This window comes from Lynx rufus, unplaced genomic scaffold, assembly GCF_022079265.1.
Source record: "Lynx rufus isolate CCGP_SWC_20201006 ecotype Redwood Valley unplaced genomic scaffold, mLynRuf1.p SCAF_4, whole genome shotgun sequence".
Lineage (NCBI taxonomy): Eukaryota > Metazoa > Chordata > Mammalia > Carnivora > Felidae > Lynx > Lynx rufus.
In genome coordinates this window covers 156847265-156919353 of record NW_025814856.1, presented here as the reverse complement: position 1 = coordinate 156919353, position 72089 = coordinate 156847265, and the positions used below count along the sequence as shown (strand labels likewise).

At 39.2% G+C, this 72089-nt stretch overlaps 1 protein-coding gene, 1 non-coding gene and 1 pseudogene across 2 annotated transcripts; 2 read left to right on the top strand and 1 right to left on the bottom strand.

The window, feature by feature from the left end:
• Positions 1 to 9767: 9767 nt before the first annotated feature.
• Positions 9768 to 10715, bottom strand: LOC124525160 (putative olfactory receptor 9A1; annotated as a pseudogene).
• A 32215-nt stretch (positions 10716 to 42930) lies between these two features.
• On the top strand, positions 42931 to 48025 carry PRSS37 (serine protease 37). Its single transcript, XM_047094629.1, has 5 exons — positions 42931 to 42964; positions 44995 to 45136; positions 46374 to 46627; positions 47207 to 47343; positions 47885 to 48025. The coding sequence occupies exons 1-5, from the start codon at positions 42931 to 42933 to the stop codon at positions 48023 to 48025; spliced, it is 708 nt and encodes a 235-aa protein (XP_046950585.1).
• An 11212-nt stretch (positions 48026 to 59237) lies between these two features.
• Positions 59238 to 59339, top strand: LOC124525220 (U6 spliceosomal RNA). Its single transcript, XR_006965440.1, has one exon. It is a non-coding gene; the product is annotated as a U6 spliceosomal RNA (small nuclear RNA).
• Positions 59340 to 72089: the final 12750 nt, after the last annotated feature.

The window sequence follows — 72089 nt, the reverse complement described above, 5'->3', positions numbered from 1 at the left end:
TAGATATTTTCCTAATCTTGGGGCCTGGAGGACCCTGCTAAAGGAGTATTTAATATTTAATGAAGTATTTGTCATTAATTTCTAAAGACCTTTTTCCTTGGTAACTATTTTCCATATCCCATTTCTGGGGATAGAGTTCTGAGGGTTAGAACCTGAGAATGCTTGACTTGCTATTTGTCTTTCTCTGACTTACTTTACTTAGCATAATATACTCTAGTTCCATCCACATTGTTACAAATGGCAAGATTTCATTCTTTCTGATCACTGAGCAATATTCCATTGATTATATACACCACATCTTCTTTATCCATTCATCACTCGATGGACATTTGGGCTCTTTCCATACTTTGGCTATTGTTGGTAGGGTTGCTATAAACATTGGGGTGTGTGTAGCCCTTTGATTTACCATTTTTGTATCCCCTGGATAAATACCTAGTAGTGCAATTCCTGGGTTATGGGGTAGTTCTATTTTTAATTTTTTGAGGAACCTCCATACTGTTTTCCACAGTGCCTGCATCAGTTTGCATTCCCACCAACAGTGCAAAAGGGTTCCTCTTTCTCTGCATCCTGGCCAACATCTGTTGTTTCCTGAGTTGTTCATTTAAGCCACTCAATATATTTTAACACTTACAGCACATCTCAATGCGGACTAAACACATTTCAACTGCCCAAAAGATAGTGGTAATAGCTACAAAAGGTAGTAGTACAATGTGGGTACAATCTTTTAAGAACAAATTCATTTTTACCTTCTCCAACGTCTACAACAATCTCTTCCTCCACTAAGTCAGTCAGAGAAAGACAAATATCATATGATTTCACTCATATATGGAATTTATGAAACACAACAGATGAACATAGGGAAGAGAAAATATGATAAAAACAGAGAGGGAGGCAAACCATAAGAGACTCTTAGATACAGAGAACAACTAGAGGGTTGCTGGTGGGGTGTTGGGTGGGAGGATGGGCTAGATGGGCAATGGGTATTAAGGAGGGCACTTGTTGGAATGAGCACCAGGTGTTATAAATAAGTGATGAGTCACTGGGTTCTACCCTGAAACTAATACTACACCTTATGTTAACTAACTTGAATTTAAATAAATTTTAAAAAATAAAATAAAAAGAACTCTTGAATAGGCTATACCAAATCTTTCAGTTTCCATAACCTCATTAGGATTGGAAGAAAGGGTGTCTTGAAAATTGGAAAAAAATCTGTCCTGGAAAGATTGAGCCATAGATTCTTTGGTGTCCTTACACTTTCTCTTGATTTAACAGGGACCATGGGTGTATGTAATATAATGTGAGCAACTCTGGGATGGGGTTTGCAGTGAGGCATCTAGCAGCTTGCTAGATGGAATCCTTGTATTCATTTCACAGTGTCTCTTTTAAAACCCAAAGAGCAGAGTTGATTTTTCAATTCCTTATCTGACTGATTGATGGTGACCACAGCACAGAGACTACTTATGTCATCTATTCACTACTCTTCCGCAAGAGTAGCCTAAAATGGCTTGCTGGGGTTTCGTCTTGTGGATCACGATGCTTCCCATATGCTTCACCTGCATCCTGGTTAGCGATGGTACCTACTATGCTCACAGTGCAGAGCAAAAACTTTATGTTGAATAAGGACATTCTCCTACGTAACAAGAATCCCATTATCACATATGAGAAAACTAACCTTAATTCAGTAATATAAAATGTATAGTCCATATTGAAATTTTCCAAAATTTCCCCCAATATATTTATACCTTTTTTTTTTAAATCAAAGATCCTCTTAAGGTTCGTTTGATTATTTTGTCTTTTTAATTTGTTTTAATTGATCACATTTTCTCTGATAATTTCTAGCTTTTTATTTTATTTTAGGTTTTTGTTGTCATTGTTGTCCTTTGCTTCCTCTTCCCAATATCACTTATTTTCACAAAATATAGTCCTCCTTGAGTACCCTGTAATTCAGTCTTTGGTTGAGATGATTTTGACTTTTTTCAACTTCTTGAATTTACTTAATAGTTCTTCACAATCTGTTTTCTTGTGCATTTCTATTCTGAGGGTTGTTTAAGTTTTCTAATTTCCAGTGTTGTTTCATATTTGTAAATGCCTCTGAATTATGATTAATTCATGTTGAAAATTTATTTTACAGAAGCAGCATTGCCAGTTAGAGTACAGTGATTATACACAGTTCTTTTGGTCTTTAGCCCTGGAGTTTTTAGTCAAAATACTGTTTTCCAAAGTTGCATAGGACTTGCTTAGAACTATGCTGATATCCAAAGTTTCCTTGGTCCTTTTACACCAACCTCTTCAGTAAGCCTGTATCACACATTCATATCACAGTAAATTCTTTTGTCTGCATTCCATCCTGGGATCCCCCAAACTCCTGGTTGATTTTTTTTCAATTTGTATACATTATAGTTCACTTTATATACTGTAAACTCCTATGAGTTTGACAAAATAATGTATCCACCACTATAGTACCAAACAGATTCATTCCATTGCTCCCGAATTCCCTGCATTTCCCTAGTCACTGTCCCCTTACTTCTCCTAAAGAGATATGTATCCACTTATCTATTTTCCACCCCTTGTAGTTTTTCCTTTTTGCATAATGTCATTAGAATTGAATCATACAACATGTAGCCTTTTGTTCTGGCTTCTTTCCTTTGGTAAAATGCATTTAAGATTTTTTTCATGTTATTATGTGAGTTATTAGCTCATCCCTGTTTATTGCTGAATAGTATTCACATTGTATGGATGGATCACAGTTTGTTCATCTATTCACCTACTGAGAAACACTGTGGTCGTTTCCAATTATGACTAAAGTTTCTATAAACATTTGTGCACAAGGTTTTGTGTGGAAGTAAATTTTCCATTCATTTTAGAGGCACAATTTCTGGGTTGTATGCTAAGTCTATCTTTAACTTTATAAGATGTTGCCAAACTGCCTTCCAAAGTGGTTGTGACATTCTGCATTTCAAGCAGCAATGAATGAGCATTTCTGATTTTTTATATATCCTCTCTAACATGTGGAAATGTCAGGGTTTTTTTTTTAATTTTTAGCTATTCTAGTAGGTATATACTGGTATCTCATTGTTGTTTTAATTTGCATTCACCTATCACAAATGATGTTAAACATCTTTTCATACTCTAAGTTGCCATCCTTATATCTTCTCTGGCATGCATGTGTTCAGATCATTTCCCCATTTTGGGGGCTGTTTGTTTCTTAGTGTTAAGTTTTAAATGTTTTATTTTGGGGGGCACCTGGGTGTCTCAGTTGGTTAAGTATCCCTTGATTTAAGTTCAGGTCATGATCTCATGGTTCAAGAGATAGAGCCCCATGTCAGGCTCTGTGCTGACAGCATGGAGCCTACTTGGGATTCTCTCTCTCCCTCTTTCTCTGCCCCCCACCCATTCACATTCTCTCTCTCTCTCTTTCTCTCTCTCAAAAATAAATAAACTTTTTAAAAAGGAGATAAATTCTTCCAACAGCCTGAGGGAGCTCAAAAGCAGATATTAAAAAACTAAGTTTTATTTTTTATGTATGTATTCTGGATACACATATCAATTATCATATCTGTGAGTTTTCAAATACTTGCACCAGTCTGTGCCTAATCTTTTCATTCTATTCACAGTGACTTTAGCACAGTAAAACGTTTCAACTTGATAAACTTCAATTTTTCATTCTCTTCTGTCATGGATGATGCTTTTGGTGTTGTATCTAAAAACTCACCACCAAACCCAAGGTCATGCAGATTTTCTCCTAGAAGTTTCATAGTTTTGCATTTACATTTAGGTAATTTTAGATAATTTTTATGTAAAGTGCAAGGTATGTGTTGAGGCTCATTTTACCGCATAGAGACAGCCAATTTTTCCAGCAGTATTTTTGGAAAAGATTAACATTTCTTTATTGAATTTCCTTTGAAACTTTATCAAAAATAAGTTGTATTTGTTTAGGTCTATTTCTGGGCTCTCTATTATCTTCCATTAATCTGTCTATTGTCTTTCCAATACTATACTGTGTTGATCAATATAACTCCATGGAAAACCTTGAAATCAGATAATATGAGTCCTCTGAATTTTTACAATTGCTTTGGCTATTCTACTCCTTTGCATTTCCTTATAAATTGTATAATCATTTTGTCAATATCTACATAAAAGCCTGCTAGAATTTATTTGGGATTGCAATGTACCTATAGAATGAAATTGGAAAGAATTAACATCATAACACTATTGAGTCTTCCAATCCATACTCATTGTATACTTTTGCATTTACTTGGAGCTTTCATTGGTGATTCATAGTTTTCCACTACAGATTCTGAACACATTTTATTAGATTTATATCTAAGAACTTCGCTTCTTTGTTGCTATCAAAAATTGTATTACTTCTTATATTTCAATTATAATTGTTGTTAATACGTAGGAAAACAATTGACTTTCGCATAATGACTTTGTATACTGAGACTTTGCTAAAATCACTTATTACTTTCAAGAGGTTTTTTGGTAGATTCTTAGGGGACTTCTACATAAACAATCATGTCATCTGTGAATAAAGACAAATTTTTCTTTTTTTACATTCCATATGCCCTTTATTTTATCTCACGTAACCACACTAGCTAGGACTTCCAGTACAATATTAAATAGGAGTAGTGAGAGAGGACATCCTTGCCTTGTTCCCAACCTTAGCAGGGGAGAAGGCATTCAGTCTGTCCCCACTATAGAAGATGTTAGCAGTAGGGTTTTTTAGTACCCCATATTGAAAATTTTATAATGAATGGTTGTTGAATTTGTCAAAGGCTCTTTCTATCCTAATATGATCATATTTTTTCTTTTTTAATCTATTTATATGATTAATTATATTGATTAATTGTTGAATCCTGAAACAATCATATATCTTGGAATGAAATCTACTTGTTTGTGATATGTTATCCTTTTTATGTGTTGCTGGATGGGATTTGCTAAAATGGCGCTGAGGTTTCAGTGCCTGCATTCATAAGAGATAATGTTGTAAACTTTTGTTGCTCTGTATGGTTTTTATATTAATGTAATGCTGGCCTCATTAAATGATTTGGGAGTGTCAATGAAATGTCAATTAAAATCCTCAGGACATTTGTTCATAACAGACACACACACACACACACACACACACACACACACACATCTACACACAAATGCAAAATTATTTTAAACTCATATGTAAGAGTTTGGAGATAGTCAAGAATAGCCAAATTAGTTCTAATGAAAAAGGAGATTGGATAAGGCCTACTAATAGTAATATTTATTATAAATCTGTATGGGGTCTGTACTATAAGCATAAACCAATACATCATATAAATAAAATAGAGAGCTCAGAAACAGATCCATGAAATAAAAGCACTCCTTATAAGACAGTATGACATTTCAAATCAATGTGGAAAGGCCTGATTTTTCAATAAACTGTACTGTAACAACCGATTATCTATATAGGAATAAAACATTAGATCTCTATTATTTCTTAACCTCACTTGTTTCTTCCATCTTTTGTTCAGTCCTAACTACCACCTCCTTAGGCAAACAAGCCCCACTCCCAGAATCCCTACTTGGAAGAGACAAGCAAATTCCCTATCCCTATCTCACTTCAAAGGACTCTTCAGAGCACAATTTCTCCAGAAAACCTGACCACAATTATCCTACACAGCCAAGACCCATCACAAAACAGTAGTCAGCATGGTATTTATCACACTGCATTGTTTCCCATCCTTTTCTGTCTAATTTCTTGTACTTTTGCTCTACTCAGATTATAGCCTCCTAAATAAGTCTTTAGAGGCTAATCCTTGCCTAAGGCTCATGATTTGTAGAGAATGCAGGTTATCACTAACCTTTTGCCTGTCCCAAAATTAATAATCATTTGTTTAAAAAATATAAATGTCTAACTCCAAAAATTAAAACTATTAGAATATATACAAGACTTTTCAATTATTTTTTATTCAAGTATAATTAACACACAGTGTTACACTGGTTTCAGGTATACAATATAATTATTCAATAATTCTACACATTTTTCGGTGCTCATCATGATAAGCATCCTCTTAATCCCCTTTATCTATTTCACCCATCCCCCTAGCCACCTCCCCTCTGGTAACCACCAGTTTGTTCTCTATTTAGGACAATACTTTTCTGTTTGTCTCTTTTTTTCTTTTTCATTTGTTTTGTTTCTTAAATTCCACATACGAGTGAAATCACATGGTATTTGTCTTTCTCTGACTGTCTTATTTCACTTTGCATTATACTCTCTAGCTCCATCCACATTATTGCAAACAAAAGATTCCATTCTTTTTTGTGGCTGGGTAATATTCCACTATATACAACCACATCCTCATTAGCCATTCACCGATCAGTGGACACTTGGACTGCTTCCATATCTTGGCTATTGTAAATAATGCTGCAATAAACATGGGGATACATATGTCTTTTCAAAGTAGTGTTTTCATTTCCTTCAGGCAAATGCCCAGTTGTAGAATTCCTGGATCATATGGTAATTCTGTTTTTAATTTTTTGAGGAATTTCCATACTGACTCCCACAGTGGCTGCACCGTAGAAGGCCTTTTTAATCATTTCATTTTAATATAAAACATGAATACAGAAAGACCACACTGAACATACATATAGCTTAATAAATTATGAGGTGAATACCCTTATAAACCACCACCCAGATCAAGAAATAGAGATTTGATAGCAACCCCAGAAACATTTCCATTGCCCCATTCCAACTGCAATCCTCATATTCTCAAAAGTGACTGCAATCCAGACCTTGTAGTAATCACTTCCTTGCACTTCTTAACAATTTTATCAGGCCAGTCTGAAGTGCTACACACTATAGCTTAGTATTCTACATTTTTATTTCATATGTTTTTTAGTCTATTTTAATCTATAGATTCTCTACAGCTCTTTAATTTTCTTCCAATCTCTTTGTTGAAGAATCGGGGTTTTTACTGTAGAGTTTCCCACAGTCCACATTACGGTGACTCCATCTTCATGGCACAGTTAAACATGTCTTTCTGTTCTCTGCATGTCTTTCTGTAACTAGTAGCTGGTTCCAGAGCCTTGATCTGGCTTGGGTCTGACAAACAATGAAGGTAACCTTTTGAGGGTGGCTGCTTTTGGAACACCATTATGAACTCATGGACTTAAATATATTTGATAGATTTCCAATGGTTGCAACCATTGTATTTTTTTGAAGTGTACCTTCTCTCATCTTTGGCCAGTAGAAGTCTCCTCCAGTCAGCTCCTGATACCTGTTAACATCACCCCAGTAATCTTTGATCCCCATTATGATAAGATATTACAAGCTCATCTTATAGATTTCTTGCCCAGACCTGGAAAGAGCAATTTCTCCAAGAAGTCCTATTACTCATCTTGGGAAATAGTATTGCAAGAATGCAACCTACACCTAGGGACATATAAAATGGGCCCATTTATATAAAATGAGTCCATCCTGATATATACAATTTAAATACAAGACCCTAGAGACTTTACCTAACCTCCTCTATATTATTTTCAGAACTAGAATATTCCATAATTATTCATTGTCTTTAGCTTACGTTACACACACAACATTCCTAGAATAATACTGCTAATACTATCTCCACCACTGTCATTACTGAAAACTGTTAAAAAATACTTTGCATGTGCTCTTCCCATTCTTCTCCTATTTTAAAGAACGGTTGTCCTATATCTACATTGTCAGAGGCTATAGTTATCACAAGAGACTGTTGTTCACGTCCTTTGAATGGAAAAGCACTTTTAAAGCAATATACACACATACACATCACAGATAAAAATTATGTTTGACAACAACAAAGTTAACACTTCTGCATGACAGAATATTTCAATTAAAAAGTGAAAAGACAAAACCCCGATTCACAAAAGGTACTTCCAACATAACCATCAGATAACAAGAGGTGTATATCCGTGATATTTAAAGATGATCTCCATATCCCTACAAAAGTAGCCAAGGACTCAGGACAAGAAAAATGTGAAGCTCTGTTGCTCTGTTCCATCCCAACTCTTCTCCCATTTGCTCTACTCAGCCCTACGGAAACCTTATAGAGCGTCCAGACTTACCAAAGATTCTTCTGCCAAAATGTCTTCTCTGCTACAGTGATGAATTTGTAGAAACAAGCAAACGTTTTTGGCAATTAGAGGCAGGATGATTACTTTTATTTTTGACTTAGTAAGGCATAGAATGATGTGGAGTTCAGAACCATGTAAAGACCTCACTCCCAGCACTCCTCCTCAGTCCCCCTCTCACTGCCACCTCCCCAACCACCAACCTCCTGTGCTCCCTTCCCAAACTTCTCTCCATGCAAATAATAATATAAAGTATATTCTACTTTTGTCTTACAAAAAGTTAAGAAACTAAACAAAATGCTCTGCTCTTTGCTTTTCTTACTCAACAGTGTATCGTGGAGATCTTTCTCTTAATGGCACAGAAAACTTCCTCATTATTCTTACAGCTGTAAAATATCTGATAGTCTGGAAGTTACATAAATTCTTTAAGTAGCCTCCTTTTGATAATACATTTGGATGACTAATATTCTATTTGTGTATTTACAAATAGTGATACAGAAAAAAATCAGTAAACCAGTGTCATATGATACAGAAATATTAGTTGAAATACTGGTGTGACAGGAAAGGGGCCAGGATGGCACAATATTGGAACTGCAAAGTGGATGAGAAAGCTCACTGTAGAGCCGGAAGACAGCTTGGTAAACCTGGTCCTTGTGAGGGGGGAGAAGGAAGGGAACCCAGGAATGTAGCTGAGAGAGAAGGGAGATGGAATGCCCTGTGTCAGGATTGACCAATGTGAGGACTACGGGGAGAAGTGACCAGCTGCCCTTTTTCTGCCCTCCATGCACACCTGCTTCAGCCCAGGGGCACAGCAAGATCAGTTCACCCTTGTCACTTCAATTCCCAAAACCAGCCAGTTGCCCTCCCACATTTGGGACTGGTGTGATCATGAGACTCATGCCAGATGAGAAAATGCCTCTTTCTAAGGCATTGCCCAACCTCCTCACTATGAGAAAGTACAACAATTAGAGATGTATCTGAATCATCTGGCCCTGAGGTTGGGGAGGAGTCAGGACTGTGGAGTGAGTTCACTCTCACAACTGCCAGTTGAGAAGATTTACAGAGAGGTATGTACATCCCTGTTGGACGTTGGGGAGGGAATCTCAAGAAAGGGTAGGACCTTACGCTGGATTTGAAGCCACTCACATAAGAAACAGAAGGTGCTTCCTTTTGGGATGAGCACTGGGTGTTGTATGGAAACCAATTTGACAATAAATTTCATATACTGAAAAAAAAAAAGAAACAGAAGGTGCTTTAGGCAGTGAGGAAATCATGAAAGCAGAGGAAAACATGGGAAGACGACTCCAGCACCTAGAATCAAACATGTGTGTCAGCGGCCATGGAGAGAATTATACTTTTCCTGGATTTTCCCATTCAAAAAGCTGAGTGTTCTTTAAAAAAAAACACACATATTTTGTACATTTACACCTGTTAAATCTATATTGTAAGTTGTATTATAACTACAGAAGAGTATATAAACATATATGTCCAGGTAAAAAAATAATGTGATCTCCCATGTAGGAATCATCTGATTATAAATTGGAGCGCTAGCTGTGTCTTAAAATGCCCTTGTAGATCACAAACCACGTGGTGTTGAAAATGATCATTTCAGACTGAATTAGTGCTTTGAGATTATTCACGTCCACAATAATGAGTTCATGATTGTCTTTAGGACACAGCTAATCCTTGAGGAGTTGATAGCAGTGAGCAGCGTTTCATGACATCTCAAAAGGCCTCTATGAATTTCTCATTCCGGAGGGTGAAGATAAATGGGTTCAGGAAAGGGGTCACCACTAAAACCATCAGTGACGCTACCCTGTTGTACTCAAGCTGCCTGCATTTGCTTGGGTTTCACATAGAGGAACAAGCAGGTGCCACAGCCGATCGCAACAAATGTGAAGTGAGAGGCACACATAGGGAAGACTTTGCTCCGGCCTGAGGCTGAGGGGATCTTGAGGATGGTAGAGATGATGTAGGTGTAGGAAATGTGTAGGACCAAAGCACCAATGATAATGAAAACAGCCATTTAAAAAAGAATAAACTGTGTGAAATGGCTGTCATCACAGGATAGTTCAAACAATTGCCCTTGGTCACATAAAAAATGGTCTATCACATTTGATTTGCAGAAGGTAAGCTGAAATGTGGCATAGACTGGCCAGATTTGAAATAGGAACCCAAACACCCATGACACAATGACCACCCAGATGCAGGTGTGGCTGTCCATAATGATGTTGTACCTCAAAGGGTTACAGACAGCCACATAACGGTCTACAGCCATCACTCCCATTAATATGAATTCCGACGTGCCCAAAGAAAGGTACAAATATAATTGTGCACCACATGTTGTCAAAGATACTGTCTGCATCCCAGGAAGCAGCAACCTGCAGAGCACCAAGGGAACAGCAGTAGATATGAGCAAGATTTCTAGGACAGAGAGGTGGCCAAGGAAGAAATACATGGGGGACTGCAAACATTTATCAACACAGACAATCACAATGATGAACATGTTCCCCATGAGTCACCAAACAGAAGAAGAAGAAGGTAGCAAATAGAATATGGCATAATTCTGGGGAGCCAGGGAAGCCTATGAGATAGAAGTCAGTGGCACTAGAGTGACTCTCCAACATTTAGTCCTGAGAGGTTGTTCCTTGTGAAATCTAGAGAGTAAAAAAGAGATCACACTGCTTCTGATCCCAAAATAAAGACAGTTTCAGGTAAAGAAAATATTCCTCTCCTGTTCACAGACTCCACAACATGTCTAGGAAGGGTTCATGTCCTACTGTTCCCCCTACATGATCAGTATTGATCTTTTTAAAGACCATCATGATATATGAAGAAAATTAAATCTAGCCAGGAAGACGAGCCCAGTCACCAATGGCATACCATAGGCAAGACAGCCAGCTCCTGCCCAGGGTGCACCACCCGCATCTCTCATTCCACAGGTCTTCCTGCCTTCCATCGTGCTGTGAATAGCCACCGAGTCTGCCTCCCTGACCAGTGTGTTCCTTTTTACCACTAACTCACTTCCATCATGAATGTCCTAAACTATGCGATGCACCAAATGTATTCTGTCCTGTGAGTCCTGCTCCAGACTATAGAAAAGTCTTTCTGCCCACTCCTACCCAGAGCAGGTACATGTTTACTTTGCTTCTCCAAGACATAAGGTCCATTTGCCCTAGATCCATTTGAAAGTTTTTCCTTTTACTTGTATCACCATAGGTGTCACACTGTTAGGCATGGGTATGGACAACTCTTTGAGGATTTTCTGTAAGATCTTGAGGGCAAGGCCTGAGTATTTCTCCGACTACAGGTCAGCTAGCTGCCGGAGTGAATTCTCACTTTATGCCCTCTATTCTTGGAAGAGGAATCCTGCCTTGCTTTTCTCCCCAGTAAATGTGTCTTTTCATAGGTGACAGGCTAAACAGCACCCAGGCTTAATCAGTCAGAGGCCTCTCTCTCCCAACCCTCATATCAACAATCCACCAGACTGATAGGGGAAGGTCCAGAAGAGGGCATGGGAGGAACTGCCATCCTCAACCTCCAGCTGTCCCATATCACCTCATGTTGGAACTGGCAGACAAGAGGCTAAAGGTCCAATTTCAACACCCCCTGCCTTTGTGAGAGCTCAAAACCCTGGATCCAGCAGGGAGCCAAAGCCACCAAATGTGAACTCTGGGCTCAGCCCAAGCCCTACACATAAGTAGCCAGGTCTCAATCCAACAGAAAGTAAGGAGAGTCTTCTCAGAGATAACAAATAGGTTTTTCCTCCAAAATCAAATGAAAAAATTCAGCTGTCAATAAAATAAAACAGACCCAAGGTCCTGAGCCCCTTACAATTTCTGACATACATCCCCCATTTCCTTCAGGTATTTGCTCAAGTGCCCAAGCTCAGGGAGCCTTTCCTCATGATCCTTCCTAAAAAAACAAAAAAAACAAAACAAAACAAAAAACAAAAAACACATTCTACCCTTTACTCTCTATCAGCTCACCAGAATCTATTTATCTCCTTTGCTCTCCTCATCTAAAATTGTGTTTTTACTTTTTGTTTACTATCTGTCTCCTATTATAAGGTAAGCACCATAAAAAGTAAAAACTTTGTCATGCTTGTTTACTGTTTCTGACATTCAATTATTTTTAAATGAATAAATCAATGAATCAATTAAGAACGAAATCTATGGGGGCGCCTGGGTGGCGCAGTCGGTTAAGCGTCCGACCTCAGCCAGGTCACAATCTCACGGTCCGTGAGTTCGAGCCCCGCGTCAGGCTCTGGGCTGATGGCTCAGAGCCTGGAGCCTGTTTCCGATTCTGTGTCTCCCTCTCTCTCTGCCCCTCCCCCGTTCATGCTCTGTGTCTCTCTGTCCCAAAAATAAATAAACGTTGAAAAAAAAATTAAAAAAAAAAAAAACGAAATCTATGAACAAAGCTTATTTAGTCCTGGCTATGGCCAATCTTTAGATTTTTTTTTTTTATTTTAGAGAAAGAGCAAGTGAGCAGGGGAGAGGGGCGGAGGAAGAGAGAAAGAGAATCCTAAGCAGGCTCAATGCTCAGCACAGAGCCTGACACAGGACTTGATCCCAGCCTGAGATCATGACCTGAGCCAAAATCAAGAGTCAGAAGTTCAACCAACTGAGTCACCCAGGCACCCCCAGCTATGACCAATTGTTGAAGCAAACTCTGCTTGCTCTCCCTTTGGTCTTTGCTGAAATACTGCCCTGTCAATATGCAGCCCTCTCTCTGGAGATCCCTTTGGAAATGACAGTTGGGTGACAAGGATCAAGAACAGACTTATTAGCGGAAGTCTCCTTCCATAATTTTTGTTTAGCCAGAACCAGATACAATCAAAGGATAGAAGAGTGTCCTGACAAGAGCAAGGGTCTATGCCTACGCCCAGCACTGAGTCAGGTCAAATCTGCTCTCTGCTGTGCATGGCAGATTTGAAGATGAGGTCATCCATTCTGCTGTAGATGTCCTTGTTCTAGAGAGCATCTAGGCCCAGAACTTCCCATGCTGATCCTCTCTTGCTCTCTCCTTTACAGAGGGGAACCCTGGCAGACACTCACCTCCAGAGAAAGAGACTGAACTGGAATGTTCTACAGCTCTCCAGGGATCAGCCCAGGCTTCCTCCTGCCTGACTAGTGCTGTGTGGCCCAAAGAAAGCTGCTGCTGTTCTCATTCTCAATGCAAGAGAAAACTGTCTTCACACAAGAACTTAGGGAAAAGTCCGGTAATAATAGTGCCATGGAAGCCAACTATCTCCCTCGGACTTTCTCTCTCCTTCTTTCCTACTCTTCATTGTCCCCAAGAAGGGTTATGCACTGAGGAACCAAATCTGATGCAGTCAAGGGAAACCCAGAGAAACTTTCAGCCCTTATCCCCTGAGGTTAATCAAATTTTAGAACTCTTGAAAGTTTTTTTAGTGGCCAAACTTGAAATCTCCCTTGTTGGAAGTTTCTCAGCCTGCAGGCTGCCCTCCTCCCAGGCTCCAAGTCCTGGTTACCACAAACCAGTTCAAACCAGACCCTGCTCTCTTCTGTGCATCTGCCTGATTACATTTGCCCTACAGAGCCTTGACACCCCCAAGTAGAAGACACCACAAACAATTCAAGACATAAAGCAAAAACTCGCATGCCAGAGATGAGTAATAACGTGAGCAAAATGGTGGACAGGCAGCCCTAAGCTATTGTCCCTCCACAGAAACCATAGAAAATAAGCAGAAACTGTCAAAACTGTGTCAGAACTCTGGAAAACATTAAAAGATTTATAGCAACCATGGAAACACTGGTTCAAGAAAAAGAAAATTGAAAAATGCTAGGAAAGCTTTGTGGTATTTTCATTTACCCTTGCCCACACTCTTTCTAGCCTGGCAGAAGTCTTGAAAATGGCAATCTGCATTCTCATTGTGGGACCTCAGTCCCTGAGGAAGCAGAGCAGATGTGGGGCAAGAAAAGTTACTGTTGAGACATACAATAGACCATCTAAAGACTCAAAGGGAAAGTTGGGGTAAGTGTCTTTGGGAAATTAAGGAATTTAAAAGCAGCTACATACACCGGGGAACTTAAAAACCACACCCATGTACAGGGAAAGATGCATGCTCAGAAAAGACCTGAGAAGACCCTAATCTTTTGCTTTATGTAGGAGAAACTCAGATCCACATCAAGGCACATTATAATCAGTAAAAAGACAAAGACAAGGGACAATCTGAAAGCAGCAAGAGAGAAGCACCTTTTCACATACAAGGAATTCTCAGAAGATTAACAGCCAAATTTTCATAAAAAATTATATAGGACAGAGGGCAGTGGGGTGGCATATTTAAAGTGCTGAAAGAAAAAAATGTCAACCAAAAAATTCTGAATCCAGCAAAACTGTCCTTCAAAAATGAGTGAGAAATGAAGATAATTCTGGATAAATAAAAGCTGAGAGAGTCTGTTGCCAGTAGACTTGTCCTAAATGAAATGCTAAAGGAAATACTTCAGTTTGAAATCAAAGAACAACAGACCAGTAACTTGAAAATAAAAATATCAAGATCTCCACTAAAGATAACTAATGGGCTAATATTAAAGCCAGCTTTATTGTATTTTTAGTTTTTGTAACTCCACATTTCATTTTATACATAATTTAAAATACAAATGCATAAAATATTATAAATCCATTTTATTGGGCAAGTAATGTATAATTATGTAACTTTTGACAACATATAAAGGGGAATAGTGCTATATAGAACAGAGTTTTTGTATGCTACTAAAGTAAAGTTGGTATCAATTCAAACTACATGTTATAAATTTAGGATGTTAAATATAATCACAGAAAGAAAATAGCTAAAAATATATACACAGAAGGAAAATATAAGGGAATCAGTTTACTGCAAGAAAAATCAACACAACAAAACAGAAGACAGTAATGAAGGAAATAAAGGAATGAAGAAAATGAAAGACAGAAAAGTCTAAGACTTGCACAAAACAAACAGCAAAATTACAGAAGTCCTTCCTTATCAGCAACTACTTTCAACATAAAATGGATTAAATTCTTCAATCAAAATACAGAGACTAGCAGGAATTTTTTTTAAATGAGCCTGTGTGTATGCTGTCTACATGAAACTCCCTTTACCTATTTTTTTTTATTCTGAAGTTAATTAACATACAGTGTAGTCTTGGCTTCAGAGTAGAACCCAGTGATTCATCTCTTACATATGACAACCAGTGCTGATCCCAAAAAGTGCCCTCTATGATGACTATAACCCATTTAACCGATCCCCCCACTCACCCCTCCCATCAACCCTCTGTGTTTAAGAGTCTCTTATGATTTGCCTCCCTCTTTGTTTTTATCTTGTTTTTTCTTCCCTTCCCCTATGTTCATCTGTTAAGTTTCTCAACTTCTACATATGAATGAGATCATGTGGTATCTTTCTTTCTATGACTTATTTTGTTTAGCATAATACCCTCCAATAGCATCCATGTTGTTGCAAATGGCAAGATTTCATTCTTTTTAATTGCCAAGTAGTATTCCAGTGTGTGTGTGTGTGTGTGTGTGTGTGTGTGTGTGCGCGCGCCACATCTTAATCCATTCATCAGCTGATGGACATTTGGGCTCTTTCCAATAGTTGTTGACAGTGCTGCTATAAACATTGGGGTGCATGTGCCCCTTTCAAATCAGCATGTTTGTCCTTTGGATAAATTCCTTGTAGTGCAATTGCTGTCATACAGTAGTTCTATTTTTAATTTTTTGAGGAACCTCCACATTGTTTCCCAGAGTGGCAACACCAGTTTGCATTCCCATGAACAGCGCAATAGGGATCCCCTTTCTCCACATCCTCACCAACATCTGCTATTTTCTGAGTTGTTAATTTTAACCATTCTGACAGGTGTGAGGTGGTATCTCATTGTGGCTTTGATTTGTATTTCCCTGATGATGAGTGGTGTTGAGCATCTTTTCATGTGTCTGTTAGTAATCTGGATGTCTTCTTTGGAAAAGTGTCTATTCATGTCTTCTGTCCATCTCTTCACTGGATTATTTGTTTTTTGGGTGCTGAGTTAGATAAGTTCTTCATAGATTTTAGATACTAACCCTTTATGCGATATGTCATTTGCAAATATCTTCTCCCATTCTGTTGTTTGCCTTTAGTTTTATTGATTGTTTCCTTTGCTGTGCAGAAGCTTTTTATCTTTTAATTTTTTAATGTTTATTCATTTTTAAGAGAGACAGACAGAGCGTGAGTGGGGGAGGGGCAGAGAGAGAGAGAGAGAGAGAGAGAGAGAGAGAGAATCTGAAGCAGGCTCCATGCTCTTAGCTGTCGGATGCAGGGCTCAAACTCACAAACCACGAGATCATGACCTGAGCTGAAGTGGCATGCTTAACTGAGCCACCAAGACACCCCTAGAAGATTTTTATCTCAATGAGGTCCCAATAGATCACTTTTGCTTTTGTTTCCCTTGCCTCTGGAAACATGTCTAGTGAGAAGTTGCTGCAGCCTAGGTCAAAGAGGTTGCTGCCTGTTTTCTTCTCTAGGATTTTGATGGTTTCCTGTCTCACGTTTAGGTCTTTCACCCATTTTGGATTTATTTTTGTGTATGGTGTAAGACAGTTCATTTCTAGTTTCATTCTGCATGTTGTTGTCCAGTGCTCCCAGCACCATTTGCTAAAGAGACTGTCTTTTTTCCACTGGATATTCTTTCCTGTTTTGTTGAAGATTAGCTGACCATGTATTTGTGGGTCCATTTCTGGGTTCTCTACTCTGTTCCATTGATCTATGTGTCTGTTTTTATGCCAATACCATCTGTCTTGATGATTACAGCTTTGTAATACAGGTTAAAAGTCTGATATTTGGATGCTTCCAGCTTTAGTATTCTTTTCCAACATTACTTTGGCCATTTGGGGTCTTTTGTGGTTCCATACAAATTTTAGGATTGTTTGTTCTAGCTCTGTGAAGAATGCTGGTGCTATTTTGGTAGGGATTGCACTGAATGTGTTGATTGCTTTGGATAGTATTGAAATTCTAACAATATTTGTTATTCCAATCTTTAAGCATGGAATATTTTTCCATTTCTTTGTGTATCCTTCAATTTCTTTCCTAAGCTACATGAAATTCACTTTAGATCCAAAGACACAAATAGGTTGAACAGATGGAAGAAGATACTCCATATAAATACTAACCAAAAGAGAGCTAAAGTAACTATACTAATATCAGACAAAATAGACTTTGAGTCAAAAACTGTTGCAAGAGACAAAAGACATTATACATTAATAAAAAATTCAATTTAGCAAAAAAAAAATGATTATATATGTTCCAAACAACAAAGACCCACATTATATGAAGCAAATATTAACAAAATTGAAGGAAGAACTTCATTATGTCACTTTCAGTAAAACATGTAAACAGAAGATTAGTAAGGAAATAGAATACTTGAACAATAAAATAAACTAACTAGGCCTAACAAACAGAGTTCACTCCACCCAACAAAAGCAGAGAATACACATTCTTCTCAAGTGCACACAGAACATTATCCAAGATAGGTCACGTTAGGCCACAAGTCTCAATAAGGTTACAAAGACTGAAATCATTCAAAGTGTATTTTCTGACTATAATGAATAAACTAAAAATTTGAGAAGATGCAGAATGTTTGTGTCTAATAAAAATGAGCCCACAGGTATTTCTGAAAATTAATAAGAATGGATACATCGGGCATTTAGCACACATTAGTCTAGATTGATAGCAGAGACAGAAGGGACTTGGAAACTGTATCCCTGGAGATGTTTTTAATTATAGCAACAGAAAGCCCAACTCAAATTGTCCTAAACACTGAAAGGAATTTAGTAGTAGATTATATTACTAAAACTATCCAGAGAAAAGACTTAAATTCTGGAATGGTTTAATCAGGACTTCAGCTACAGCTACATTTCTGGGCCATTCTCTTGTTTCAACCTCCTCTGTGAATGCATGTGATCCTTAGGCAGCTTCCCCGACAGCAGCAATTCTGACGTCTCATTCACCTGCCACACTGCCCACACAAGGTCTCAACAGAGCTCACTACAATGTTATCTCAACACTGAACATTAAGACACTGATGTTTCATAAGCCAAATTGCATCATATATCCATCCCTGAGCCAGACACAGGGAGCTCACTGATAAGTTTAGGTCAGACTGCACCCTAGGGGATGACTGTGACCTAACAGAGGAGGGGTGGAGAGGACCGTGGGAGGGCAGTTACAGTGTCCGCTACTGAGATCATCCAGTCTAACTCTTTTTGTTTTATACATAAAGCCAATCTAAAAATCAAAGCTCATTGATTTCCCAAATTTATAGTTTGTCAATTCTAGGCTAAGAACTGAACCACAGTCTACTGAAACTGGATATCAATCTCCTCCAAAGAAGGACATGGACTGAGGAAGAAAAACTGTGATGCCAGAAGCATTAAGTGGTCAGCAAGTATGGTGAGGTTACAATAGTTTACCCAGGGAAACAACAGAAACGAAGACCCAGAAACAGATTTCTGAATGAACTCCCCAGGAAGCTGGAATGGGTCTAAGATGAATAAATAAGTGAGGGGTAAATAGAAGCCAAATATGTAACATATACACATGAATTCAGAAAGGATCTTTGAAGTAATATATAAATAAAATTATGTACCCAAGAGGTGATCCCTCTCCTCCTGAGCTGAAGGTCAGACATGATTGAATCACAAGCTTGGAGATAAGATGGGAAACCAGAGTGCAGAGAAGAGCCATCCACTTGATCAAAGAGGGCAAGCATTCCTGTCCCTATTCTCCATTTACTATACTGAAATCTGTTGGTTGGTATCAGGGATCCATTTTACTGCAATGTACTTAAGCTACAGAGAAGGTCATGGAGCATTAGCTCCAGCCCATGTACGAGAGAATAAGGAACCAGAAAGGAAATGAGCAGTGGTTGGTGGGAATGTCAGGAGGGGAAGGTGGATGTGACATGTGAAATTCTTGGTAAACTAACTTAAAATAGTCTTTGGAACCAGTCATATGCAGAATTGGAGTTTAGGTGAAATTGACAGGATAATTAGAAACGTATTTGCACACTCCAAAAATTAGTCATGCAACAAACAGCCCAGTCTCGGTTAGACAAACAGATGATGATGAGATGTTGATTAGATGGATAGACCGGTAGATAGATAGATAGATAGATAGACAGACAGACAGACAGACACAGCTGGAGAGACAGACTTACCTTTTCCTTTTCAAATTGAGGAGTGAGATGAGATGGAGAGAAGGAAAACTCATACAAGGAAAACTCAAGTCCAGAAAATATAAAGAAGTAAAAATGCCCAATAATGGAAGGATTTAAGATCTAATCAATAAGGAAAGGCTTATAATTAAAACATCCGATTCAGCCTAGAACAACTGCAGTGGAATGGAGACAGTAAGAGCTCTAGGTAAGAGGCAAGAAAAAAAACAAAGGACAGGAATCAGGGTAGGTTGTTAGGAAGATCATCTCAGTAAAAAGTTCAGTTGCAACTAGTTCAGCCGGCTGATGACAATAGACAGCCTGGCATACGATAAAGGCGAAAAGGATTGTTAGCAACTTGGAGTAGTAGGAATTAAATAGGCAAAAGGGTGAAACAGGTGGAAACTGTCAAAACTACTAACCGCTGCCAATCCCTATACTATTCCTCTGCATACAAAACGTTTCCCACATTATCTCTGATCCCCATAAGAGTCTTAAAAAGAAAACTGTTTTAGTTTTCTGAATCTTTGGAAAAGTATGTGATTTAATCAACTGGGTGGCAATTTGAATTTTAGGAAATCCCAACATTTCACAGCATGGGAAAAACAAAAATGCATTTCACATTTCAGGCACAAATTTCTTGAAGAGTCAATATTTTATATGAAAATAGATAGGCTTTAGTTTAAAATCAGTTTAATCTATCATGAACTAAAGAAAAATAATATGGGGCGCCTGGGTGGCGCAGTCGGTTAAGCATCCGACTTCAGCCAAGTCACGATCTCGCGGTCCGTGAGTTCGAGCCCCGCGTCGGGCTCTGGGCTGATGGCTCAGAGCCTGGAGCCTGTTTCCGATTCTGTGTCTCCCTCTCTCTCTGCCCCTCCCCCGTTCATGCTCTGTCTCTCTCTGTCCCAAAAATAAATAAATGTTGAAAAAAAAAATTAAAAAAAAAAAAAAGAAAAATAATATGTAGAGAACACATTTTTGGAATGACAAGTGTTTTTTGAGTGTGCTTGTGGATGGAAGTGTGTGCTCATGAATTCACACGTCGTATAGAAGGTTGTATTCAGGGGCATGTATGAAAACTCCAAGGCAAAATCCTCATGAATTCCACCACTTTGTACCCCTTTAAGAAAGTATGTGTGATTTTAAATAAAAAGCAGTAAACTGGAAGGAAAATGTCCTGGAAAAAAACCTCATCTATCATTTATGAATATGCATTACAGCTATAGTTCAAAATACAGAAATCCTTATTCCAAATATTACAAAGACCTTTGGGTGGCCTCAGTAAACCCAGGCAAACTTGAATTCTATAGATCTTTTAAGTAACTAATGGAAACTAACTGCACCACCTGTACACACAAACGTGCACACACACACACGAATACACATACCCAGGAGACACTTGGTCATTAGAAAAAATGCTAATCATCTGACCAACTTTTGGCAAATTACTGTTCAGCTATGTGGTTTACACTTCTCCCAAATAAACTCTTGGTAGTTATTATCCCTCATTTCCACTCGTTTTTTGTGTTCTTAAGATATGGCAGGGAGTATTTTAACAGAAATATCTGAATTGGTAGAATCCCAAAAGCTTCCTGGGTGAACTCTACTTCTTGAGGCCAGCATTCATGTTTTCAGTGTTAGGAACATTAAAGAGACTAGAGTCAGGGTGCCTGGGTGGCTCAGTCGGTTGAGTGTCTGACTTCAGTTCAGGTCATAATCTCACAATTTGTGGGTTGGAGACCCACATAGGGCTTTGCGCTGGACAGCACAGAGCCTGCTTTGGATTCTCTGTCTCCCTCTCTCTCTCTGTCCCTCCCCTGCTCTCTCTCACACATGCGCTCTCTCTCAAAAATAAATAACATTTAAAAAGAGATACTAGGAGTGCCTGGGTGGCTCAGTCAGTTAAGCATCTGACTTCAGCTCAGGTCATGATCTCGTGCTCCATGAGTTGGACCCCCAGGCTGGGTTCTGTGCTGACAGCTCGGAGCTTGCAGCCTGCTTCAGATCGTGTCTCGCTCTCTCTGTGCCAATCCCCCACTCATGCTCTCTCTGTCTCTCAAAAATGAATAAATGTTAAAAAAAATAAAATAAAAAGAAAGACTAGAGTCATGCCAACACCCAGGAATCATCAATGATCTCTTTTGAAACTCCAATCAAGCCTAGATCCTAGGAAAGACTGGGACTGTGATACATAATGTGGTTGCCGTGGATCAGCTGGGAGGTAAGGGTATCAGTGGAGCTCTACATCAGCTTATTTTGTAGAAATAATGTTCTTGATCCATGGCACGTAGCTGTGTAGGTCAGTGAAGACAACAATGTATCCTGTTAGAATACATCCGGTTTCCCAAGACAAAATCCCTTGTAATTCACCGCCACATATGGCTGGTGCAGCTGTGACCACCTGCCAGATAGAGTACAGGAATGAGAACTTCCTTACCACCTGAGATTTCATACCTGAACAAAAATGAAACCCACTATATTTGCCATGCAAAGGGGTCCAGGATATAAGAATCTAGTATGAAAGCTTCTTTCCAATGCACTAACTACCCTTACACCTCCCACTCATCCCTAGACAGATATTTCAAAGAACTATCTGGAAGACAGCTTTCCACTCCTCGAAAATCTATTTCTCTTGTCTCTATCACAGGGTGGAGAAGAGTGATCATTCTTTACCCCCTTATTCTCTGAGCTCCTAGCCTACTGAAAAATCCAGATGGACCCTCGATGAAGGAGGAGAGACACAGAGACTGAATTCATGCACAAATGAGGTAAGAAGACTTACCTGGCAGTGATCCTGACTTCCTAGCGTGGGTCCCATACAGAACATGTCTTCAAGGAGTTTTTCACCCAGTATTTTTTTGCAGTTTACATTAAAGTTCAATTGAGCCGTGACACTTTGCAGCTTACTATGTGAATTTCCTAAGCACAAGAAATAAAGGAGACTTTCATTCCCGTTTGCCTTTTCATAAGGCATCCTACCTCCTTCTCCTTCAAGCCTTCTTCTCAGTAAGAATGGACTGCAGAAGAACTGATGGAACACACCATGGCTCAAACACATCCTCCTGCTCTGTTTATCATCTCTGAAAGATGATCAGCATCAAGGGATGGTTGGTGAGAAGATACTCCACACATCAAACAAGATCGGAATCCAAGCTCTGTCATCACCAAGTTCGTGATCTTGGATAATTAATTTCCCAAAGTCTTAGTTTCCTCTTTTATAAGGTATTAATCCCAAGAAAACTTATCTACATGATATGTGATGATAACTGTATAATATCTATAGGATGCTTAGCGCTTGGTAGGTAATCAGCGATCAGCAAATGGTAGTCATTATCATTGTAATTGATAACAATATCACTCCTGTTAGGTCAAGGGAAAGTAGGATTTGTTACCAATTTGCAAATTAAGATCCAAAGAAGTTAAAAAATTTGTTCATAAACCTACAATGAATGGTAGAACCAATACTCAAACATAGATCCCTGAGTTCCAGTCCCTGCAGGGTGTGCCAATGGGATACACACATGTAACACCTTGATCTAGGAATCGATTCTCAAGGCCCAAAAGATCATCTCTTCTCCTGTAGAAAGCCAATACCACTCGTGCCATTTCTAGTTTTCCACACAGGCTTAGAAATCTGACACTAGGCCTCTAAGTTCCAATTCCTTCCCCTAATTCCTCAGAGATCTTGAAGATGTGAATATATCCAAGAACTATCTCTTCTTTTTGATAGTCACTCACCAATAAAGTCTTTAGTCTGTAACCAGGTGTGAATCAAGCAATCTTTAACTGCATTCTTGAGAGTAGGCAACTGAAACATATTGGTGGAGAAGAAAGTGAAAGGTACAGACAACTTTATCAGCATGAGGTCATTTTTAGGAGAGGTGGCAGTGAAGTTTGGGTGAACAATGATCTTCTCATAAGGTAAAATCTCCCCATGAAAGTCTCGAAGATTTGCGGAACTATCATGAAAGATGACCCAAAGATCTCTGGAAAATGAAAAAAAAAAAAAAAAGGATTGACACTCACAGGTCACAAGGCTAATCACCGCCTCCCCTCCACACACACAATTTCCTTCTATAGTAACCCATTTAATCTTTTCCTCTCATGTTTGCCCATTTGATCTTTTTTTTTTTAATTTTTTCAATGTTTATTTATTTTTGAGAGAGAGAGGGTGCGAGCAGGGGAGGGGCAGAGAGAGAAGGAGACACAGAATCCAAAACAGACTCCAGGCTCTGAGCTATCGGCACAGAGGCTGACACAGGGCTCGAACCCACAAACCATGAGATCACAACCTGAGCCAAAGTCAGATGCTCAAATGACTGAGCCACCCAGTGCCCCTGTCCATTTGATCTTTTATATGTAGGTGCCACATGGGGTCATGCAGGTGATGCACTATACAAGTCAATGGGTTACCATTCACATAGACTATAATGGGGATGGTGCCTCCAGGAGTTAAGCAGTGCAATGGCTTGGGCTCTACTCTTAGCATAATTCTCGAGAGAAGCTCCAATTCAAGACCTAGAAACAGCGGAAAGAAGCATGCAAATGAATAGTCAAGGCTTTTATGAAAGTAGTAGGTTCTGTTAGGGAGGCTTCTTTGGGAGTTGGGGGAAACAGGAAATGTGAAATTGTAAAGAGGAAATGAGTAACAGCTTCGAGAGGTTAAATATTTTAAAGGTATGGAGGATCACCTGAATATACTATGCTTTACTCATGTCTATCAAAACTGCTGGATTAACAGGGTCTTCCGGTAGATCTTTGGGAAAACAGTAGTCAAAGATCCTCGTTTTCCACTGAGATCCAGTTGAGATCCACTCTCACTAACATGGCTCAAAACCCTAAATTCAGGGGCACCTGGGTGGCTCAGTCAGTTAAGCGTCTGACTTTGGCTCAGGTCATGATCTCACAGCTTGTGAGCTCGAGCCCCGCGTTGGGCTCTGTGCTGACAGCTCAGAGCCTGGAGGCTGCTTTGGATTCTGTGTCTCCCTCTTTCTTTGCCCCTCCCCTGCTTGTGCTCTCTGTCTCTCATAAATGAATAAATGTTAAAAAAAATTTTTTTTAACCTGAAATTCAGAACAGGGCACTCCTGTGAGGCCCCTGAGTCAGTCACTCAGGGATTTCTCTAGCAACAACAGTGAGATAGGTACCACACTGGTACTGAGCATCAATTTTTGTTGTTGTTGAGCTCCCAAATGCTAAGTTTATATTGTCTCCTAACAACAGTACCATTTGTCTCTCAGTCTGTCTTTGTCGCCTTATGGACAGTTATCAGATAAAGTCTAAAGAGAGAGGACAGAAATAGGCCTGATAAATTCATCCTTCAGTCAATCCCAAGGACTGACAAGTTTAAAAGATCTCATCAGAGCAGCATCCTTTAGACAAATTTTGCTTTGGCTCGCTTTTACAAGATATTATACATTATAAGGACTTTCCTTAGTTTTGTTGTGTTCCTGAGAACTACCACACTTAGTTTCTTCTGCTTGGAGTGAAGGATTCTGCTAGGTGCTTAGATGGGGATGACTGGTCTTTGGCCAGGGTATCGTAACTGACTGTTATAGTTCTCATTGGATCATCTTAGTCTATTTGGTTCTTTGTACCAAACACATGCTCCCTTTGTGTTTAAATTCATGTGATAGCTCTCCAGTCGGCATAATTCCCCAAGGACAATAAGAAAGTACAGTCGCCCCTCAGAGGAACTTTTGACAAGAGCAAGGTTGTTCATTTGACAGATACATTAGAACAAAAAGGAAAGAAGCCTTCATGATAAGATTCTTCCTCTTTTATCTTTCTAAATGAGAGATCACTTAATGACCCTCGTCCCTCCATTTCCATACCTTGGGAATTAATGAGTACTGGGAATTAATGAGTACTGGGTTTAATTATACAACTTAAATTATACAACTTCTACAACTGAACCTGGGTGGTTCAGTCAGTTAGGCATCCAATTCTTGATTTTGGCTCAGTGCATGATCTCACGGTTCATGGGTTCCAGCCCCACATCAGGCTCCATGCTGACAGTGTGGAGCCTGCTTGGGTTTCTCTCTCTCTCCCTCTCTCTCTCTCTGCCCCTCCCTGCATGTGCTCTCTCTCTCTCTCTCTCTCTCTCAAAATAAATAAACAAACTTGTTTAAATCAGTTTTAGCAACTCTCTTGTGTGTCTTGTGTGTCAAATTGGCTTTTTCTGTTTCTAAGATTACTCTCCTTTCTTGCTAAAGGAAAGTCATTCATGTTTATAGTGTTGATTTAATAACTAAAACCAGTGCCCTCTAATATTTTATCCTTCCTCTATTTCTCTTTTTTCCTTCTGTTGAGAAATTTTGTGACTTATCATAAAATATATTTATAAGTAATTGCAGAAGTTTATATTTTAAAGAATTTATGATAAATAGATGATTCAGGCAAATTATAGTGAGTGCATTTCAGTTTAAGGCACCTCTATGACATGTAAAACTAAACTATGGTGGAAAAACAAGAGAATAGTGGTTGCCTCTGAGGGATATGGATGGACCATAATGAAGAAGGGGTATAAGGAAGGCATTCGGATATTGTTTAACTTTGAATTCTGTTACATTAAATTTCCATATTAAAATTTATAAAGCAATGACTAAAAGAATAGGACATGTGTATATTTGACAACAAAAATGAAAGAAGAATTAAAAGGTATCTAAAATATTAATCAAGTAAAAGGGCAAAAGCATTTTCACACAAATATAAAGAGTAGAAATTCAAAATAGGTAGAAAAAATCTGAGTATAATAATAATCAAAATAAATACAAATGGCCTAAACTCATCAGTTAAAAGACAGAAATTACAAACTGTATTTTTAGAAATCCTGCTATATGTAAATTAAGAGATGTGCTTAAATACAAAAGATACAGAAAGGCAGAAAAGTAAAGATGTAAAATGACATACCAGGACAATACTAACCAACCAAACAACCAACCAGGATTGACATGTTAATATCTGATAAATAGGCTCTAAGACAAACAATATTATATATATGAGAGAAAGTAATGACATACAGTAATAGCCTTGATTTATTGGGAATGTACACAAAGTACCTACATTATAAATGTACCTAAATATACATATATTTAATAAAATACCCTAAAAAACATTTTTTAAAAAAGTAATAAAGTTATAGGACTATTTTGCTCAATCTACTAATACAGAAGAATATTTCAACTTAAATCTCTCAATTATTGATTTATTAAGCAAAAAAATAAATAAATAAAAATAGTAAGGATACCAAAGACTTAAACTACACAATTGAAGTTTGATATATAGAGAGACTTCTACCCTAAAATTAGAGAGTATACATTCTTTCATAACATGGGGGGTTGCAAAAATTGACTTGATACTGGTCTGAAAAGCAAGTCCCAATTCTTTTCAAAGAATTAGTATCACATAGATCACACTCTCTGACCACAAAAACAATTAAACTAGAACCCAAAGAATTTTTTTTAATTTGGAAAGTTATCCCTCAAAATTTACCCCTCCATATTCTAAACTTATGAATGAAAGATTTAATCATGAGGAAATTTTTAAAAATTATTTAGAATTAAAATAATAATGAAAATGTCCCTTTTCAAAGATGGCAAATAGAAAATCCACAGGAACATATATATAAATTACTAGAAACAGTAGGAGAATATAACAAAGCAACAAGCCATTAGATCAATTTATGAACACCAATTACATTTCCATCATCACTAACAAGTAGAAAATATAATTTTCTGAAAGTACATCAATTAAAATATAATAGCAAAATATAAAGCACTTTAAGAATAAATTTAATGAGATATGTGCAAGACATGTATTCAGATAAAATAAATTTCTTGAAATGCATTAAAGGGAAAGCTAAATAAGTGGAGAGATATGCCAGATCCATGGCTGGGAATAATCAATATCAGAAAAATATCAATTCTCCCCAGCTGATACAAAGAGCTAAAGCAATTCCAAATAAATCACAACAGAGTTTTTCATAAAGCTTGAAAAGTTATTTAAAAGAATACCTAAGTGTTCCTGATAAATAAAAACATGGTTGGCCTACCCTATCAGACATCACGAATTATAATAAAGTCATAATTTTTAAGACACTGTGGAATTGGTCTATAATAAATAACCCACAGGAGCAGTACAGAGACAGAGAGACCCAAAACAGACCCATGCAAAAATAAAGAATTTTGATAGATGTCAGAAGTGGTGTTGCAGGTTGTTGGAGAAAGAAGAGACCATTAGATAAATGAAATGTGGATATTTAGCTTACTATGTTAAAAACAACAAAACTGGATCCCTACTTCACAGCATTCACAAAAATCAGTTCCAAATGATATAAATACTTAAACATAAAATCAAGTCTTTAGAATCTCTAGAAATAACCTTAAAGAAATATCTTTCTGATCTTGATGTCATAAAGAATATTTTCAACCAGTCACAATACCCAACAACCACAAATAAAGATTGATAATTTAAATGTTAAATCATATTCTAGTCAAATGAAGAGCTCTTATTAATCAAAATACACCATTAAAGAGAAGATCAAGCCACAAAGAAGATATTTTCAACATATGTAATTGACAAAAGAGTTATATCTAGGGCATTTATAGAAGTTCTACAAAGCAATTTTTTTTGAAAAGTCACAAAATGTTCAAAAAACATGAAAGAGTATTTCCCAGAAGAAATATTAATAGCAGAAGGAAGAGGATGGAGAAGGACAAGGAGGAGGAGAAAAAAATAAGCCAATCATCGCTACTAATAAAGATAATAAAATTTTGAGCATAACAAGAAATTTAACACAATCAGCAAAATAATAAAAAAGTTGGACAATACTCAATGCTGGAAAATGCTTATAAATCGCTGGAGGATGTGTAAAGTGAACATTAGCATCCTCTATGACATCCAGGAGATGTTGTTGCAGATACACCAATATGTATGTATGTATATGTGTATATATATACATCTATATGTGTGTGTGTATTGCAGATATACACATGAGAATACCTTCCAAGGTACATGGTACAACTATGATTACAGTAACCATTCACAATAGCAGAAACCTAGAAATAACTCAAATGTCTACCAAGAAAAGAATGAACAAATTGTGATAGTCACATTTAAATATTATACTGTAATGAAAAATGAAATATAATCATATCCCTAACATTTTGGATGAATCTTAAAAACATTAAGAATGATTTGCAAGGTCAGAGTGCCTGGGTGGCTCAGTCAGTTGAGCATCGACTCTTGATTTCTGCTCAGGTCATGATCTCACAGTTGGGGAGTTCGAGCCCCGCAACGGGCTCTGTGCTGACAGTGCAGAGCCTGCTTGGGATTCTGTCTCCCTCTCTCTCTGCCCCTCCCCTGATCACTCTTTATCTCTCTCTCTCAACAATAAATAAATAAATAAATAAATAAATAAATATTTTTTTAAAAAAAGAGTGGCCTGCAAAGTTATTTTTACCTATACGTAAGGTATCATATTACACCGTATTACTTTTCCTTTTGGGACATGTCAAACATAAGAATGTGGAACATTCCTTAGTCAAGTTGTATCTGAGTAGCTGAACTCCCTTTTACCATGATAGTCCTAGAATCTCTTGACCACAAAGTGTTTAGAATTCCCACAAGAAGTGCGGAGGCCCAGCCTCGGAGCCTGGGAACAGAGTGGATGGATCCCCATCACTTACGGTAAGAAGCAGTGTGCAGCCGTCAACACCCACTGAGGGGCAATCAGAGTCCCCACACAGGACCGATAACTGGAATTCAGGTGAAATAAGTAGAGAAGGTGATTTAACCCTTCTGTGTCTTCACTAACAAATGAAACACCACCTGGAAGACAGAGAGAAGAGAATCAAGGGATATAAACTGGCTGACTAAAGAGAACTCAAGGTGCTTATAGAGATTTCAGAATGCTGGTATCAGTTAATATAAATATTTACCACTTATTAATCACTTAGCCCCTACTCTATGGTACTAGAGAACCGTACTGTACAAAACACTGTATTAAAGTACTTGATGTACTTTTTAATTTTTTTTATTTTTCACAGGAAAAAAAAACTATAGGGTGTATAAATTTTATATTATCTTACAGATTAAGAATTTATTGAAGAGAGTGTCTTTTCCACATTTAATATTCTAGTCTTCTTTGTCATAGATTAACTGACCATATAATCATGGGTTTATTTCTGGGCTCTCTATTCTGTTCCAGTGATCTATGTGTTTTTGTGACAGTACCATACTGTTTTACTCTACAGCTTTGTAGTACGACTTGAAACCTGGCATTGCGAGGTCTCCAGCTTTGTTGTTCTTTCTCAAGATAGACAATATAATGGAATATTAGGCAGCCATAAAAAAGGATGTGACAGTGCCATTTGCAATGATATGAATAGACCTAGAGGGTATTATGCAAAGTGAAATATGTCAGACTGAGAAAGACAAATACCACATATGTGGAATCTAAAAAAATCTGATAAATAAACACACAAAAAAGAGAAATAGGCCTATAAATACAGAGAACAAACTGATGGTTAACAGAGGGCAGGCGGATGAGGGGATGGAAAAAATGGGCGCAAGTTTCTATAGAATGAATAAGTCATGGGAATACAGTCCATGATATTCTAAAAGCTAGTATGGTGCCAGATGGTAACTATAATTATGGTGAGCATAGTATAATGTATAAACTCGTGGGATCACTGAATCACTATGCTGTAGACCTGTAATGTTGTGTGTCAACTGTATTCAATTTTTTTATTTAAATAAAATTAGCACACGAGGTCATACGACCAGTGAATGATGGTTGGTTCAAGGATTCAGGCTTCAGTCCATGTGATTCCAAATCCCATTTATGCACTTCTCTTCTACAGGACCTCCCTGCCTCTCCTCACCCAGTTTGCTGCTTTCCAGAGTGACTTAGCTCATTTCTAACCTTCCAAAGGCTTAAGGATTCTTGGCTGTATCCACAGTCAAGCAATGCAGCCTTTCCTATAGCTCCCTGATTTTTCCTACTGGTTGACTACAGGGACACTCTGAGACCAGTCATCATAACTCCTGCAGGGAAAAAAAAATAAGTAATTAAAAATAAAACTTTAATTCTGGCAAAAGAATATAGGGAGAGATACTCTATACAGACACTGAAATATAGTACACTACTTATCCTCTGGAAACAGATGCCTTGATTCAAATTCGGGCTGTATCCTTAGTAGTATGGACTTGAACAAATTATGTAGATCCCTATGTTAATTTCCTTACTTGTACACTGAGATCATAACAACTTCTTTCCTAGGGTTTCTGTGAGAAATAAATGTGGTAATATATGTAAATTGTTTGGAAGAATGTTTCATGTATAATGTGTGTTCAGTAAATGTTATTTCTTACTAATTCAGCTTCAAGTATATTTTAAAGTTGAGAAAGTGCAAAACAATGTTCAAAACGAGACAAAGACAAAGCCCTTTCATGATCCCCAAAATGACTAAACATCAGCTATTAACTGATACGTCTTTTCTTTGCATTATTGCTATTATCAGTGACAGCTCTATTTTAATCCTCCACTTCCTTAAAAAAACCTTTTGAGAAACCCAATTCTGAACTGATCCCATTTCTCTAAATCCATCTTCAAAATTATCCAGCATAAGCTCAAACCCTGTAAGATGCCCCTCCCATCTGGGGGCACTTCTGAGGTTCTCTGGAGTGTGTTCTTCCCACTGCATAAAGAAAAAAAAAAAAAACCTCACTATTCTCATTATTGCTGTGTTCTTGGTGCCATTTGGTTGATGGGTACAACAAAGGCAGATTAAATCCTGCTTTCTCCAGTTTAGGAACAGCAGGAAAATAGAAAACTGTTTTTTAAGTTTTTATTTTAATTCCAGTTAGTTAATATACAGTGCTGTCAGTTCTGAGTGTACAATATAGTAATTTAACACTTCCATACAACACCCAGCACCCATCACAACAAGTGCACTCCTTAATCCTTATCACCTATTTCATCCATCCCCCCGCCCACCTCTCTTCCAGTAACCATCAGTTTGTTCTCTATAGTTAAGAGTCTGTTTCTTGGTTTGCCTCTCTTTTTTCCTCTTTGCTTGTTTGCTTTGTTTTTTAAATACCACACATGAGTGAAATCATGGTATTTGTCTTTCTCTAACTTATTTCATTTGGCATAATACTCTCTAGCTCTATCAACATCATTGCATATGGCAAGATTTCATTCTTTTTTATGGCTGAGTAATATTCCATTGTGAATATATATCACATCTTTTTTATCCATTTATCGGTCAATGGATACTTGGATTGCTTCCATGGTTTGGCTATGGTAGATAATGCTTCTATAAACATTGGGGTGCATGTATTCCTTTCAACTAGCAGATGTGCTAGATCACAGGGTAGTTCTGTTTTTAACTTTTTGAGGAACCTCCATACTGGTTTCCACAGTGACTGTACCAGTTTGCATTCCCACCAGCAGTATAAGAGAGTTCTTTTTTTCCCACATCCTCACCCAACACTTGTTTATTTTGTTTTTGATTTTAGCCATTCTGACACATGTGAGGTGATCTCATTGTGGTTTTGAGTTGCACTTCTCTGATGAGTGATGTTGAGCATCTCTTCATGTATCTGTTGGCCATCTGTATGTCTTCTTCTGACAAATGTCTACTTATGTCTTCTGCCCATTTTTTAATTGGATTATTCATTTGGGGGGGTACTAAGTTTTATAAGTTCTTTATATATTTTGGGTACTAACCCTTTATCAGGTATGTCATTTGCAAATATTTTCTCCCATTCAGTAGACTGCCTTTTACTTTTGTTGATTATTTCCTTCACTGTGCAGATGCTTTTTATTTTATGAAGCCCCTATAGTTTATGTTTACTTTTGTTTCCCTTGCCTCAGGGGACATATCTAGAAAAAAGTTGCTATTGCCAATGTCAAAGACCATTTTTATGGCTTCAGGTCTCACATTTAGGTCTTTAATCCATTTTGAATGGTTTTTTCTTCAAGATTGCTTTGGCTGTTCAGGTCTTTTGTGGGATTTTAGGATTCTTTGTTCAAGTTCTATGAGAAATGCTATTGATATTTTGATAAGGATTGCAATAAATGCGTAGATTGCTTTGGGTAGTATAGACATTTTAATAATATTTTTCTTCCAATCCATGAGCATGGAATGTCTGTTTCTTTGTGTCATCTTCAATTTCTTTCATCAGTGTTTTATAGTTTTCAGAGTACAGGTCTTTCACCTCTTTGGTTTGGTTTATCTTAGGTATCTTAAGGGTTTTGGTGCAGTTGTAAATGGGACTGATTCCTTAATTTCTCTTTCTGATGCCTCATTACTGGTATATAGAAATGCAACAGATTTCTAAATGTTGATTCCTATTTCAGTTTTGGTAGTTTATATGTTTCTAGGAATTTATCCATTTCTTCTAGGTTATCCAATTTGTTTGCATAGTTTTTCATAATATGCTTTTACAATTGTTTGTATTTCTGTGATGCTGGTTGTTATTTCTCCTCTCTCATTTGTGATTTTATTAATTATCAATTTTATTAATTTTTTCAAAGAACCAACTCCTGGTTTCATTCATCTGTTCTATTTTTGTTTTGTTTTTTAGTTTCTACATCCTTTATTTCTGCTCTAATCTTTGTAATTTCCTTCCTTCTGCTGGCTTTAGGCTTTGTTTGTTGTTCTTCTTCTAGCTCCTTTAGGTGTAAGGTTAGGTTGTTTATTTGAGATTTCTTTTGCTTCTTGACGTAGACCTGTATTGCTACATATTTCCCTCTTAGGACTGCTTTTGCTGTATCCCAATGTTTTGGACTGTTGTGTTTTCATTTTTATGTGTTTCCATATATTTTTAAAATTTCTTCTTTGATTCCCTGGTTCAGTTTTAATAGCATGTAGTTTAACTTCCATGCATTTGTAGTCTTCACAAATTTTCTTGTGGTTGAATTCTAGGTTCATAATGTTGTGGTCAAAAAAAGGTGTACCATATGATTTCAATCTTTTTAGTATTTATTGAGGCCTGTTTTATGACCTAACTTGAGACCTATTCTGGAGAATTTTCCATGTGCACTTGAAAAGAATGTGTATTCTGCTGGTTTAGGATGGAATATTCTGAATATATGTTATATCCATCTGGTCCAGTGTCATTCAAAGCCACTATTTTCTTGTCTATTTTCTGTTTAGATGCTCTATCCATTGATGTAAGTGGGGTGTTAAAGTCCCCTACTATTATTGTGTTATTATCAATCAGTTCCTTTATGCTTGTTATTAACTTTTACATATTTGGGTGTTTTCATGTTGGAGGCATAAATATTTATAATTATTAGATCTTGTTGGATTGTCCCCTTTACTATTATATAGTACCCTTCTTTTATCTTGTAACAGTCTTTGTTTTAAAGTTTAGCTGGTCTGATATAAATATTGCTACTCTGTGCTTTCTTTTGACCTCCATTTACATGATAAATGTTTCTCCACCCCCTCACTTTCAATCTGCAGGTGTTTTCAGGTATAAAATGAGTTTCTTATAGGCAGTATATAGTTGTTTTTTTTTTAATGTTTATTTGTTTTTGAGAGAGAGAGTGACAGAGTGCGAGTTGGGGAGGGGCAGAGAGAGAGGGAGACACAGAATCTGAAGCAGGCTCCAGGCTCTGAGCTGTCAGCACACAGCCCATCGTGGGGCTTGAACTCATGAACCATGATATCATGACCTGAGCCAAAGTCAGACACTTAACCGACTGAGCCACCTAGGCACACCTAGTTGGGTCTGTTTTTAAATACATTCGTACACCTCTGTCTTTTGATTGGAGCATTTAGTCCACTTACATTCAAAGTAATTATTGATAGATATGTATTTACTGCCATTTTATTACTTGTTTTGTTATTGTTTCTGGAGATTTTCTCTGATCCTTTCTTGTCTTTGTCACTTTGTTCCAATTTGGGTTTCTCTTGCTTTGTCAATTTATGTTTCTGGGTCCTAGGGTTTTCACCTATAGACGATAAGTAGTGAAGGAACAATGATGTGTACAATATCCCCCACTATCTGGGACAGTGTCTGGCACATGGTAGGAACTCAAAATGTATGAGTGACTGGAGTAAAATTCACCTTGTATGCAGGGATCCACTGGGAGGCTCTGAAATTAATGAAATGGTTTTCTGAATCCATAAGTGAAGCAACCATCATCAGAAGACTAAGACCTAATGTTATGTATATGTGTGTGTACTTTTTTCCTAAATTCATATATGCATGCATTTATTTAAAAAAATATTTCCTGAGTATCTACTATGTGCCAGGCAACATATTTGATGTTAATATAAAAGGGTATTCAATAGAAGTAGACTTTGTCTTCATGAAATGAGGGAGGGAGACAATAAGCAAATAAACACATCAATAGATAGCTATAAGTTGGATGAGATAGAATGTTCCATGAGAAAGAATAAGAAGAGAGGGTAAACAAAGGATCTAATTTAGTTTGGGTGGGCAAAAAAGTACTTGCTGGGTAAGTGATGGGTAATCTGAGACAGCAAAGATGAGAAAAACCAGCCATGGGAAGAGCAGAAGAAAGAGCTTTTCCAGAACTGCGTGTGCAAATGCTCAAGGATGGCAAAGAACTGGGAAATGCTCAGGAGTCTGAAGAGAGCCAAAGAAATTGAAGCCTAGTGGGAGAGGAAAAGATTGGCCTAAGAGGAGCCTTGAGAGGAGGATTTTATTCTAAGTGTAATAAAAAATCTATTAAAGAATTTGAATGTACAGAAGTCATGTGATCCAATTATTTTTTTAAAAATCACTGGATTTAAAAAAAAAATCACTGGATTTTTATTAGAAATGGATTATAGAAACAGTCGCGCTTACTGAAGTGACCTGGCAAAAAGTGATGTGCCTTGCACTGAAGTAGCAGTGGGGGAGTTGGAGAAGAGCATCTAAGTGGATGGATGGACATAAGACCTATTTCAAAAATAAAACTGACAGGAAATCCATTTAAACAGTATTCTGATAATACGATACACATTGCTTTAACAAAGATTATCTACCTTCTCATTACATAAGTATTCAATCAATAATTATCATTAAAAGATTCAAAATAGGGGTGCCTGGGTGGCTCAGTCAGTTGAGCATCTGACTCTTGATTTCAACTCAGGTCATGATCCCAGGGTTGTGGGATCAAGCCCTGTGTCAGGCTCCATACTGAGAGTGGAGCCTACTTGCCTACTTGGGATTCTTTCTCTCTTTCTCTCTCTTTCCTTCTGCTCCTCTCCCCCACTTGCACTATAAGTAAGTAAGTAAGTAAGTAAATAAATAAATAAATAAACAAATAAATAAATAAATAAATTTTAAGACTAAAAGGGGTTCTCATGCTCAGAAAAGTTGAGAACCATTGACACAGAAAATCTTCACGTTCCTTCACTCTAAGATATTCCAGTGTATAAATCTAAGTCTTATTTAATTCCCACAACCTATCCCTGACTCCAGACCTTCTCTGGTTGGCCTTTAAGAAGTATGCACTACACTAGCTCCTTCTTACCTGCAGCAACAAGACAGAGCTCCTTCAAGCCACAGGGACTTCCAAGGAAAGCTGAGGAACGCATTTTCTCCTAATATACCTGGCTGAGCCCCCAACTAAATATGGGTCGTTTACTCTAAAACTTCTCAGATTTCTTTCCACCAAACCCCTGGTGCCCTAACTCACTCTTGACTGAGCTTTACAAAGTCACTGATTCTAAGAATGTGCTAGAAACTTATACATTGCCTCCTTTCCTTCCATTCCAATCGGTCCTTGCCTGTTTTACCTTCCCTCTCTACCTGAGTCAGATTCCTTTATTCATCATTTTAATGATATTCTTATTACTCTTCAGAACTCCCTTGTCCTAATGTCCTTGAGTCATACTTCAACTGGGCAAATCTTAACTCCGTATTCATGCAACATCTGCCTCCACTGCGTCTGCAGCTTTAACTTTCTTAACTTGCCACAGACATAGAACACATTAACTACCTCCTCCTCCTAGAAACAGCTCCTCTGATGGTGTATATTACACTTTTATTTTCTCCTGCCTCATAAGGTACTTTACTGGGCTCTCCTCTTCCAGCAGCCCCTAAAGCATTAGAGCTCACCTTTCCATTTGATCCAAGAAGGAGTAGCCCCATTCCCCCCAGCTCTTCAGTTCCTCAACTGAAAGCCCCTGCACAACAAACACAACAAACAAAGATAGAAAGACTCTGAATAATGGAAAGAAGTAAGGGGACTGCCTAAGGAACCTGGGGACTTAAGGAAAAGCCTAACACCAACTTCCCTGGGTATATTCATCAAAATTAAGAACAATTGCTTTATAAAAGACCCTCTGAAGACAGTTTAAAGACAAGTTATAGACTTGGAAATATATGTGCAAACCACCTAGCTGAGAAAAGACTCGTATCTGATCTATATACATACTCTCAGACTCAACAGTCTGATTAGAAAATAGGAAAAAGACAAGAAAAAACACTTCACTAAAGAAAATATCCATGAGGTAAACAGGCATATGAAGAGATATTCAACATCCTCAGTCACAGGAAAAACAAACATTAAAATTTCAATGAGGTATTACTATGTATCTAACAGAACAGCTAGTATGAAAAATAGTGCAATTTGGTGACAACACCAAATGTTGGCATGGAGGTAGAGAAAATAGGTCACTTATACATTGTTGGTGAGAATCTAAAATGGTGAAGCCAACCTGAAAAACAATATGCTGTAAAACTAAACATGCAATTACCATATGGCAGAAACTGCACTCTTGGACTTACATCCCAGACAAACAAAAACTTACTATCAAACAAAAATGCAGCAGGTTTATTCTTAAAAGTTAAAACCTGAAAACAACCTAGATGTCCTTCAATGGATGAATGATTAAGCAAACCAGAGTACATCCATTCCACAAAATAATAATAATAAAAAGAATTAATAGTTAATATACACACATCTTGGACAAATCTCTAGGGGATTATGCTAAATGAAAAGAGCCAATCCTAAAATACAACATACTGTATGATTCCATTTGTATAATATTCTTGAAACAAGAAAATTACAGAAATGGAGAACATATTAGTAGTTGCCATGGGTTAGGGAAGGGGGGCGGTGTGGAGGAGGGAGAATGAAATGGTGTGTGGGTAGAAGGGCAATAGGAAGGAGGCTCTGCTGATGGACTGTTCTGTGTCCTGAAAATGGTGGTGGATGCACAGACCTACACATGTGAAGTTGTACACACACACACACACACACACACACACACACACACAGGTAAAACTGGGGAAAGCTGAATAAACTCTGTGGATCATACCAATGTTACTCCCATGATTTGCTATCGTGCCATAGTTACACAAGATGTTACCATGGTGGAAACTACAGGAAGGACACGTGGGACTCCTCTGTACATTTCTTGCAACTTCCTATAAATGCATAATTATTTCAAAATAAAAATTTTAAACCAAGAAAGGCAACTGGAATTCTTCATAGTTCTGTCTTTTACACATTTATTTTCTGTAAATTCTTTTCAAGTAATCTTTTTCACTCATTCCTATGAATTCAAATCCTTTCAAAATTCCCAAATTCCCAAATCTGTATCCCAGCTCAGTCTCCTGTCGTGAGTTCCGACCCTTGGATTCAGGTGGACATCTCCATTTGATATCTCAAAAGCACTTCGAACTCAGTAAGTCAAAAATGTAATTTGTCTTCTTCCCCAAATGCCTCCTTCTTTTCCAGTGTTCCCTATTTCAGTAAATTGTACCACCATTTACCCAACCAGAAATCTGGATGACACCCTTTACTTTTTCCTACCCTTCATTCCTCACATTCAACTGATCACAACTTCTATCTCCTTGTTACTTCCGGAATCCTTTTACTTTCTTACATCCTCACTGCCACCACCCTAGTCTACTCTGTTGCCCTGAGAGTTGCAACAGTCTCTTAAATTTCTCCCCAGATCTTTCCCACCCACAACCCATATCTCTACTCAAATCCATTCTCCTACTGAAGTCACATGAATATTTTACAATCATAAATGTGGTAATATAACTCTCATATTTAAAACTCTTTAAAGGATTCCTATTATACTCAGGATCATTTCTAAAATTAAGGCTAAAAGACCCTCTACTATATGATTCTTAATCTACTTCCTTCCTCTGTGCTCCAACCACACAGATGGGCTTTTAGTTAAACATGTCACACCTCATGACCTTCACACTTACTGGCTCCTCTATCTAAAACGACCTACCCAGTCCCTACCCAATTAACTTGGTTAACTCCACTCAGTCTAACATAGGTATATAGGAATCACGGCATGTCGTTAAAAGATACATATTTTTCTCATGTTGCACATACAGAAACTGAGGTTCAGAGAGGTTAGGGTATCTGTCCCTAACTAGGTAAGAGAGCATAAATGCCTAATTACAGAGCCATACCAACTTCATTATGGGCATGTTATAATTACTCTGTGCCTTGGTTTCCTCATCAAAAAAAAAAAAAAAATGACAGCAATAATACTTATGGCACAAAGTTGTTTTAAGAATTAAATGGGTTAGAGGCACCTGGGTGGCTCACTCGGCTCAGCGACTAACTCTTGATTTCGGCTCAGGTCATGATATCAGGGGTTCGTGGGTTTGAGCCCCCTGTGGGGCTCCTGGGATTCTCTCTCCCTTTCTCTCGGCCCCTCCCTGCCTCCTGTGCTCCCCTTCACAAGCATGTGCACTAGCACTCTCTCTTTCTCTCTCAAAAATAAATAAATAAACTTAAAAAAAGAATTTAATGAGTTAACACGTAAAGAGCAGTGTCTATTATATAAGCACTATATAGGTATATGTTTTTATGGTGGCGGCAGTGATGGTGATTATTATTATTATTATTATTATCATTGCACATTACATTTAAACCACAAAGGGCAAAAGTGACATTTTCCTTTTGAACCCTACAGCAGAATACCTGCTGCTTTGTTTCCTATGTGTTTTATAAGTTCCTATACATGCTTCCAGGCTCCTATCTCCACCTTCCTTTCCGGATTGCCTCCATGTTTTAGCCCAAGAACTTTATCATACATTGAGAGGAGATTTGAATCCCAAAATAAAAAGTTTTACTTGGGTCCTACAAATGACTGAGACTGTACAGAAAAGGAGTAATAATGTATCCTCCCCCTCCCAAACTTGCATGCCCTTGACCCTCCAGCTCTCCTCCCCGACACAGCTCCACAGCCTCACCCCCAGACAGCGTCCTAATAGACGACAGCATCCTAATAACCGTGACAAAGAGATCCCTTCGGTCACTCACCAGTCACCATCAGCAAGGTTAACAGGATACGATTCATGCTGATGTCTGAATCCTGCGCTGAGGATATGGATGGAAACTAACAGGCACAAGACAGGGACAGAACTTATGCCCTGCTTGGGGATTCTGAACAGCAGGTGAAGAAGGTGCAGGCAGGAGATCCGAGGATACGGATTCTACAGAAGTCTATCATCTAGGGGCATCTCCTTCCACTCTGGACCCTCAGTGTGAAAGCAGGTTCATCAGTTGCAGCCGCCCACCTCTGTCAGTAGGCACGGAAACCTCAGTCTGACCAGGCCAGCCCTATGGGAAGATGAGCAGGGATCTGAGCTTTATCCACCTCATCTAGGGAAACGAATTCCAAAGCAGGCGTCAAGCAGACCTTCTGTGGAGTTCAAATTCATCCCAAGTTTCTCCCCTGGCCTCTCAATTCTTTCCACTGGTCCCTTCCCCACAATGTGTGACTAGCATCCCTCCTTCTACATGTCCCATTGACCCCTTTCCTTTCCAGGCCACTCTGATGAAGCAGAGCTGAGTCCCACCCTTCTGTGTGACATTGACCCCCTCCCCTCTATGCAGGTGATGCCCAGACCACCCCTCCTCAGAACTGCTTGACTTGCGCAGGTCTTGTCTCACAACCACAGACACCATTTGAATAAAAGTTCCCAATCAATACCAACACAAGTGGTTCTTGTCAGATCTCTAAATCTGTTATTACACTGCCCTCCTGGCTGCAGCTCGCTCTCTCTCTCTCTCTCTCTCTCTCTCTCTCTCACTCGCTGTCTCTCTCTCTCATTCTCTCCTTTCTCTGTAGCTGCCTTTTTCAAATTGATTTTTGGTGGCAGAATATAAGAAGAATATTACCTAAACAGAAAATCAGTCAGATGGCAAAATGCAACACTACAATTAGAGTCTCTATAAACCTGATGGTTTGTGGAATGAGGCTATGGACAGATATGTCCCCATGTGTACACAGAATCTGTGATAATACCAATAAGGAACTTCATAACAAAAAATTACGAACATAGGAGGAAATATTTAATATCACACACACACACACACACACACACACACACACCCCCATCCATCCCTCCATAGAATTCTAAAATTATTTTTTCAAAAAGAAGCTTAAAGAACAATGTCCATATCAGATAGCAGTATCCTAAAACAAAAAAGGAAAAAATAAATGGGATTAGCAAACTGCAGAGAGCATTCAAAGGCTAATGTTAAAAAGGTATTAGTATTGAAACAAGAAAACCTGCAACTGAAAGTGGTTTGGTAGGCCTGGAGAAAAGTGTGTGGTGTAGGTGGGTGGGAGAGGGGAGGCAGAGAGAAGCTGAGCAGAGAGGACTGAAGAGGACAAAATGGGATGAGGGTCAAGGGAGGCCCCTAAAGCATGCTGGGGGATTATGCTACTGGCAGCAGGGAACTACTGAAGAGTTTTTAAAAGGAGACTGGCATGATCTCATCTGCATTTCAGGGGGAAAAAACAATTCTGAGTACAAAAGAGAAGACCAAGTTGAGCAACACTAGATGGGCATATACAGGAGTTCAAGCACAACAAGATTGTGGCCTAGATCAGGATGACAGCAGTGAGGATGGAAAGATAAGGATGGATTTAAGAGACATCTGGAAGTAGGATGGTTTGAGGTTGAGTGGTCAGAAAGAGAGAGAAATCAAACAAATGGAAGGCAGAGTTATCTCCTAAAATAAGAAAAACAGGCAAAGAATGCATTTAAAAGGCTGGAGGCATGAAGAGTTAAATTTTGACATGCTAAATCTCAAGATCTCAGGGAGCTAAAGCAGATGCAAAAAAAAAAAAAAAAAAAAAAAAAGGTTTCCAGGAGGCAGTTGTATCTGTGGGACAGGTGGTCTGGGCTGCAGATACTAATTTGAGACTCATAGACCGGTAGCTGTCCCCAGTAACAGCCTCCTCCAGAAAATCTGTTGCTTTTGGAAAGGACCCAAAATCCCTTCCTGGTCCATAAACTTTGCAAAAAATCTAGGACAAACAACTTCAGAGTAAAGAATATCTCTTTCTCAACTTTTCACCTGTGCTAACTACTCCTACCCTCACCAACAGAAAACCTTCCATAGCTCCATCCTGTCTTTGAACCTCAAGCATATTTCATAACGAAGCCCTATTCTCAGGGAAGTTTCATGATGGAATGGACCTTTCAAGGTCTAGGAATGCTAGTTGATTAGCCAAAGCCTGGAGGATATAGTTGAAAAGCTGTGTGTACCCAATAAGGAGATCAGGATTCTACTTCTATCTTTCCAATCATGTGTGACTTTGAGAAAATGACTTAAATTCTGTTTCAGTTCGGCCACCTACAGATCAAGAAAAAAACCACCCCAGCCCTGTCTCCTCTTTGCAGCTTGTTGTGCCACTGGAATGAGATTATGGGTTTAAGAAACCCTGAAGGATTAGAGTGGCACAAAGTATAGTAATTTTACAAATCTCAGACTGACCTGATACAAAATCCCCATGGACAATGTCCATACAGAAGTAAAGAATGTAGCTCAGTGCCTCGGATTCGGTAAGTGTTCAATGAATGTTAGCTAATAGTGAAACTGTTCTTGTTAGAGTGTCTCCAAATTAGCCGAGGATGACCCTAGCCATTTATCATTGCTGGAGAAACCTTTTCATCAGGTAAAAAGCACCAACAGGTCCTGCCTTGTGAACTGTCACCAAAACACAGAAGATCCTAAATTTAATATAATCCAGAATGTAAACCATTCTCCAACTGCTGAAATAACTGTTCTATGAGTGCTTTTCATTTCCACATTTCCTTGGCTCAAAGCTGGTGATCAGGACCACCAGACCTGGTGGTGATGATGACTCAGTGATGAAACAGTGGTCACAGGGAAAGGTGAAGCCAGTGTAATAAAGATGGGAGGGGCTGAGGGAAAGTATAAGTAACTATTAGGGTGTTCAGAGCAAACCTGGGGACACTGTCTACCTGAGCTAAGGTGGAGCATCTTGTCCCCCACAGCCCTGGCCTCAGAAACTCCCTGAGGAAGATGAGTCCTGAGCCAGAGTCCCTTTCCCATAGACAGCTGACTTGGGCCGATGGGCTTTGAGGCATAGCAGGGAGAGGAATCTGGATCTGGAAGTCTAAGGAACAAGGCTTCTTTTTCCTTCTTTGAAAGACCCAAGAGAGGCACAGTCTCCCATCCCCCAGCCTCCCTGGAGCAGAAGGACCTTCATCTGTCTACCTGGAGCCTTCTTCCCTCACCTCATTTATGCCCAGATCTGCTTTCCCATCCTATTTTGGGTCCCCATGCCTAACCATAGCCATTGATTCTACCAGGTGTTCCTGAGAGTTCCATACTCTGCTGATCTTCTGCATCTCACGGGGAAAGATCTGGACTGCTATGAAATTTATCTTTTATTTGGGTGTCCTTGCTGGTATGTATCCATGAGCTTCTACTCTGTCCTATAAGGCACAGGTTAATGCAGGCTGGAGGAAGGCAGATTGGGGTGTGTAGAGGGTACAAAAGAAGAGTCCAAGAAAAGCGGTCATGGACAGAAGTAGGTATCTCCTGTCCCAGACCACACCCATAGGCTCCCATGAGGCTGAGCTCACCCTTCCAGTGCTAAGCTATGGGACGGGTGATGGTGCTCACTTGCCTTGGAGAGTGCTCGACAGTGAGCATTCCCCACTGGTGATTCCAAAATGTGGGCTTCATCACCCACTGGGCAAGTCCCAGTGTGGTCACAGGGACAAAGAACACATTCCGAAGTCTGATATCCCCCCTATTCCAGAAGCTTAGAGACTCAGAAAGCAGGGAATGAAGAAGGTAGAAACAAAAGATCAAACGCAAGGGCCCTCCCCCCTGCACTCCCTGACTTCCACGAGTCCTTCTGATGGCAGAATTTGCTGGTGAGGCATCTCCCACCACCTCCAGACCGTCTATGTTGCATCACTATTAGCCGTGTGAGCACAGACAAGTCAATCTACCCATGCTTTAGTTTCTTCAATCAAAATGGGGATATTACTAACTACATCATAGAGATGTTGTGAAAGTGTTAAATAAATCCATGTAAAGCACTTAGAACAAGAGCTCAATGCCTCAACGCCTCCTGTCCTTTTTCCCTTGGGATTTCTAACTATGTGATCATAAAAGGGTATGGGGAGGTGGAGGCCAAGACTTGGGAAGGATAAATGGAAGAACCAAGGGCAGCCGAGGTAAGAACAGTATTTTATTTCTGATACTACAAGCAGCCTTCCTCCCTTTCTTGAGTGTTTTTCTTTAATAAGTCATTTTTTAAATATTACATGTTAATATTAAAAACTTAGAAATATTAAAAAGTAGGAAAAAAATTAACACTTCATAACCTCACCTCACAGTCAACACATGCTAACACTTCAACTTACTCTCAGGCTTCATTTATTTATTTGTCATTCAAATGGTTTATCTTTTTGTTTCTTTGCTTGTTTTTAGACAACTGGATTACTAGATTAATATACATTTCATTATCATTTTTAACTTAAAGAAAGGTTATTAATATTTTCTTTGCTGTTTAATATTCTTTATAAATACAATTTTAATATTTCCATATATTGATGTACTTTTTTATTTCAAATGCCCTACATTACTATATTGGACACTTATATTTCCAGTGTTTACCTATTATAAATAGTGTTAAAATGAGCACACATTCATAATCTTTGTCTATATCTGATTATTTTAGGACAGATTCTTAGGGTTGGAACTATTAGGTCATAAGTGATGAACTATTTACACTTTTGATGCCTATTTCTAAATTGCTTTTCAAAAAGAATCAATTCACGTTGCTACATGTAGTAAAAGAGTCTCTTCATTGTACTTTCTTAGATTCAATATTATCAACATTAAACCAAAAATTAATATTATAAGTATCAGATAAAATGGTATATCATTTTAATTTACATTTTATTAGAAAAAGAGGGTCAAACATTTTCATATTTCCTGGCCAATCAATTATTTCTTTAAAATTATCCATATTCTAGGGGCACCTGGGTGGCTCAGTCAGCTAAGCATCTGACTTTGGCTCAGGTCATGATCTCACGGTTCATGAGTTCGAACCCCATCTTGGGCTCTGGGCTAACAGCTCAGAGCCTGAAGCCTGCTTCAGATTCTGTCTCCCTCTCTCCCCCTCCCTGCTCATATTCTGGTTTTCTCTCTCTCTCAAAAATGAAATAGACATTAAAATAATAAGAAAGAAAGAAAGAAAGAAAGAAAGAAAGAAAGAAAGAAAGAGAAAGAAAGAAAGAGAAAGAAAGAGAAAGAAAGAAAGAAAGAAAGAAAGAAAGAAAGAAAGAAAGAAAGAAAGAAAGAAAGAAAACTATCCAGGTTCCTTTCAACTAGGAAACTGTTAACTGTCTTATTTGTCCTAAGATATGTCTTCTATATTAAGAATGTTTTATATGTTAAGAATACTAATTATTTTCTCAGGGACAGTTTTCTCTACTCACGCATCTGTGCAGAAAGATGACCATGCTCCCTACTTGGTATACCTCAAGTCGCACTTCAACCCCTGTGTGGGTGTCCTCATCAAAAACAACTGGGTGCTGGCCCCAGCTCACTGCTACTTACCGTGAGTGTTGGGAACCCTCACTCCCACCCCCTGAAACAGCCTGATTCATTCTACATGAGTGGTTCTCAAAGGGAGGCAACTTTTCCTTCCAGGGTACATTTGGCAAAGTGAAGATATTTTCGGTTGTCACAGTGGACTGAGGGGTGCTGTGCTACTGGCATCTATCTAGAGAACAGGGCCCATGGCAAGGATGCTACTAAACATTCTACAATGTGCACCCCCTCAACAATTACCCAGCTCCAAATGTCACTACTGCTGCTGGGAAGGAAACCTGTTCCGTACACTGTGCCTCCTCAGTCTCCCATCAGTTTGTTTCAAGTTTTTTACTGATGAGATAAATGTGTTTTATTAATTAAGGGACCAGCCGGTAACTGAGGGTACACTCAAATTGGACAAATTGAGGAGAATTTTTTAAAATGACTAATGACAAAGGCACGGACAAGTTATAGGGGAAGCACAAAGAAGAGTTCAGTGCCCCCAGGATTAGTATTAGAAGGGTATAGTTACTCCCCCTAGACCTAAAGGGGCAAGAGGAGAGGTTGGTTCAAAGGAGAGGGGAGCAGGGGAGGGTGGGAGGAGAGAGAAAGGAAGAGAGGAAGCCCTGTGTACAGGGATTGCCTGATAGAAGCTGGGGCAGCCCTGCAGGAAGGGAGCTTGGAGGATAAATACTCGAACCTCACTCTTCTCCTCTAACTACTTCCTGGTGCTTGCTATCAACCGAAACCCAAGCAGAGAGCAGAGGACAGGAGAACCCATTGGCTTAATCCATATGTAACACCTTCCAAAGGCAGAGAGCAGGATGAAGCAGGGTTGTGAGTGGGTCTAATGAAACCAACGGATCTCCACCACTCAGGTCATGCCATTGTCTTACCTCCACCAGAATGGAAATGCCCAGTTGGAGAGGCTGGAGCTGGAGTGGAGGGAAAATATTATTTCTATGCCATGCATGATTTTCCTCTTTACTACATTAAGGATGCTACATGAAAACACAGTGGTTAAGGCTCCATCACCTACTGTGTGACCATGGGGGAATTACTGCTATGTGGTTCCATCATCTGTTAAATGGATTAAAGATAGAATACACTTCATAGTTTTGTTGTAAGTAGTAAATGAGGTAATCCAGAATCCAGACCAAGCAATTGGCATAGTACCTGACACATTATAACATTTAATATCTTTGATGATGATGGTGGTGGTGGTGGTGACGGTGACTACTCCCACCCCCTTCTCCCTCCAGAAACCTGAAAGTGATGCTGGGAAATTTCAGGATCAGAGTCAGAGATGGCACAGAGCAGACAATTAACCCCATTCAGATTATCCGCTACTGGAACTACAGCCATAGCGCTCCCCAGGATGACCTCATGCTCATTAAGCTGGCTAAGCCTGCCAACTTCAACAACAAAGTCCAGCCACTTTCCCTCGCCACCAGCAATGTCCGGCCAGGCACTGTCTGTCTGCTCTCAGGTTTGGATTGGAGCCAAGATAACAATGGTGAGTGTACCTTCCACGGCAAATCAGGGTCATCAGTCACCCATGTCCACAGAGCTGAGAAGAGAGGAGAGGAGAATGGATGGAGACCATGAGGGTGCTAGGAAAAAGAGACTCATCCGGAAGTCCAAAGCTCCTCCCAACCCAGTGATGACACGATGACACAGAGCTACCTCCTCCAGGCTCCAGCAGCCGGGGCCACCAGACCATCGGACTCTGCACACAGGCCACACTATTCCTGACTGCCAGACACATGGTTCACATCAGGGAGGCTGTGCTCCTCCCTTGCATCCAGGCTCATTTTACACGTAGGGGACACCTCTGAGGACTTGAGTCAGGTCACCCCATATTCCTCCAAGACTAGATACGATGGAAAGAAAACCACTTCTTAAAAGAGTCATGCAGGCTATTTTTTCAATCCTCTAGATTAACTCTCATAACCATGCACAAGATCCTTGCCTTTTCTCAGCCCTTTTTTCTTCAGACATACACACAAAACACCAGTTGAAACACAGGGCAGTGACTGGAGAGTCTAAATAACAATTGCGAGCAGTCAACCTTTTTTATCCTGTCTTCCCTCAGGCAGGCATCCTGATTTAAGGCAGAACTTGGAGGCTCCTGTGATGTCTGATAAAGAGTGCCAGAAAACTGAACAAGGAAAAAGCCACAGGAACTCCTTATGTGTGAAATTTGTGAAAGTGTTCAGCCGAATTTTTGGGGTAATCTTTTCTCTATATTCAACATTCATTTGCTTGTATGTGTCTAGTTTAATCATGACAGCGATTAGAAAATTAGAAAGCCCTCATCCTCTCGCAATCTTTTGAGAATTCGATAAGGCTGCACCAGGCCCTCCTTACAGATGCCTTTATCCATTAAAGTGTGGCATGCAATTGCTCTAGTTAATAACACTTTGCTAGATTTATTACTCTCATGGCTGCAAGAAAAAACAGGCATTGCTTTAGAAAAGAATTCAAACTTTTCACAAGGGAAACTCGCTTCACCAGTCCAAATAAATGGGGTTTGACTCATTTTACATGTGAGTTCTAGAGAGGTTTTTCTCTGACTTTCTCAAGATGAAACAAGGCTAGTTACAACAAAGCTAGGTAAATGACTCCAGCTTCCTATCTCCCAATTCGGTGCTGTTTTCATAACCCATGAGCCTACTGGGCAGGGCTCATCCCACTGGGGGACTAGAGGGCTCCTGTGAGAAGATCCGATCATATCTCTCTTGTCTCTCTCCCTCTGCATGATCTCTGGTAGGAGGTGGCCGTCGCTACTGTCATCTGCAAAAACAAGCTCCAGGGAATCGAGGTCGGTCACTTCATGGGAGGAGATGTCGGAATCTACACCAATGTTCACAAATACACCTCCTGGATCGAGAACATCACTAAGGATAAATGACACCCTTCTATGCTCTCTGTATCCCACTGGCTCTAGTCATTGACTATACAGGCCACTATTTTCTCCAAACTCAAAATAAAAATCTCCAAACAGAAATGCATTACACCAGTAGCCTATGTTTTCTTGGTTGTGTCTCTTCCCATATCCCATAATGATGTGAAGAACCAAGGACAAAACATGACATGAGCACTCTTCACACAGTAGTAGGGTTACACCCATTATCTCGTTTAATGCTCACAACAATCCTCTGAGGTTATCTTTTATCCTCACTTTACAAATGAGAAAAATGAGACTAAAAGAGAGTACTTAACATTATCCAAAGCTGACAGACATCAGAGCCTAGAATAGAACCTCCAAATATCGTTTCTCAATCCCATGCTCTCAGCCTCAAAATTATAGGGGAGTCTGTGGCATCACAACAGATTTTGGCTTCTATTTTTCTGTTACTTCTCTTATCATTCAAAGAGCTTGAAGCTTTCACTTGTGGCTAAAATCCTGGGTACTGGAATAATCTCTCCTAAGAACGGCCATGCTCCCTCTCACTGCTACACTGACTGCAGCGTGCTACAGGGAGAGAGTTAGCGGATGCATAAGAGGCTAACAAAGAGAACTTCAGGACAGGGTCACTGCCATAAATCAAGTCCAACAGGAAGCCTGGCAGCTCCAGAACAGGGTGAAGAAGTCATCTAGATCCAAGAAGAGTATAATCTCAGGGCAGTGGAAGATTCCAGAAGCAGATATGGCTGAGAGGAGGTGAAGGAAGGGCAGAAATTGGGCTTAGCTACACACAGACCACGGGATTAATAAGGTCAAGAAAGCAGGTACCAGTCCTCTGGTTGAAGACATGGTAAAGAACTTGAAAACTGAGAACTCCAGGGCCCCAAATCTGGAAATGATCAGGGAATTCTGGATATCCAAGAGACTGGGGAATACAGGACAAGGATGGGTAATCTTCCAACAGATGTAGACTGAGGAAACAACCACACACTACCCTTGGATAATATTTCCTATTCCCTAAATTTAAAACACAATCTATACATTAAAGACCTTGGTGTTAGGCAGAATAATGGCTCCCCAAAGATGTCCACACCCTAATCCCCAGAACCCATAAATATGGGTTTTTTTTTCCATGAAAAAGTCAGTTTTGCAGCTGTGATTATGCTTATGGACTTGAGGATGGGAAGATTATCCTGGATTATGTGGGTGGGGCCAGTGCAATCATATGGGCTGTTAAAAATAGAAGAAGAAGAGAGAATATTTGGGCAAAGAGATGTGACAACAGAAAGGCAGCAGAGATTCAAAGCATGAGAAAGACCTGAGCTGCCATTGCAGGTTTTGAAAATGGAAGAAGGGGGCTACAAAGCAAGAAATGTAAGCAGTCTCTAGAAACTGAGAGCGAACCTCAGCTTCCAGCTAGCAAAGAAATGGGAACTTTAGTACTACAATTGCAAGGAACTGAATTCTAACAACAACCAAAATAGGCAAGGAAATGGATTCTCTCTAACAAGAAGCACAACCTTGACAACACTTTGATTTTATCCCATTAAAACTGGTCAAACTTCTGACCTACAGTATTGTAACATAAGAAATTTGTGTTGTTTAAGGTGTTTCTGATAATTTGTTATAGGAGCCATAGGAAACCAATACAACCTTTAAAACATAGTCTCTAGAAGAACTTCTTTCTGGGGTGCTCAGCTGGTTAAGCATCTAACTCTTGATTATAGCTCAGGTCATGATCTCCTGGTTCATGAGATTAACCCCCACATTGGGCTCTGTGCTGACAGTGAGGAGCGTGCTTGGGATTTTCTCTCTCCCTCTCTCTCTCTCAGCCCTTCTCCCCACCCCCAATCTTTCTCTGATAAATAAATAAACATTTAAAAAATAAAACAAAAGAACTGGTTTCTATATTGGGAGGTAAAAACCTTCAATTGTTCCCAATTGTCCTGAAATAAACTCTAAAACCATCAGAATGGCATCCAAACCTCCTTGAGACCTCCCACCCACCCTACCCATATACTCCCAAAATATTTCTAAATATATCTTCTGCCACTTGACTCTGTGAAATGCAAATATGAGTAAAAGAAATATCAGAAGAAAATGTTAAAAAAAAAAAAAAAAAGCCCAGTGCTCTCTGTATTTTAAGTTGGCAACCTGGTCAAGACCCAGATGTAACAAAGTTAGAGCCACTAAAAAAAATTCCTTGGGGCACCTGGGTGGCTCAGTCGGTTAAGTGTCCAACTTCAGCTCAGGTCACCATCTCACAGCCCATGAGTTCGAGCCCCGCGTGGGGCTCTGTGCTGACAGCTCAGAGCCTGGAGCCTGCTTCGGATTCTGTGTCTCCCTCTGTCTCTGCCCCTCCCCTGCTCACATTCTCTCTCTCTCTCTCTCTCTCTCTCTCTCTCTCTGAAAAATAAATAAACGGTAAAAAAAAAAAATTAAAAGGTTTACAAATAAACCTTTAACAAAAAAAATTCCTCAAGCTGAAGTCAAGTCTTCAAGTGTTGAAGGCAAGAGCAACCATATTCCAGGCAAGATATTTCCTCTTCGCCCATTGCCTATGAATTACACAAAAACAAATCATATTGATCACTATTCAATCAACTCCTCAGTATAAGTTTTTTCTAACAATTTTTTCAGCCCCAATTATTAGAGTGAGTTATCCAAGCACAGTGACCAGCAGCATGGGTTTGGGGGCTGAACCATCAAGACTTCTCTGAGTGCCAAGCTGCATTTCACAGATCCCTTTCCCTCTACTATTCCCTGCACTCCTGACTCCTACATCCGAGGTTGTACTGTGTTCTCCCCTTGAGGGAAGTGCCAGCTGGACTTCACTAATGTTATTTCACTGATCTCAATCCCTACGTCCCCAAAAGGATTTTATATTGCATTCTGCCTTGGACAGAGGCAAGTTTACTCCAAAATAAAAATATAGTTTTAAACAGGGGCCATTGAGGGTCACCCAATTCTCATTTCTTTCTTAGATCTCTACTTCTCATTATAGAGATCGTCAGGGCCATGGCCTCATCTGGAACCTGGAAACACACTGGAGCCTGGAGTGTCATAACAAAATCTACTTTGTTCATTTGCATGAACTTAATAAAAATAATAAAGGCACATAAGCCATTACAGTTTGAACATCTACTATACATTAGGCACTGTGTTAGACATTTTGATATGCATTCTTTGCATGTAACTCTTCAAATTTATATTCCTCCACTTACTTGAGGTTTCTGAAAAAAACACAGCTAGTAACTTTCCCAAGACCATATAGTTAATAAACAGCAGACCAAGGATACAAACCTTGATCCAACTGACTCCAAAGCCTGTGCCATTTCCTTTCTGTTTTCCCAGAACTACATTTCTAAATACACAGATGTTTCCTACATACTTACTCTTGCTTTTTTCCTCACATAAGGCAAAAAGCTCCTATTTAGATAACATAAGAAGTTTTATGGCTTCTCCCATGATCTCTGATTTTAGCTCCCAGTGAAATATTCTTTGAGGTCTGTAGATAGACAGTCTTCAGGATTCCTATCTAAAATTAAGGCTTCTCTGGGGACCACTTCATAATATTCTATTTCTATATTCCAGAAAGCGATAGATTTAATCCCAAGATAGGTATAACTAGAATGACAGCACTAGGATATCAACAGGTGATTGGCAATATCATTTCAAATTACGTATTTTGTTAAATAACTTTGAAGGAGGAACCAGTCTGCTGTGCTGATTCCACCACATCTCTCCAACCTCCTAACATCACAGCTCCCCAAGTTTAGTCTTGGACTTCTTCTATCTATACTCACCTACTTCCTTAGTGATCTATACCATACATAATCTAACAGTGCCCAAATGTGTATCTCCAGCTTGGGCTTTGCCCTTGACTGTCAGTCTCATATACTCAGCTGTCTACTCAACAGCTACATTTTGATATCTAATCTATATCTCAAACTTAATATGTCCAACTGAACTCCAAGTCTTATTGAAGATGGACCTGCTCCACCCACAGTCTTCCCCATATAAATTGATGACAATCTGATGAGCCTGCAATTTACTCAGGCCAAAAATTCTGGAGTCACTTTTGATTCCTTTCTGTTGTCTCATTTTCAATCTACAGGAAAATCTTGCCAGTTCCACTTCAAAACATTTCCACGATCTTATTACTTTTCCCTGCCTCCACTGCTACCACCCTGGTAAGCCTAGATTATTGCAATATCCTCTTAACTCATCTCCCTTCTGCTACCTTTGCCTTATTAAACTCAACCTATTCTCAATACAATGACCAAAGTGATCTTTTAAATGTTTTTTAGTGCTTATTTATTTATTTTTGAGAGAGAGAGAGAGAGAGAGACAGAGCACCAGCAGGGGAGGAGCAGAGAAACAGGGAGACACAGAATCTGAAACAGGCTCCAGGCTCCGAGCTGTCAGCACAGAGCCCGACGCGGGGCTCGAACTCAGATCATGATCTGAGCCAAAGCCGGACACTCAACCGACTGAGCCACCCAGGAGCCTCCAAAGTGATCTTTGAAAATGTAAGCCAAGTTTTACCACTTGCCTCTGCTAAAAACCCTCCAAAGGCTCCCCATCTCAGAATAAAGGACAGAGTCTGCACAGTGGTCTATAAGGACCTTAAAAATCCCACAGCCCCTTTGATCTAATCTCCCACGTCTCCTCCAGCCACACCAGCCTTCTAGCTCTTCTTTGAGCATGTGAGACACTTACTTGCCTCAAAATTTTTGTACTTTTCCCAGATGCATGCATGGCTTACTTCCTAAAATTTTTGCTTAAATGTTATTTTCTCAGCAAAGTCTTATCTGACTACCCTGTTTAAAATTAGAACCCCCACCTCTGATGAAAGTACATGTAAATATTCATCTTCTTTGAAAATTTGACAATGCATATGAGAAACCTTATAATTATGCTTATTCACTGCTTTTAGGCTTCTGCTTTTACAGCTTTTCAAAGATGTTTGCTGTAGCACTATAAAGAGCAAAAACAGGGTGATTGGTGGTGGTAATAAAAATGTCCAGCCAAGAGGCTGTGGAGAAATGGAAACCCTCTTGCACTGTTGGTGGGAATGCAAACTGGTGCAGCCGCTCTGGAAAACACTGTGGAGATTCCTCAAAAAATTAAAAATAGATCTACCCTATGACCCAGCAATAGCACTGCTAGGAATTGACCTAAGGGAGAGAGGAGTGCTGATGCATAGGGGCACTTGTACCCCAGTGTTTATGGCAGCACTTTCAACAATAGCCAAATTATGGAAAGAGCCTAAATGTCCATCAACCAACGAATGGATAAAGAAGATGTGGTTTATATATACAATGGAATACTACTTGGCAGTGAGAAAGAATGAAATCTGGCCATTTGTAGCAATGTGGATGGAACTGGAAAGTGTTATGCTAAGTGAAATAAGTCAGGCAGAGAAGGACAGGTACCATATGTTTTCACTCATAGGTGGATTCTGAGAAACTCAGCAGAGGACCAGGGGGAAGGGGAAAGGGGGAAAAAAAGTTACAGAGAGGGAAGGAGGCAAACCATAAGAGACTCTTAAATACTGAGATCAAACTGAGGGTTGATGGGGGGTGCGGGAGAGGGGAAAGTGGGTGATGGGCATTGAGGAGAGCACTTGTTGGGATGAGCACTGGGTGTTGTATGGAAACCAATTTGACAATAAATTTCATTTTAAAAAATGTCCAGCCATAGACTGTTGCTTATAAAAAAAATAAAAAGCATTGCAATCATAAACAATAATATATCCGGTCACTTAAAATGGTATTGTAGAAAGAGCAGAATCAGACGTATAAATACAGAGAACAAATTGAAGTTTGCTGGAGGAAAGGGGGTGGGGGATGGTCAAAATGGGTGAAGGGGAGTAGGAGATACAAGCTTCTAGTTATGGAATGAATAAGTCATGGGGGGGGAGGCATAGCATAGGGTATTTCAATGATATCGCAGTACCATTGTATGGTGACAGATGGTCACTATACTTCTGGTGAGCACAGCATAACATGTAGAGAAGTTGAAACAGTATGTCATACACCTGTAACTAATGTACCAATGTGTGTCAACTATACTCAGATTAAAAAAAAAACGTAAAAATAAAAAAGGAAAATGGTTTTGTAGAAGAATATGTAATGGCAAGAAAACTTTAAGTATAAAGTTCAGTTTATAACATAGTATAGATATTATGGTTCCATTTTTGTCCCTATAGCTATTCACTGAACACTAATCTTAACACTGAGGGACAGGAGGAAAACAAACAAAAAGATCCCTGTCCTCCTGGAGTATACATTCTATCTTAAGGATACAGGCAGTTAAAGAAATTTAAATTTTTATTGTCAGATAAGTGCGATGGTAAAAAATAAAACGAATTTGGGAGTACTGAGATAACATTTTTTTAAGTTTATTTTGAGAGAAAGAGAGCACATGGGGGAGGGGCAAAGAGAGAGGAGACAGAATCCCAAGCAGGCTCCTCACTGTCAGTACTGAGCCCCACACAGGGCTCAATCTCACAAACTGTGAGATCATGACGTGAACCGAAATCAAGAGTCGGGCGCTCAGTGGACTGAGCCACCAGGCACCCCATGGGATAACATCTTAGAGGAAGAACGGAGATTCACTTGACAAAGATGACCCCAAACCTGAGCATGTTCTGAGACTCCTGGGGGGCGGGGGGGGATGCACCTGGGTGGCTGAGTCGGTTAAGCCTCCGAACTTAGGCCCAGGTCATGATCTCATGGTCTGTGAGTTCGAGCCTCATGTCAGGCTCTGTGCTGACAGCTCCGAGCCTGGAACCTGCTTCGGATTCTGTGTCTCCCTCTCTCTGCCTCTCCCCTACTCATGCTCCGTCTGTCTGTCTCTCTCAAAAATAAATAAACATTAAAAAAATTAAGAATCCTTGGGAATGCCAGGAAAGCAGTAAATGGATTGGAAGGTGTTGTGGGAGGTGGCGTCTCCATTCCTAGAGACATCATGACTAACACGTAGTGAGAATGCCATAATCGGGGTGAGGGAGTGGCATGGGGATGTGTTTATGGCGAGGTGTAATAATAAAGTGTGACAGAAGGTGGGTCCTGAGTCTGAGTGTACCCACATGATGCTGAGGACAAAAAAGCAAAGGAAAGGCAAAGGGTGTGAGAGCTCTCCAGGGACATCTAGAACATGAATCTCAGAAGTAATGATGTGGCTGGCAAGTGCTCCCACCGGAACCCTGGGAAGACCCAAAGCCAGCTGGTACAAAGCTAGGGGCTTTGGGGCTCATCAAATGGAACACCAGCCGTTCCTCCAACTCTTTTTCTAGTTCCATAGAAATACCCAGGGTGCTGAATTACAAAACCTCATTAAAGGAAAGAAAGCCTGAACTGTTGACACCTATCTTTTTCTTAAAGTTTTAATTTAAATTCCAGTGAGGTAACAGAGAGGGTAATATTAGTCTCAGGGGTAGGATATAGTGACTCAACGCTTACATATGACACCCAGTGCTCATCACAAGTGCCCTCCTCAATCCCCATCACCTAGGTCACCCATCCCCCCACCCACCTCCCCTCTGGTAACCATCAGTTTGCTCTCTAGAGTTGAGTCTGTTTCTTGTTTTATAGTCATCTTTTACCCCATATTCAATATAAGTTCAGGGGCGCCTGGGTGGCGCAGTCGGTTAAGCATCTGACTTCAGCCAGGTCACGATCTCGCGGTCCGTGAGTTCGAGCCCCGCGTCGGGCTCTGGGCTGATGGCTCAGAGCCTGGAGCCTGTTTCCGGTTCTGTGTCTCCCTCTCTCTCTGCCCCTCCCCCATTCATGCTCTGTCTCTCTCTGTCCCAAAAATAAATAAACGTTGAAAAAAAAATTTAATATAAGTTCATCTCAACATGATACTGTTAATTAAATTGATTACACATCAGGAAAACTTCAGTGCTTTTTATGCTCTTTAACCTTTGCTGCACATTGGAACTGCCAGGGGAGACTTAAAAGACATAATGCTTAGGTCCTATCTCAGAGATTCTAATTTATTGGCTTTGGGCAGGACCTGAGCATTGGGATATCTCTTATGCAACCGAAACTGAAAATCCAAAACTAACTTGCACCATAAAGCTTACATTATCTACGGCTTTCTCAGAATTTTACAGAATACTAGAGACTGTGAAAAACAATCTTTTAAAAACTCATGTTTAGGGGCGCCTGGGTGGCGCAGTTGGTTGAGCGTCCGACTTCAGCCAGGTCACGATCTCGCGGTCCGTGAGTTCGAGCCCTGCGTCAGGCTCTGGGCTGATGGCTCAGAGCCTGGAGCCTGTTTCCGATTCTGTGTCTCCCTCTCTCTCTGCCCCTCCCCCATTCATGCTCTGTCTCTCTCTGTCCCAAAAATAAATAAACGTTGAAAAAAAAATTAAAAAAAAAAAAACTCATGTTTACTAATGGTTTCATACTACCATATAGAAACACATTAGCTTTCGTGTATTAACCTTATATACAACTATCTACCTTTCTAAGTTAACTTATTTCCTAATATTTTTTAGATTATTGGGATTTTCTACGTACATAATCATATCTTCTTAAAATAATGACAGTCTTAATAGTATGATGTATAAACCTGTCAAATCACTAAGTTGTACACCTGAAACGAATGTAACATTGTGCGTCAACTATACTCAAATAAAAAAGGAAAGAACATAATGGCAGGTTTATTTCTTCTTTTCCAACCATTATATCTGTAATTGCTTTAATATGACTTTAGGTATATAATTCAGTGGTTTTGCATATATTCACAGAGTTAAACAATTATCACCACTAATTTTAGAACAGTTTTCTTGACCCCAAAAGAAACCCTGTCTCCATAGCAGTCACTACCCATTAGCTCTATCCTCCAGCCCCTGGAAACCTCTGACCTAATTTCTAGCTCTGTAGATTTGACTATTTGGGGCCTTTCATATAAGTGAAATCATATAATTAGTATTGTGACAGGCTTCTCCCCTTAGCACGTTTCCAAGTTTCATCTATGTTATAACATGTATCACTACTTCTTTCCTTTTTACAGCTGAATAATATTCCACTGTATGAGTATGTGTGTGTGTGTGTGTGTGTGTGTGTGTCTGTGTGTCTGTGTGTGTATGTATGTATGATGCCACATTTTGTTTATCCATTCATATGATGATGGACATTTGAGTTGTTTCCATTTCTTGACTATTAGGAACAATGTTTTCATGAATATTCACGCACAAGCTTTTGTGTAGACATGAATTTTGGATTTCTCTTGGCTGTATACCTATGAGTGAAACTGCTGGATTTTATAAGTATATGCTTAATATTTTGAGGCACTGCCAAGCTGTTTTCCAAAGTGGCTGCACCAGGTTATATTCCTACCAGTAATGAATGAGAATTCCAATTTCTTCACATCTTCACCAACATGTAGTATTGTCTTTTTTATTATAGCCACCTAGTAGGTATGAGGTGCTATCTCATTGTGGTTGTGACTTGCATTTCCTTAACGACTAAGGATGTTGGCCACCTCCATGTGCTTGTGGGCCATTGGTATACCTTCTTTGAAAAAATAACTATTCAAAGCCTCAGGTCCAGTTTTTTATTAGAAGGTCTTTTTACTATAGAGGTATAAGAGTTATTTATATATCTCAGATACTAGTCCCTTATTATTTGCAAATATGCAAATACTTTGTCCTATTCTATAGTTGCCTTTTTACTTTTTTGATGGTGTCCTTTGAAACACAAATGTCTTTTTTAATTGTTGAAGTCTGATTTATCTATTTTGTTGTTGTTACTTGTACTTCTGTGTCATATCTAAGAAACCATGGCTTAACCTAAGGTCACCAAGATTTATTACCATAAGTTTGTACCTAAGAGTTGTGTAATTGTAGGTATTACACTTAGGCCCATGATATATTTTTAGTCAATTTTTGAACAGTGTGAACTAAGGATCAACTTTACTCTTTTCTATGTGGGTATCCAGTTGTGTTCCAGCAAACTCTGCTGAAAAGATTTCTTTTATTGTTGAATTGTTTTGGCACCCTCGACTAAAGTCATTTCACCACAGTGTGAGGGTTTATTTCTGGACTCTAGATTCTGCCCCATTCATTCATATTCTGTCCTCACACAAGTACCACACTGTCCTGATCACTATAGCTTTGAACTAAATTTTGAAATTGAGAAGTGTGAAGCCCCCCAAATTTGTTCTTTTCCAAAATTCTTTGGGTTTTTATGGGTCTCCAGCAAAATCATATAAATTTTAGGACAAGCTTGTCAATTTCTGGGGGGAAAAAAGCCAACTGGGATTCAGATAGGGATTGTATTTATCTGTAGATCAATTTGGGGAATACTGACATATTAACAATATTAAGTATTCTAATCCATGAACACGGGATGTCTTTCCATTTATTTAGGTCTCTTTAATTTCTTTCACAATGTTTTAAAGTTTTCAGGGTGTATTATACTTCTATTAAAACATTCCTATGTATCTTATTCTTTCTAAAGTAACTGTAAATGAATGTCCTCTTAATTTCATTTTTAAGATATTCATTACAAGTGCACAGATACACAACTGATTTTTGTATATTGACCTTGTATTCTGTAACCTTTCTGAAGTTGTTTATTATTTATCATGAATTCCCTAGGACTTTCTATATTCAAGATTTTCTATCTTGTAAGTCTTTTCAAAAAACAAACAACTTTTTAACATATATGTCAGAAGAAGCAATACACACAAAGAGATAACTTAAGAGAATTTAACAAAAGATTTATGAAGATGTAGGCAAGGTTAAAGGAAATAACAAGGGATGATGAAATACCCACATACTCAGGAAGCCACTGCCAAAGCATACTTATCTGGCATTTATATACTACTTTCTGTATCTCTAATTATTCTTTGCCAGTGCAAATATTTAAAATTATTTTTCCCAAAGACTAGTATAATAATAACATTGAGGGTAAGTATTTATAGTTACTACTATGCACCAGGCACTCTTCTATGCACTTCACATATATTAATTCATTTAATCCTCATGATGAATTTATGACCAAAAAAAAAGCCTTTTCTGCTATACAGTGGTATATGTGTTCTTATAAAACTTCAAACTCTATAAAATCATATACAAAAAAATTAAAGAGCTTGTGAGGAAAATAACATTGAATTATACTACTGAAAACTTACGCATCTTTGTAACCAGAGCACCAACTGAAATAAAAACAATCCTAATAAAAATCCTAAAAGAGTGCTCACTTCAGCAGCACACATACTAAAGTGAAACAATACAGAAAGATTAGCATGGCCCCTGTGCAAGGATGACAGAGAAAAAAAAATGCAAAAAAAAAAAAAAGTCCTACAAAGATGTGTCTCAGCCAGCCTTTGCACTCAGCATCAGTCACATAATTGACAACCTTTAAAACTGGGGTTTGTTCTTCCTTCAAATCTTTGAGGGCAGAAATTTCTAGAGATCAGTTTCATTACAATTTAAAAATCTGAATCAGAGAAGGCCTCATCTAACAACACACTTAAAAAAAAAAAAAAAAACACTGGATGAATGTTTTCGCAGATACCTAATCTTTATTCACAATTTTTCCAGTAACTTAACGCGGTGTAGAATGTAGAGGTTCTTGAAGCTACTCTACTATTCCCACCAAAGGAAAGCACTTCAGTTACGTTTTCAGATTTTTTCTTAAAAGCCATATATTGGTAAGGCTTTCCTTACCAATAGTTTCTTTTGTCTTCAATCTATATGCTGATTTTTTTGGTCTATTTCTCCCATTTCCATTACTTCCCTCTATCACATATTGTAGCACTGGCAATTATTTGTGCTAGATACTTAGAATCATTTCCAGTTATACACAACATTGACTCCCTTAATACAGTTGTGAATGTGACTTCACATTCCTGCCAAATCCTTTAGAATTTCAAGATCTTCCTTGATTGCTAAAACATTTCAGAATTTGCTCGCTAACTTCATGATCATCAACCCACTAAGCCTTCACTGACATTTTTATAATTGACTCCCTGTATATAATCAATACAAAAATAGGTCACTAGTCAGAAAAATACTTCTAAACTTTTCTTCTTGGTGTTATTTGAAAATAAGAATAAAATACTAAAATAGAATGTAATGCAAAATTTTTTTCTGCATTCTACTGAGGAGTGTCATAGTTGTGATCTGCTCTTTCTCAAAGTTTTATGAACTTTTCTTTGATAATTCTTATGATATCCTTGTAAACTTTCCTCTCTGATATTTTTAAATTCTTCTGTAATGTGCTTAAACATGAAGGGTCCCCCCACCTTCTCTGTTTTGTTTGACATCCTTTTGTGTCTTTCAATCTAGGTTTTTTTCTTTTTCTTTTTTTTTCTTTTTCTCTTTTTTTTTTTCTTTTTTTTTTTTTACCTTTCTTTAACCTAGGGCAATTCTTGGTCATTAATTCTTCAACCATTTCATTCCTTCCCCTCATTTCTCCCATCTCCTCTGGGACTCCAGTCACACAATAATTATTCCATTATTTCTATGTGCCATATAGCTTTTCTCTTCTTTTACATTTTCCATCTTTTTATGCTTCCTGCTACCTTCTGAGAGAGTTCTTTGAGCTGAACTTCCAGTTCAGATTATAAATCTTCATTAGCTCACCATCAGCCACATCAATTCTGCTCCTTAATCTAATTCTTGAGTACTTCATTTCATTTAACTTAAAAATACATATTTCAGAAACCAAAAAGAAATCAGATTTTTCCTCGCCCCAGAGCCTGTTGACTAGGGCAGGTGTGTGACCTAGAATCAGCCAACCAGAGGCTCACAGGCAGGACTTTGGACCTTGGAGCTGTGACTCAGAGGGACACACTCTCAAAGGTGGGGCAGTGTCACAGACACAATGCCGACAGTAGAAATGTGAGAGCAAAGTACCAGCATCAGTCCCTATAGAGTGACTTCATTGTGTTCTCAGCTGTTTGTTTATATTCTCTTGGTTCCCATTCTGATCTTGACTTTCCACCCTTCCCACTGATTCTGTGAGATAGCCAATTTCTTCCAACAGATGTATTTTCTCCTTAAGTCATTTGAAGTTGGACATGAGGTGGGCTATGGGAAAAGTACAGGACAGCTGAGGCACTAATTTCTTCCTTCTACAGCTCAGATTCTATAGATACTGTCAGAAGTTAAAGTTCAAAACAGAAAAGTTGAAAACATATTACTTAAAGTTATAAAATTAATGACAAATAAATAAAACGAATCAAATTTAGGAGAGGGGAATGGTTTGGGTTGAGATAATGACCAAACTTTGATGAATGGGCTTCAAAAGTTATAGTTCAAAGTTTATAAACCAAGTAAGAAAGCAAAATCGAGTTGAGAGAGTTGAGAAAATAATCACTAGAAGAACTATGGCAAATGGCAAAATATGACCATATCCAGGCAGTAGGACTAATAATAGGGAGCTGAATGAAAACTCGTTACTTTTTGAAATTTTTTAGACTTCCTCTAGGCTGCATCATCACAGACCCTACTGCATAACAGAAAGGAAGGCTAGTAATGTGTACACACACACACACACACACACGCGCGCGCGCACACACACACACACACACACACACACACATGTGCACGTGGTTCCAGTTGCAGCTCTGAGAATGCAAATTAGGAAAGATGCAATTACATAGGAATCAATTCAAGAGCACAGATTTGCCTTCTGATTTGTTTCCTTGGATAAAATACAAAGCAGCCTCACCACATCATGAACTAAATCATGTTTAGAAAAGGAAGAAAATCCAGTCCCTAAAAGTGGGTAAATGCAAGTGTTTTGTCCCTAGGAAAAGCAAGTCATAGAAACTTCAGTTGTGATTGGGGATCTTGGCTCCCAGGCAACACACCAATACCAAACTTGAAAGATTAGTTATTTCACCTGTTGAAACACACTCATAAACTTGGGCATTCCACCGGCTAATCCTACCATGAAGTCTTATAAGCACGAACAAGAGGAACTTAAGGTTTACTGGAAAGAGCACAAGACCTGTGGTCCAAACTCTGGGAATGTTTTACCTGAAGTTTACCAGCTGATGATCTTGAGCAAATCACTGCTCCAGCCTGAGTTTTGTGATCTATAACATAAAGATAGAAATGCTAACTACATGGAGTTGTTACTAAAATCAAACGAGATAATGGACAATATATGAGAATGCCTGATAAAATGGAAAGCCTGACACAAATGGTAGGTACTATTATTATCGTTACTGCAACAGTTGGTCATAAAGGACATCTGGATAGATATAGGCATGGCATAATGGAAAGTTCATCCTACTACTAAAAATACAACCAAGGGGAAGCATCTCTACTTGAAATGGATGGATATTATCATTCCCAGAAGACAAAAAGACAGTGCTGGACCTCACACAACTCACAGTGACATCAGAGAAGCGAGTTCTCCCTGAATGGTGACTAACACCCACATGTGTCTAGCAGGTACTTCAGTTCTCAGCTTTAGGTAAGGAAAAGACACATGTTGGGGAGAACAGATAAGTAAAAGTGGATTAATTAGCATGGTTCAAGAGAAGTGAAAAAAATGTTAGGTTTATCAGTTGAATTCCAGATCCCCCGGAACTGAATCAAAAGAAATGTGTTCAAATAAGGCTAAAAGGAAGACTGAGAAAGTTCATAAAAAGAAGGATGGGATTCAGAGAAGCCTCAGGCAAAGCTAGCTTGTTTAGCATGGTACCATGATGTCAGGGGATAAGCCAAGGACCCAGAGCCAGGAAACTGAGTTTTGGTCCCAGAACTGCCATGGGCTCTCACTTTCTTTTTTTTTTTTTTTTTTCTTTTTGAAGAAGAAGAAGAAGAAGAAAGAGAGACAGAGCATGAGCAGGGGAGGAGCAGAGAGAGAGAGTCACACAGAATTCAAAGCAGGCTCCAGGCTCTATGCTGTCAGCACGGAGCCCCATGCGGGGCTCAAACTCACGAATCGTGAGATCATGACCTGAGCGGAAGTCGGACGCTCAACAGACCGAGCCACCCAGGCACCCCAGGGCTCTCAGTTTCTTTATAAAATAAAAGAGGAATTGTAAAGGGTGCCTGGGTGACTCAATTGGATAAGCGTCTGACTCCTGGTTTCGGCTCAGGTCACAATCTCACAGTTCATGAGTTCAAGCCCCGCGCTGGTCTCCATGCTGACAGCACAGAGTCTGCTTGGGATTCTCTCTCTCCCCTCTCTCTCTGCCCCTCCCCTGCTCATGCGCAAAAGAGGAACTGTAAGACTAGTTAATGTAACTAATTGATCATTTAGAAAATACTAACTTACTATATTCTAGGTGGTATTCTAGGCATCAATAACCTAGGAGAAAACAAAAAGAGACGCAGTTCCTGCTGCCATGGATTTGACATTCTAGATGATCTCCATCCAACTCAAAGACTTAGTATGCTAAAACTCTGATTTCAGCCTGCAGGAAAACCAGAGCAGACAGTCAGGATGGCTAGTTGACCAAGGAAAATGAAGCTTCACACATTCAGGGAGAAGTGTCCTTTTTTGTGAGCAGAAGCAAGTGGCCATCACTCCCATCTTGCTCCAGTCTAGGTCCTGGGCTTTGGAGTTTAATATAGAACATGGCAGCCAACTGACTTTTATCCTAAAAGGCAAGTCTAGGACTCAAAGAAACTTCTAGAAATATAAAGATATTTTGTTTTGTTTTTCAGTTAGGTAACTAGACCTACTACCATAGAGAAATGGGAAAATTATTTGATACTTCTTTTTTTTAAAAACTTACCTAAAATGACTAACATTAGTGGATAAGTAAAACTTAATAAAAATGATCAATCTCTATATTAATTGCTCCTAATCTCTGTTCCCTATAATAGGAAAAACACAACTTAAATATGCAATTTAAAAAGAAATGAATTATTTGGTATATGTAAACAGAATATAACACCTATTTTACCAAACATAAAGCCCCAGTCTTGATTTCTATAATACAATAAAACAATTATACTTTACAGTGCTAACAGTGAAACAGTATTAGTTTTTATTCTGCACTTCCTGTAGATCATCTGTTGATTTGGTGTCAGAGAAGAAAAAATTTTACAGACATGAATGTCAGCTCCCTTATAAAGAGCTACCAAAAACTGTCTCAAAAGAGTATTCTGAGCACTCGTTTCTCTCCAGATCAAGGGCCTCAGGATCTCCAAGCATACACTATCTTCCACAGGATTCTCTAACAAGTCTGCTTCATGCTGGGATTCCCCATGATCAATACGACAGAATGAAGAGAAGGATAGGCAGCCATAAGGGTCTTGGAAATGAAGACAACGGGGAGATTAGCAGAATACTTGGAGGTGATGGGAAAGGGGCTGGCCAGGATATAAACCAGGAAACGGCCAGGCCCGGGACAATTGTATAAGGTACAGTTGTATAAGGACCTGTTGAATTTTCTGACCCGTTCTCCAAAACTCCAAACCACAAGGACTCCATTTCCAACCAGGCCAGTGAGAAATTCGGCCACTCTCACCACCATCAGCAGTGCTAGGGCGGCAGACAGTATGGCTGGGGTCACGAGTCTCTCACTTCCTTCACAGAAAATGTCCTGCTTCAACAGATGAATGTGTGTGGCTCCTGGCTGAGCTTCAGATCCCCGGAGGGTGATGTCACACTCAAGGTAAGTTTTCATACCACAAAATCTGGATTTGGCCTTGCCCTTCTGGAACCTGTCCTCTAAAACTGAACAGCTGTAACCAGGCACAGAGAATTTAGAAGTTATGACCCCTCCGTATTTGCACCCACATGAACACAATGAACCTACACTCAGAGATTTGAAGCAGGACCATAGACACCAACTCCCCTTCTCAAGGGTCATGGGCTAGCATCTAGACACCAGCACATAATACAGTAAGAAGACCAAATCCAAACATTCTCTGGTTGGTTTTTTTTTGGGGGGGGAGGGGGCTTGGGGCTTTTTTTAGAGAGAGAGCACAAATAGGGGAGAAGGGCAGAAGGACAGAGAGAAAGAATCTTAAGCAGATTCCATACTTAGCATGAAGGCTGGTGTAAGGCTCAATCCCACAGCCCTGGGATCATGACCTGAGGTGAAATCCAGAGTCAGACACTCAACCGACTGAGCCACCCAGGCTCCCCCATTCTCAGGTTTTATACAGTGCCAAATGTGAGCTCATATTATAAAAAATTAATTTTATTTTCATAAAAAGTACTTTAAACATATAAGCATGAGAGCTGGATACAGCTGAATTCAAAATATATTTCATTACCAAAAAAATAATAACAAAGTAGAATATATTTCATTATCAAAGAGGAAAGTAGGAGAAGTTTTAAGGAAGAAAACAATCAGAGAATAAAAACACAGTATATTTAGGTGCCAAATAATTTTTTAAAAATGTAAGTTAGGGAAAGGAACCATTACTGCTAATCAAGGTCTTTAAGGTCATCTTTCCTTTATGATCAATTATCCACACACACATGACTCAGCATATATCTCATACCGGAGTCTTACAGAAAGGAAATGAGCTCAAATAAGCAAAAAAAGATTAGTACAGTTAATCAAGAAATATAGGAAAAGTGATTCATTTATTGTCCAGATTCCAACTTCCTTGGGACCAGCCCAACACAGATGTTTGTAGAAGGGCGAATTATAAGATAGCCTCTAACATTTCCACCCATTGGTGGACATGTCCTGAGTAATCCTTGAGCAGTGGTAGGACTATGAATAAAACAGGTTATCACTTATGTGATTGGGTTATATTATATGGCAAAGATGAAGGACTTCTGCAAATGTAATTAAATCACTTGCATTTGAGCTACTCAAAGATTACTGAGTGGATCTAACCTAATCAGTCAAAGTTTGGAAAGAGAAACTGGGCCCTCCTTCTGGCCTTAAAGAATCTCACCAGACCGTGAGAAAGACATATGGCAATAAACTGTGGGGTGTTGAGATGGGCCCCCAGAAGACAGCCAGTAGGAAAACAGGGACCTTGGTTTAACAACCACAAGGAACTGAATTCTGCAAACAATGAGTGGGCTTGGAAAAGCACCCTGAGCTCCAAAAAATCAGCCTAGTCAACATCTTGATTACAGCTTTTAAGACTCTGCACAGAGGGCCCACTTAGGCTGTGCCTGGACTCTTTATCCACAGAAACTGGGACATAAATGTGTACGCTGTTTTAAACAGCTAGGTATGTGTTGCTACACGGCAAATAGAAAACCAATACAGTGGTCAAACCAGGCCAGAAACTATGAGGAAATGAGGAGAAAGAGTAATTGAATAAGAAAAAAGGAGGAAGGCTAGGCTAGCTTCTTAAGAAGGCAGCATGGACTGCAAAGGAAACAGTCAACAGAACTAAAAGCAACCGATGGAATGGGAAAATATATTTGCAAATGACATATCAGACAAAGGGTTAGTACCCAAAACCTATAAAGAATTCACCAAACTCCATACCTGAAAAACAAATAATCCAGTGAAGAAATGGGCAGAAGACATGAATAGACACTTTTCTAAAGAAGACATCCAGGTGGCCAACAGACACATGAAAAGATGCTCAACGTCACTCCTTATCAGGGAAATACAAATCAAAACCACACTGAGATATCATCTCACACCAGTCAGAGTGGCCAAAATGAACAAATCAGGAGACTATAGATGCTGGAGAGGATGTGGAGAAATGGGAACCCTCTTGCACTGTTGGCGGGAATGCAAACTGGTGCAGCTGCTCTGGAAAACACTGTGGAGTTTCCTCAAAAAATTAAAAATGGATCTACCCTATGACCCAGCAATAGCACTGCTAGGAATTTACCCAAGGGAGAGAGGAGTGCTGATGCATAGGGGCACTTGTACCCCAATGTTTATAGCAGCACTTTCAACAATAGTCAAATTATGGAAAGAGCCTAAATGTCCATCAACTGACAAATGGATAAAGAAGATGTGGTTTATATATACAATGGAATACTACTTGGCAATGAGAAAGAATGAAATCTGGCCATTTGTAGCAATGTGGATGGAACTGGAGAGTATTATGCTAAGTGAAATAAGTCAGGCAGAGAAGGACAGATACCATATGTTTTCACTCATATGTGGATCCTGAGAAACTTAATAGAAGACCATGAGGAAGGGGAAGGGGGGAAAAGTTATAGAGAGGGAAGGAGGCAAACCATAAGAGACTCTTAAATACTGAGAACAAACTGAGGGTTGATGTGGGGTGCGGGAGAGGGGAAAGTGGGTGATGGGCACTGAGGAGGGCACCTGTTGGGATGACCACTGGGTGTTGTATGGAAACCAATTTGACAATAAATTATATTTAATAAAAGAATACTAATTGAAAAAAATTTTTAAGTATATAAAAAGAAAAAAGAACTATGGTGGAATTAAAATAATAAATAAGATATGGTAGAAGAAGAAAAGGAAGAAGAAGAAGAAGAAGAAGAAGAAGATGATAATGATGGCAGCAGCAACATGGGTGTGGAAGAAAGTGCAAAGTGATCTTGAAAGACTTTAGAAGAAAACAAAACCCAGCCGCAGACCCTCTGCTTCAGCCATGAGCCGACCTTTTAACAAAGGTCAGGATCTTCCTGCAGTAGAAGACACTGACAGCCACCACACCCAGGACAGTGAGTTTGTATAGGGATCCCTTTACATGTCCTGACCCATTCTCCAAAACCCCAGATCACAAGGACTCTATTCCCAACCAGTCCAATGAGAAATTCGGCCACTGCCACCACCATCAGCAGTGCTAGGGCAGCAGACAGCATGGCTGGGGACAGGAGTCTCACTGATGTCCCAAAAGATTCCCTGCTTCAGTGATGAATCTGTGTGGCTCCTGGCTGAGCCTCAGATCCCCTACGAGTGATGGAGTATTAGAGTGGAACATTTCACTTCTCAGAGTTCAGATTCTGTCACTGTCCTTTTGAAATCCATTCTCTGGCAAAGAAGGCAAAGCTGTGAACACAAGTAATGTTCTGGAAGGTAAGAGTCTCACTTCCATTTCCATGTGCATGAAGCTGGTCTGGAATCTGAGATGAGGAACAAGCCACAGTTACAGACCACCCTTCCAAAGGAAGCAAGTAAAATCCATAGGTACCCTGGAACCTTGTTCCCACCCACCCAACTCCGCCAAACCAAAATAGACATGCTGAGAATCTCACCAGTGGCAAATGCAAAGCACCTCATGTTATAAACAGGGAAAGTACAACATTTATGAATGCTTTAGCAAGTATTTATCAAATGCCTACCGTGTGCCAGGCCCCTAGTCCAGTCTCGGGGGAGATAATGGCCAAAAAACAAAGTCCCTAGTGTCACAGAGCTGACATTCTAGTGGGAGAGGCAAATAATCAATACCGTTTTAACATGTTTGTAACTTGAGCATATAACCATAGAGTTGTATTTATACACATACAAAGGCCTGTTCCAATGGCAGGGAAAAAGAAAAGGATAGGGTGAGAAAATGAATGAAAACAACTAGGAGACAGGATAAATATTTACTGCTGCATAATCAGTGCTAGAGGAGGTCAGCGTGGAGAGAAATCTGGGAATCACACTACGAGTTCATTTCCATACAGAATGAATTGCTCAGCATATCAGCCCCCAAACCAAGGGCTGAAACGAAGGACTGTATCTGGAGAGTAACAACCTCAGCATTCTCTAGTTTACCAGAACAACCACTTGGTTTCTACTTTTGATGCAACCTGACCACGTTGGCCATAATACTACCATACCTCTTTCTACCAAAGTCCCTTCCATTCATATGCCTACTATTCCACTGCTCTGGGCTTTCAGCCATCCTCACAGTACCTGAACCAAGGAAAGAAAGTCCGTGAGAGACCAAGGGGAATACAAGCACCAGAAGAGACCCTCAGAGGGGGAAAGTAAACTATGGCTTTCTACTCAGCACAACAAAGCAGTCTATCCTATATAGAATAACAGTATGGATAAGCTTCTGCTCAACAAGGAAAACAATCAACAAAATGAAAGGCAGCCTATAAATTGGGAGAAAATACTTGAAAACCATACATCTGATAAGGGGTTACTATCCAAAATATGTAAGGAACTCATACTATTCAATAGCAAAAAAGCAAACAACCCAATTTAAAAAATAGGCAAAGGACCTAAGATGGTCATTTTTCCAAAAAAGACATATAAATGGCTAACAGGTACATGAAAAGGTGCTCAACATCACTAATCATCAGGGAAATGCAAGTCAAAATCAGAATGAAATATCACTTTAGATCATTACAATGGCTGTTATCAAAAGAAAATAAAAGATAAAAAGTATTAGTAAAGACGTGGAGAAAAAGAGAAAAAAGAGAAAAGAGAAATTTTACACACCTTTGGTGGGAATGTAAATTGGTACAGCTATTATAGATGACAGTATGGAGGTTTCTTAAAAAAATAAAAATAGAACTACCATATGATCCAACGATCCCTCCTCAGGATCTCAAAAAGATATCTGTGCTCCTATATTTATTGGGGCATTAATCATATTAGTCAAGATACGGAAACAACCTAAATTTCCATCAACAGATGAATAAAGAAATTGTGATAGATAAATGATAGATAGATAGACAGACATATAGAGAGAGACAGCGTCCAATTTACAATGCTTCAACTTACAATTTCTTGACTTCATAATGGCACAAAAGGGATACACATGCAGTAGAAACTGTACTTAAAATTTTGAATTTTGATCTTTTCCTGGGATATACAGTATGACACTGTCTCGTGATGCTAGCCAGCGGCATGAGCCACAGCTCCCAGCCAGTCACACAATCACAGAGGTAAGCTGATAAACTGACAACCATTCGTTTTTTCATGTTCAGTAGAGTAGTCAACATATTACATGAGACATCAACACATTGTTATAAAACAGGCTTTATATTAGATAATTTGGCCCAACTATAGGCTAATGTAAGTGTTCTGATCACATTTAAGGTAGGCTAGGCTAAGCCATGATGTTTTCAACATGTGATTTAAACGATGAATTTATTGGACATAACCCCATTGAAAGCTGAGAAAGTTGTGCATGTGTATGTTTGTGTGTGTGTGTGTGTGTGTGTGTGTGTGTGTGTTATTCAGCCTTAATAAAGGAGATCCTGCCATTTGCAACAATATGGATGAACCTAAAAGGAATTATGCTAAGTGAAATAAGCCAGACACACATACGAAACAGAACGCATGACCTCACCTATATGTGGAATATAAAAAGTCGAGTAGAAAGAAGCAGAATGGCAGCTATCAGGGGTGAGGAGGCGGAGGAGATGGGGAGGTGTTACGTAGGATGGGTAAGTCTACAGATCTGACGGACAGCATACTGACCGGGTCAGTAAGACGGTACTGACTGCTGGGCATGTGCTGAGAGAGGACATTTCAGGTGCTCTCGTCACACACACAACAATGGTACCCGTGTGAGGTGATTGCATGTTAACGAGTTTGACCTCAGTCATCTCTTCACTATGTATATGTATATCAATTCATCCTATTGTAAGCCTTAAATACATGCATTTTTAGTCAAAAAAATAAGCAGTTTAAAAGGTATAGGTAGAAAAGAAACAAAGAACAGGCAGCACTTCCAAACACTCAGATCTGACACCTTCACCCAAAAAATGCCCTTCCTCCACCATGTTGCCAGGCCGAGTACAGCTTCTTCCCCATGCCCCATCTGACTTATCTCAGTGACTCGAACATGCTGTATTCCTATTCACAGTGCTTCCCAAGACTGTACCTAATTTTGCTCCTAGACGGCTTTGAGGCAACTCTTCTGTAGCAGCTGTGAACCTGAGCAAAGTTTCTCTTAATGAGCTGCATGAGACACTCTGCAATTCTGAATTGAGCAGACTGAGTCATGTGTAACAGGAACAGAAATTATCAAAGTGTGTATATTCATAGTCTTTCCAGCTTCCTTCCCCACCACCTTATGAAGCAGTGGGGTTCTTGCTCAGTGGGTCAGTACTGCTTCTTGGGTACTGGCTTTCAGGTAGGGATTTGGGGGGAGGAGGAGGAGTGCAGTCCCAGGCCCTGCATGCAGCAAGGATCACAATCTTCGAGGAAGATTATGATAAGAATCAGTAGCAGGCTGGGGTGGAGAAACTGAATGGAGTAAAAGCACGGGGGTGAGGGGCTTGGAAGATGAGAGTACAGGGGATATTTCTGTCTGCCTCCATGAGTATGAAAATTTGGAGAGAGAGGTAAGTACAGCAGACGGAAGTTGGGGGACCCTCTAGGAGGCGGAGCTTAATTCTCCTTCTCTTGAGAGTGAGATGGACTTGGGAGACTTCTAAACAAGAGACACTGGAAAAGGGAATAGAGTAACCAAACCTGACGGTGGAGAAACCCAGCAAACACCACCTTAACCAAGCAGTCAAAGTGAACACGACCAGCGAGAAGTCAAGATGATATCATTATCCCCCGGTGTTACATGAGGAGAAGGGTGCCTCATCTCTGCTGGACTCCTCCCCAAAGGCCCACAACCTCAGTCTAACATCAGACAAACTCAGATCGAGGGACATTTTACAAAATGTTTCATGATCATGAAAATAATGCATGATTGAGAAATATCACAGACCATTAGAGACTAAGAGCACCCAATAACTACATGCAACATGATATCCCAGATTGGATCCTGGAACAGAATAAGAACATGAGTGTGAAAACTGGAAAAATCTGAATGAGGTCTGTGGTTTAGTTAACAATCGATGTATCCATGCTGATTTGTGCTCCCCTGAGGGCTGGTGCTAATATGAACCTGGGAGCACTTGGCTTTGGATGAGCAGGTAGCCAGTGCCCCAGCTTATGTAAGGTATCAACATCAGGAAAACTGAATGAGGGAAATCTGGGAACTCTCTGTACTCCTTTTGGAACTTTTCTGTAAAATAAAATAAAAAATTACAACTTTATTTTTGACAAGTTATATAAAACACAGTGACATGAAGCCATTTGCATGAACACTTATGTTTTTAACAGTTTGAGAACTGTGTTTTTCTAGAGAAGACAAGGGTCTTCCCATGACTTGTAAGATCAGGCTAAGAAAAGGGGCAAGAGAGAGGGCAGGTGGAGCCTTCTGAATATCCGCTCAGCCACAGCCAAGTAATCACACATAGCGCATGGGCACCAGCCC

What these genes read in the sequence shown, in the direction of transcription:
- PRSS37 (XM_047094629.1), top strand. Translation starts at nt 42,931, where the DNA reads ATGAAATTTATCTTTTATTTGGGTGTCCTTGCTG. An exon ending in TTGGAGCCAAGATAACAATG is followed by an intron (nt 46,628 to 47,206) that starts GTGAGTGTACCT and finishes GTCTTCCCTCAG; the next exon opens with GCAGGCATCCTGATTTAAGG. An exon ending in TGTTCAGCCGAATTTTTGGG is followed by an intron (nt 47,344 to 47,884) that starts GTAATCTTTTCT and finishes GATCTCTGGTAG; the next exon opens with GAGGTGGCCGTCGCTACTGT.